The 64,913-nt window shown below is 33.4% G+C and overlaps 3 protein-coding genes across 3 annotated transcripts; 2 read left to right on the top strand and 1 right to left on the bottom strand.

The window, feature by feature from the left end:
• Window positions 1-6,997: 6,997 nt before the first annotated feature.
• Window positions 6,998-26,316, top strand: LOC131851451 (hemocyte protein-glutamine gamma-glutamyltransferase-like). The gene is made up of 15 exons (XM_059201954.1): window positions 6,998-7,115; window positions 10,419-10,496; window positions 11,175-11,305; window positions 12,106-12,224; window positions 19,293-19,425; window positions 20,389-20,572; window positions 21,035-21,252; window positions 21,458-21,664; window positions 22,430-22,649; window positions 23,147-23,305; window positions 23,662-23,782; window positions 23,968-24,076; window positions 24,786-24,946; window positions 25,502-25,693; window positions 26,121-26,316. The coding sequence occupies exons 2-15, from the start codon at window positions 10,426-10,428 to the stop codon at window positions 26,211-26,213; spliced, it is 2,118 nt and encodes a 705-aa protein (XP_059057937.1). The 5' UTR covers window positions 6,998-7,115; window positions 10,419-10,425; the 3' UTR covers window positions 26,214-26,316.
• Window positions 26,317-37,171: 10,855 nt separating this feature from the next.
• On the top strand, window positions 37,172-49,030 carry LOC131851448 (hemocyte protein-glutamine gamma-glutamyltransferase-like). The gene is made up of 14 exons (XM_059201950.1): window positions 37,172-37,254; window positions 39,380-39,507; window positions 39,755-39,873; window positions 41,435-41,567; window positions 42,251-42,434; window positions 42,962-43,179; window positions 43,436-43,642; window positions 44,071-44,290; window positions 44,827-44,985; window positions 45,438-45,558; window positions 46,117-46,225; window positions 46,801-46,961; window positions 47,890-48,081; window positions 48,927-49,030. The coding sequence occupies exons 1-14, from the start codon at window positions 37,184-37,186 to the stop codon at window positions 49,017-49,019; spliced, it is 2,115 nt and encodes a 704-aa protein (XP_059057933.1). The 5' UTR covers window positions 37,172-37,183; the 3' UTR covers window positions 49,020-49,030.
• A 5,948-nt stretch (window positions 49,031-54,978) lies between these two features.
• On the bottom strand, window positions 54,979-62,566 carry LOC131851452 (BOS complex subunit ncln). Its single transcript, XM_059201955.1, has 10 exons — window positions 62,276-62,566; window positions 61,283-61,470; window positions 60,328-60,514; window positions 59,451-59,581; window positions 58,342-58,554; window positions 57,745-57,969; window positions 57,184-57,351; window positions 56,534-56,627; window positions 56,036-56,165; window positions 54,979-55,556 (listed from the first exon to the last, which is right to left on the bottom strand). The coding sequence occupies exons 1-10, from the start codon at window positions 62,448-62,450 to the stop codon at window positions 55,415-55,417; spliced, it is 1,653 nt and encodes a 550-aa protein (XP_059057938.1). The 5' UTR covers window positions 62,451-62,566; the 3' UTR covers window positions 54,979-55,414.
• Window positions 62,567-64,913: the final 2,347 nt, after the last annotated feature.

The following is a 64,913-nucleotide window of genomic DNA, read 5'->3' as shown; positions in this document are numbered from 1 at the left end:
TTTTTTTTAATTTTTACCTTTATTTAGGGACTTTTATCAATTTATCAATCAACATCAATAATAAATGTTATATTCATAATAATTTCCACTATGTAATTATACTTGAATATAATAATTTCTATCATTTTAGCATACCAACATTACTGTACTTTTTCGTGACTAACAAACGCAGTTATAAATCATTAGTAAATCTGATGGCTCGATCAGATTTTATAGGAATACTCGTGATAAATGTATGCAAATTTCTATAAGGATATAATTATGCAGAAAATATTTATTTGCATTGCACGTCTACGTTTCTTATGTATCGTGATGTTATGCTTTATTAATAAAATCAACAGTTAATTTATAATAACTTAATTTTTAAACGTATTGAATAATTTATTTAATAAATTGTAGATTTCTTTCAATCTATCGAAGTAATTCTGTAAAAAGAGACCAAAAGTAGACTGTAAAAATGTCGCCAACGTGTGTATTTCAGTTTCACTTATTTTAGGCGGCAAGCAGGTTTCTTTATAAGCTATATTTCAATTGTAGGGTATAATTAGAAAGGGGCATATTACATTATAGGCACTGTGACAATGACACAAACCAGTGAAATTAGAGATACGAGAAAATGTTTTTTTTTTCTTCTTTTCCTTTTCTATCTATTCAGCTATAATTTATTTTTTTTTAATTAACTTTAATGCACACAATATAATATATAGTATAGTACATTTGGCGGACTTAACACCATGCGGCATTTTCTACCAGTCAACCATTGGTGGTGCAGAGAATAATTGTTGGCGGTGCAAAATTATAAACATAAACAAAATGCAACAAAATATAAATATATATACAATATATATATATATATATATACTTAAGAGATACAATAATATATAACATAAATATATACAAATATTATACCTATATACACATAAATATATATACAATAAACTTAAATCAAATAGTCTGACAGTCACAGAACTAAAGAGAGTTAAATGGTAAAAAAGTGAATTCAAAGAAGAGTGAAAGTTATAAATTCAAATAATATTCCCGTAGTTTACGTTTAAAAGAAAATGTGTGTTTGATATCAAGAGGTAAGTCATTCAAAGTTTGATTGCCTGAATGGCGAAAGAATAGTGGACGAAACCGACAAATGAGTATGAAGTAAAAATTTTCTGATGTACGAATACAGTGATTGGTGTTGTCCCCATGGAAATGAAATTTATTCTTAATTTATATCCTGATTATTCAGGAGAATTTGGATCGTATAAAATGGAATAGAGAGTACAAAGCATACGGACATTCCTACGATAGCGGATATAGCCATTTAAGCTGAGAACGATAAAAGAGATATGATCGAATAGATTAAAAATAAACCGGATAGAGTATAATCAGTTCTGTGATGTTATAGGCAATTATCCAGTGTCTCAATAACATTTTTTTCAGATGTTGGCTAGGAGAGACCTTTTTAGTCTAGATGGACAGTTATTTGTGTCCAGTGTAACTTCAAAGCTAACTGGTTCTTGTTGCCGGCTAATGTGTGTTTATATCTTCTACATGCTTTCTGTATCTCCTCTTTGATAGTTGGCATTTCTAGATACGCATGTACTTCTGTATTCTTTATGAACGATGGAGCTCTAGTTATAGTTTTGAAAGATAAAATTAAATAACAACGTTATTGGTACTGTGAGTATCAATTATCGTGTTGTTATATGTGTACCTTAGTATTGTTTATGTATATTGGCGACGGTACCACTTACCGTATTATATTATTATTATTATTTTTGCAAGATTAGTGGCTTCATGTCAGTTGTTAAACATCATATATGGCTCGTTTTTAAATGTATTTCAGTATCCCACTATTCTACATCTATCAGAGTGTACTGTTGCAAGCTAAGAAAATATAGAGTGATATTTTAAAAACTGCAAATGAAATTAATAAACCTGAGAGTAATTCAAATAATAATCGAACAGATTATTTTTTGCATAATTCTCTTAAAAATTCTAATAAAATGAAATTAATATTGTTTATGGCTTAAATAATAGCAGTTAAAACAAACTGGTGTTTAATATAAACAAACATATATATGTATTATGTTAATTTATGTCATCACTGTTGGTTAGTGAACAAAATCATTATGTATTTATGCTAATATGTAAATAATAAGTAAATAAAATGCAAATTACGATATGGTAATTTTTTCTTACTTTCATAAACAACAGTGGCCAGTTGTAAGAATTTCATAGAGATTTTTACTGTCGTGGATTTTAGATTCTTAGCATAATCATATTAAAAGTAATAACCTTTTGCTATGTCAAACTTAAAGATTGTGTACTTAAAAGATCACTTTCAAGGCAAATTCTGATGGAGTGGGTAAAGAGGTCCGAGTGCCTTCAGATAGATATACCTATCAATTATAATAAACTATTTCATTATCTTATGAAAGTGCAAGTGTCTTATCAAACTGGCTGCCTACATAAAAATTAAATTTAAACTGCGAAGTATATATAATAATATTGTTATCTATTGCAATTGATCTTTGACATTATTTTAATCTATGTACGATTTTATTTTCTGTTTAAAATGCTGTGGCGTATAATATTGTAAACACAATATTTTGTTATAAGAAAAGTAAATTCTAGAACTACTGCTCTGATTTTAGATCCTTACATATCGTATTTCGTATCGTATCGTACGTATATCGTATCGTACATTACCTTACAGCTCCCACACCAAGAATAACAATAAACTTATTTTTTATTGTAAAGGAAAGTGATTTGATTTTAATTTTGACCAATATTTATTGTCGATTTTGTAAATTGTGCTTGCATGTTTTGAGCTTTATTGACTTAATTTGTATTGTACACTAGCTGTGCGAGCGACTTCGTCCGCGTGGAATAGTAAAGTAGTAGTAGGTCAATAGTGACCTTGACCAAATAAGAAAATATATTTAGTTAGATTATACCCAAAAAACAGTTTCATAGTTCTATTTAAAAAATTACGATACTTTCATACAACCTTTTATCTGCCCATTCAATGTTTTAGAACCATTTTTACGCACTAAAAAGTAACCTATGTCTGTGTATGTTTATTATATGCATAGATAGTGCTCCCTCTTAATTTTTTTGTTGATCTGGATAATAAAATTAATGTATCTTGGAATGGTCCTAAAAGAAAACTATAATTTAAATTAATGTCAAAACTATTGGACTGCGTCCAAACTGACGTTTAGATTTATATTGTATTTTGACTTCTAGTGTTGTTCTTTGATCTGGACTAGACAGAAATATTGTAATTTAAATTGTTCATTTCTGTATTTTATAATTAGCGCGTTCAGAAGTTTATTGACCTATAGTATTTACTATGGACTCGAAAACAGTAGACTTATGCAATATGCTAGTATTAGTCTGATTCTTTTGTGGTAGCCGGAATCAGACTGTAAAATGTGGCTTATTTCCATTCCCATCGATCCCCAATCCAATTCAAATGAGGATCGAAATTACGACGGGCTGAGCCAAGGGTCGAACCCCTAGCCCTCGGCTTAAAGTCGTCAGGCGTCAGGTGGGAATTGGTCTTCAGCCGCTGCACAAGTCCTTCCGCGAGTTTGGAGTGCTATCTGTACTCGCCCGCTATAGTCCGATGAAGCTGTAAAGGCCAGCTGCGGCCAACAGCATTAGAGTAGTATAAAAAAAAACTAGAAATACTTAGGTATAAATGATTGAAATCTAAACTCTACCTTTGTTAAACCTTAAACAATACAGCTTTTACGTTCCTAAATGGGGAACAACAGAGTAGCAATTTCTGTAGTAATGCTGAGTGGGGGTAATAACTTCATCTAGTACTTAAATTGCATGTTTGTTTGTATGAAAAAAATGTATCGTAGGTACTAATAAATTACAAAATAAATTATTTTACACGATTACAGAAACATAGAGTAGTAATAAATTTAAATGGTTTAAGACAGAAATAGTGACTAATGAGAATATTGATTCGTGTATTTGTTTTCCGTTTGAATAAAGACAGACGAGTTATGTAAACGGATAGATTTTCCTTTTTTATTATTAGCTAGAATGTTTGTCAATTATTACGTGGTATAAAGTAATATTATTTCCTGCTGTGCTTTGCGTTATTGATAAACGGACATTGACCTTATAAGTTTGTGACCTTAGCAACTAAATAGTCATAGCGACTCAAGAAACCACGCCTACGATGGTTGGCTCATAATTTGAATGGAAGTTTGTTTTTCTAAGATTTTGTCGCTATTTGCGGCTTTAATAAATAATAGTTTAATTAAGAATTTTTCCTAAAAGTAGAATAGTAAAGGGTATAATAATGTTAATATTCTTTTATGTATTAAAATAATATATCTTCGCAACTGGTAGCCCAAAATGGGGTAGTCAGAGGTCACCCACACATTTCGCGGGCTACATGAAACCCAGCTGGACTGGGAGTTAAGTCTACTATCGTCTCACAGATTAAGTTTTGAAGTGTTTCCATCATCGAAGGGTTCGTCAGAAATAATAATCATAAATACATTAATTTGGTTATTATATTGACACTGATGTAGTGACTAGTGAAAGCATAATAATCATAAAATTATTTGACATATGTATATATTTGTTTAAATGAAAATTTAAATTATTTTTATTGAACAGTACCCATACAATACTATACATACTTACTTGATAACAACTTTCCTTAAACATCGTATAGTTTATGAATCGAGGTATATTGATATACTTGAATTTACATATTTGTTCGTACGAAATGATGCATTTCCTAAATAATATTTATTTAATTCTATTAGTATTTGTAAATATAATAATATAACAGATTGGGAAAGAACCCGTGCTAGGAAAACCTGTGTCACAGAAATATTTTTCTGTCGACCAGATTTGAACTTATGACCTTTGGGGTTGAAATGTTGGGTAATAAACTATTGCCAGTAAGCAGATAAGAGGTCTTAGTGACTGGATTTGGCGGCTGTGAAATTTTTGTAAAGAATTAATAGGGAAATTTTAAATAATGTACAAATAGGAGCGTGGAAGGGACGAAACTAATAAAAAATATATAATAGTATTTTTTTAATAGTTTCGTCCTTTCCACGCCTGGGATACAATAGTATCAACGGAATAAAACAAATGCAGTACAAAAACGTATTGAATACATTGGAAATAAACAAGATGTATGGAAACAGTTTATAACCGGCGTAGTGCAAGTGTAATCAAAATTGTACCTTATAAAAAATAGATAGAGTCGCAAACTGTGGTTCAAGGACGATAATATTTTGGCGTAAAACCCAGCTATAATCACGTACCAGCAAAAACAATCATCGGAATACAACGGGAAAGTCTTCTCAGGTAATCGACATTGACATACTCGTATTGATGACGAATATTTACAATGACGTGTAACTATGGACACATAGTACTATAGAATCGTTTATGACGTGTTTTATATATAGATTACTGCGAATTCATTGGTCGTCTTGTAGAGACTCCAATTTTAATGGAATAATTGGGACGACTATAGTAATAATTTTCTTTGCTTGACGGTGCGAATAGTCATTCATTCATTCATTCGTTCAACTGTGTTAATCGTACACTGATATACGCGACGGTGAAAATTTACCTTCTTTTATTACGGTTTATTCTTACAAAAATTTATGGAATACACCGTCAAGGTAACTGTGCCATATTATGTGTGTGGTAATAACGGTATCTTTACCACAACAAAGAATGAACATACATATATATATATGAACAGTACTCTGCATAAACATATACATTTTTATAGGTGTGGTTTTCTTTTAATGGATGATAATGGACTGATGCAACAAAGCTTCCGCTAACGATTTACGCTATATACCAGTGGAGGATGGTAATATGAATATGAGGTCAGGTCAGTTAGCACATCGTGGCAAATGCACCAGGAATTTCTCACCATAGTTTCCAGAGGAAACCGTGTGGATTTGCTAGCAATGGGGATAATACTCCACATTACTAATAATCCCCTTCCGATGGCGATGGCGATGGTTACCACTTACCATCATATGGCCCGTTAACTTGTTTACCATTCTAATTACATAAAAAAGACTCGGTGGGTGATCCCGTTTAGACATGACTAACACTATACCTTATTTATAACACCGAGAGTCGTAGTATTATGTAAGCGTTGATATCGTTCAATCCCAAGGTCAATACTAACGATTACTGAATCATGCATTTGTCATCTCATTTATTTTGGCACCTCATGTATTTTGTCTATTTTGAGTACTTAATGGATTTATACTATTTTGTTTAATTCCACTTCCATTAGCGTGCGAGTCCATAAATATTTAGTGCGAAAACTTGACTGCCGTTACTGGAAGCTCTTTTTTTTTTCGGACTACTCTAATGCTGTTGGCCGCAGCTGGCTTTTACAGCTTCACCGGAGGTTAGGAGGCGAGTGCAGATGGCCCTCCAAACCCCGGAAGGACTTATGGAGCGGCTGAAGGCCAACTCCTGCCTGACGGATACGACTTTAGTCTGAGGGCACCACTAGGGGTTCGAACCTCGGCTCAGGCCGTCGTAATTTCGATCCCCGTTTGAATTGGACGGGGGATCGATCGGAAGGGACTGGAAGCACTGCGTTCATCTCTATTGGTGTTCAAATTCAGATAGTTATTGAGTTTACGCCTATATTGTGACACGTGTTTTTGAACAACAATTGAATGGAGTTCGGATATAGTTTGGAAACCTAAGGTTGACTGTTCGCTTAATATATGTGGTTCTCTTAACATATGCTAATGCCCGTATTTTTAATGGCGATATTAGTATTTTTCACATGGCAATACAACGTTTACCAGGACAACCAGTATAATATACATTAGAGTAGGTTTAATGTGGAACTTGTTTTCTTGTGAAAAAATATAGTTAAGTTGTAACGTATGGTCACCCTACTGTTACTTTACCGGCACACGTCCCAAGATATACACCGTGAAGCTGACATCTCGATCGCTCAGTTGCGTGCGCGCATGCAAACCGGCATTCTCGTTCTAAATATACGCGCTGAGTATAAAAAACTGTGACATATAGTGGTCGGTGAATGAAATAAAGTGATAGTAAACAGTGAAATTTATTTAAAGGTGCGTAATATAAATGTTATAAAGAACTTTATTTAGAAATAAAAATAAGCTTTATTTAACTAAAATGAATATAAGCACTTTTGAATAGACATATTTTTTATTCTCATCGGAACGCATACTCATCACAAGAAGAACGAGAAAGAACTTGCGTATTGCTCTTCTGACTAAATGATGTTCAGAATTTATTTACATAATAATAAAAATATATTGATTTTAATTCAGAGAATACCAAATTAATTGAGACAATTAGATAATTATTTCGGACAGAGTGTTATTGTATATTTTTTCTTCAAATTTACACATATAAATAAATTACTCATAGAACTGTAATAAAGTCAACAGTAATTGATTTTTTATCTATACATATATTATTATTAGATTCAAGCAGAGATTATACTGTTCGGTAGATATATAAATAAACGCGTATATATAAGAATGTCAATTTGACTTATTATAAGAATGACGAGATTAGGTAGGAAATTAGAAGAGAAACATCTGAAGACTGATAAATGTAAAATTTGAAAGAGTATAAATTGATCTATAATTATCAGTGATATTACATTGTATTTTATAACGTTTTGGCATAAAAATGATTTTTTTTGTTATTGGAATGGTAAACATACTATATATACATGAACAACAATATAGACATATGTTGCTATATGATGCTCATGATACCACTCATGCGTTGCCATTCTAGATGTCATGCCGCTATACCCTGTAATTTCTCTGCCTTATTTACCCTTAAACCGAAACGAATAATTCAAAGCTAGCTGCTTGGCGGCTAAAATTGGTGAGACAGAGGTCACAGTAGTACATAAAGGCTACTGCGATAATAATCATAATTAAGACTTAAATTCTAGAGCACCTATTTTTTATTGCTAATACGGATATTTTAGTAAATATATACGTAAGAAAAATTCATAACTTATAACCACAAATGTTAGTATTGTGCGGCGATCGAACCCGTAACCAAAGTCAGTGGAAAACCACTACACCATCGAGGATATATGTAGGTAATAAAATTTTTCAAAGATTCTTTATATCTGTCATTATCTTAAACTAAATTTCTATCTTCCTATTACATTAATAATAGGGAATGTAGAAATTTAGTTTCAATAACAGATATGTTAGATCCTACCTATTTGCTATGACATCAGAACAAAATGTGTCAGACAGACTTTTATTATATTGATTTATTATTGAAACGCCTACGGAGATTGTTGGTATTAGAACATCATCGGCAGTAATAACATTTTGTACTAGCTGACCCGTGTAACTTCATCTCATCACACTTGCTTGACATTTATCATTATATTTCGACCGATTTACATAATGCCTTTTTAAATTACAGCCTATGTGTATTCTGATAACTATGGATGGATGGCTGAATGGTTCAAACGGATTTCGATGAAACTTTACAGTAATATAGCTTATGTTACTGTAAAGTTTCATCGAAATCCGTAATATAGCTTATATTACTGTAAAGTTTCAGTACAGTAATATAGCTTATATTACTGTAAAGTTTCGTCGATCCGTTCAATAGTTTTTGCGTGAACCATTCATCCATCCATCCATAGTTACAAACATTCGTGTTTATAATATTAGTAAGTAGTACTAGTTGATCTGCTCAATTTCACCTCCATCACAATTTTTGGGTAGCTTCACTCCTATTACTCGTAGCGTGATGTTACATCGCCACCATGTATATAGGTTACCACTTACAATTAAATTAACTGCAAATAAATGCCAAACAAGCTTTCCATCAAGTCTATTTTGGTGAAAATGTCTTCTTATTTTAACATATAGAACATCCATTGTAATAAAATCTACAAAAACTCTAGTCTTCTAGCTTCTTGGAATACTACCATCGGTCTTATAGAGTTACAAAGGTTCCCTATTAAAAAAATAGTATTTTAGCTTCTCAATTGTTGAGAATGGTATGGTGTAGGTGCTAGGGATTAAATTGTTTATGTTGGTATGGCACTAGTCGACGATCATAGGAAAAGAATTAAGTCAGGACAGATCAGACAGGCAGGTCTTCGTTTTTTTATGGATGATAATGGAATGGTGCACCCGTCTGCGCTTTATGCTGGCGGGTCAACAGTGAAGGATAATAAGATGAGTATGAGGTCAGGTCAGTTAGCCCATCGTAACAAATTCACTAAGAATTTATCACGATGGATTCCAAGGGGAACCGCGTGGAGATCAACCTGACATGGTATAGGCAGGTCTTTGTTGGGGGCACCGCGTGGAGTTCGAACTGACATGGTACATAGCTAGCATAGTGATTACTAAGATTCGCTATTAATAAGAATACACGGCTTAACGGCTTTGGAAGTAAAGATCACAAAATGAAAGTTGACGTGAAAATAGATCGTCACGAGGACTGATATAGATAAACTTTTATGTTAAACATATAGACAAAGTCGCGAGTAACAACTATGTAGTTTAAACGGGTGTTGTATAAGTCTGTCTAAATAGATGATGTATTGAAGTGTCACAGAGATTAAATATATGCGCTATTTGACAATCAAACAATTCTGAAAATTGTAAGTACATTGTATTGAAATTGTACTGTTTAATGTGTGTCTACGCAATAATGATATTACCATGTTGCGTTAGGTAACGTGTTTTAAATAATGTATACATAATTTACGTCTAGACATAGCAATAGGTACAGAATTTGGAAGTACCTATTTAACGAATCCATGTTTTATTTATAGCTACGTTTATAAACAACGAATCTTGATGGTGTTTCTCACTTCACCGATTTATATATAATCTTTATTCTATAGTCTATTGTATGTATATATTTTTAAATTTGAGACAGTATCGTGGTCTAGAGGTATACTGCTCCGACTTAATCAGAGACCGAGAGTCCGAGTGTTAGTGAGTCAGTTCATCAAAAAGACTTTGTGTGTCTATTTACTACTGCATTTTCAATAAAATTCGTGGGTATATTATTTATTATTCTTTATTGCACCTTTAAAAAAACACAATATATATGGAGAATGTAGGTACAAAAGGCAGTCTTTTAATAAAATAAAAGGTTAAACTCTTCCTAAAGGTTGTCTGGATAAGATTCTTCCAGACTTTTACAATTGGGTAGAGAAGAACAGACATCATAGACAAGGCGCTAAAATAAATGGAATTTATTATTATTATATTTATGTTATAAAACAAATATATAATACAATAATATGAAATAAAATTATAGAAATACGTAGTAACTATTCCATGTACAATTAAGAAAAAGACAGCAGAAAGTATATTGTTATATAATTTTTAAATTTCTTACAGATTGAAAATGGAGCCGCTAGTAGTGGATGTAGTGCATTTCTATCCGAAGGAGAACGCCCAACCACATAATACTATGAAGTAAGTCGCAATAAACATACGATTCATAAAGCAATAAAAAGAGAATAAGGTACAAGATTTTTTAATAATTAACTTCGTTTATATGTATCATATACTATAAACAAATTCATCAGATGTCATATAAGATAGTAAAAATTAAAGTACGTCAAAGCTACGTAAAAACTGTAAAATTGAACCAACCATTGTGGAAGGAAATAACATCTGTAACACAGGGATTCCCTAGCACAGATGTTACGGCCTATAAATTACTGACATTGTGTAAAAAATGAATTAATATATTATTATTATTATTATATATTAACATTCAAAATGTTCCTAATATATTTGTATTTACTTAGGAGGATTACCTTTTGAATTATCTAAAATGGGGATGAAATAAGTTTGCAGACGAAGTCATGGTAACAACTTGTCATGAAATATAAAATGAAAATTGTTTATTGTCAGTCATATACACCTACATAAGTACACAATGTTAATAAATTTGCTTTAACAAAAAAAAGAAATTCAGTTGAGTTTCTTGCTAGTTATTCTCAATTGTATCTTTTATATCAGTGCATAAAAAATGTTACGTACGTAAGTGGCTAAATTATTTTACACTAAAACTGTTCTACTTATATATGTAAAATTTACAAATATATATATATATATATAAACACATGTATTTATTATTATTTGTAGATATGAAGTGGTGAATGATGAAAATCCCACAACGACAATAATCCGCCGCGGACAACCCTTCAACGGCGTGGTGCGGTTCAACAGGCCCTACGACGAGGAAACAGATTTAGTACAACTCGTGTTCTCGCTTGGTACGTTGTTATATTTTTTAATTAAACGAGGAAATAATTAAATCGTAACTTTATGCCCTTGATTCAATTTTGTTTTGTTTGTATGCAGTAGGTAAATAAATCTGCTCTACTTTTTTTTATATCGTTTAACTGACAGCAGCTACATGTTATAGTGTGAGCGTGGTATTTCTCGTTGCCATTACTATGACGGCCTTGATGGTCTGGTCTGTCTGGTTTAGCACACCGCTTCAGTTCCGATGGTCAAGGGTTCGATTTCTCGCATGTTGCCAACATTTGTATTCAGGGCTTAATCGTAAATAAATAACTGTTAATATTAATAGTTAATAAAATTAATTTTGGGCAGACACTATTACGTTACGTTACTAAATTGAAATCAGAATGATCATCTCAACTCACAGCATCTCGTCATCTCATAATGCAAGAGGTACCGATAATGCTATGTCATTCCTGAGTATTAAGGGATCACACTATAATACTATATTTCATTGATGGATATATATCATTGATGGATCTTACCATCTTCTCAAACAGGAACAAAATAAACTTCTTAGTAGCAGGAATAAGCCAGTCTATAAACTAACAGATATATGTAATCCTAGCTGTGCCCGTTATAGCCTATATATTCTGATGTATAAGTTATATTATTGTAAAGTTTCATTAAAATCTATTCCATAGATTTTAAGTAAAAGAATAACAAACATCCATCCATCCATCATCCATCCATAAATGTTAATTCACAAACTTTGCGTTTATAATATTAGTAACATTTCACACAATAACACTTTATTCTATATTTTTAGGGGACAAACCACAAATGGACACCCAGGGCTCCGTGTTCCTGAAACCTGACGCGATATCTGACAAACACTCCTGGAGCGCCAAATTGACTCATGTTCAAGAAGATACCCTGTCTTTTGAGGTGAGTTCAAAATACATAATCTGTTTCATCATTATCGATCTTGCTTGAGCTGAGCTCTGGTATAGGATCACTCGATCTATCTCACCAAAGGCTAATTTAGGATATTATTACATCGCTCAAACTCAAAGTCAAAATGAATAATTAATTTAGGTCATCTTTTTTATTTATGAACTACAATATTTTTAACCGCTATGCCTCATATAATTCGGTCAGATATCTTTGTTTTTTATACTACGATGGTGGGAAATAAGAATACTGCGTAGGCATCTGATGGTAAACGATTACCGTAACCTATAGACGCCTGAAGCACCAAGGGTGTCACGTGCGCGTTGCTGACACTTAAGAAACTTTAATATACCCATTGAATCCTATGCTGTAATATCGTGAGAAAATCTCGGCAGGTAATTCTTGTACAATCTAAATATACGAGGCAGGAAGAAACGCAGATTTCAGTAGAGAATAGTTGTTATTATTAATAAAGATTACTGTTTTGTTTTCTTTTATTTATTTATTTTTATAACTTACCTGATATCCAAGCTATCAGTTATTTTATTATCAGTTTTACCATAATCTTGAGATTTTTGTTAGCTATAGGTTATAGATGGCGTTCTAGAAGTAGACTGCGGACACTCACTTATTTCTTTTCCTTAACAGGTTTTGTATTAATACAGAACATTACTAATTTCTGTATCTAAACAGTCAGTAGTATAAATGATGACTTAGTTAAGATTCCTAAGTATAATTATGCATTCAATAGTGTGCTTATCTGTAACGGTTTCATGTAATAATTATTAAAGAATATTGATTACGTACGTAGCATTTATGATAGCGAAGGATAAAGAAGGTATCTTTATCCCAATGAATATAACAACAAAGTATTATAGTTAGTATTCAGAAATTCTTCTACTTATTCGAATTAACGTTTGTCAACCGTATGTTACCTCATCACGAAAAATAGCTGAGCATAATACAATAAAGTTTTATAATTGAGTAGGTATAAGCTCAATTTTAAAACTGGTGTGGGTAAATTAGAATCAGTCGGGTTAATCATGAGATACGGACATTTTAGTTGCAACAAATCATGTAGAAAATAGGTCTTATTACAATGAATTAAGACCAAGTATTACCAATAATAATCCAATGTTTTTAGGAACAAGGTCGCGGTAACAGCAGTTGTTAATAAATATACAGTTTGTAACTCAAACGCATTAATTAAATGGTGGATATTCTTGATTGTCTTAATAAACTACAATATGAACAATTGTCAATTCTTATTATAGAGGTCATTGCTTCTGTCTAAGTTTATCTATAACCATCTATAGACTAGATAGACTGTAGATAGACTACACGAAACTATAGAATAGACGTCTTAGGCGGTCTAGCAGTATAGCACACCGTCTTATTACCGATGCGCACGGGTTTGATTCCTCACACAAACATCTGTATTCATGATTGTTTGTATTGTTCTAGGCATTTTCTATGTAAATTATGTATGTATTTAGATCAGTAGTCTAGTACGTACAAAACAAGATCTATTGCTTAAATTAATTTAATTATTGGGATGAAATGGCGCTGTGTAAATTGTCTAGGATTATTACTATTAAAGTATACTTATATATAAGTCGGGAAAATAACAATTCACTAAACTAATACTAACTATTTTACATTTATGAAACTTAGTATCACAAATATATACGTATAACTAATGTAAAATATAATATAAATAATTACACCTTCACGACTGTTATCCCAGACGGGGTAGTCAGAAGCTTTATAAACTGTCGACGTGGTGAACTCCACATATGACAAATTGAGTTAGTCAGAAATATTAATTTAGACAAAACTTTTTGATGTCGGTTAAATATAAACAATTGTTTTACACTACGAGGCTCTCAAATATAATAAAAAAAAACATAATAAGTATAATCTGGATTTTGTATGTAATGTAGGGTACATATTTCACGGGTATCGAATATTGTATTCTATTTATAGATACACAAAGCATAAAATGTAAAAAACATGTGGGCATTTGTGCATTAATACAAAAATAATATTAGCAGTGATGCTGTCATTTGTGCCGTCTACAAGTTTTATTTTATTACTATTTTATTATATGTAAATGTTATAAAATAATGTAAATAAAACTAGCAGTAAAAAGTAAATAATAGTTAAGTTAGTAGGCATAACTAGGTAATATTAACTTATCTGTGGTGTAACGGTCGCTTGTTTGGTATTTATTTAAATTTCGAAATTCATATTTGCGCTTGAATCGTTCGAAAATGGAATTTGCGCTTTTTTATCTTGTGTTTCAATACATTATTTTTTATTTCTTTGCAATAGCAAATAAATTTACGGAATCATAAATTAAGTTATGTTTCTAGCGGAAATGTTCTAGAAATTTCTATCCCCGTCACATGATGGACCCGGCATTCTCACTATAATATAAATCCATGGAATACTAAGAAGTATAACTCTATGTGTTGTCATTATTGAGAGCATTGAGAGATAGGAGCCATTGGTTTGCGAAATTTACACATGACTGGTTACTGGTTCGATTTACAGCAACTAAATATTATCTTATCTAACATCTGGTATCGAAAGTTTTGATCTAGATATTATACAAGCATTTCCTGTTATTAAATAAACAATCTATTAAGTCTAGACTAACTTTCAAATATTCTAATGTAATTATTTGAAAGTTATGATGTTAACATAATACAGACTTAGGTGCACTGTCAAGGAACTAGATTATAGATAGAGATAATAGACTAATATAATTGAAGGAATTGATTAACATCCGCGCCCCCTAGAGGGGTGAAGGTTGTACCCTTTAGAATGTTGAAACTCTTTGCTCCGGCAACAACCCCCCGATAGCTGGGTTGAAAGTCCCTTAAGTCGGGAATTACTTTATAAAGATAAAGGTTGATGGCTGAGATATGTCAGTGTAATTATAGTAATCTCCGGAAAGACAACCCGTGGAGGGTGTCATATAAGATTCTATTTCGCATTGCTCGTTTCTATTTTTTTCGAACTATTGTAATTCTGTCGACCGCTGGCCTTTAAAGCTTCATTGAAAGATATGGGCAAGTGCAGATGGTACTCCAAACCTTTGGAAGGATTTATGGCGCGCCAGAAAGCTAACGCCTAGTCGCACTGTTCAGATGCATCGGCGATGGTTATCTTTTACTCATCATGTTTGCCATTCCATTTATATGTATACAATTTAAATTGCTATAAACAAAGAAGAAAAGGTGCAATATGGACACAACATTGTAATAAAATTTTATAGAGTCATATCTGCACATTAAAATGTAGTGTCTCGATTTTCATAGCGGTAAAGTTGTTTACAGACCTATAACTGTAGCATATTTATTTAATACACTACATGTGGATAATAAAATAAAACATTATATCTAATTGTGGTAATATATATGAGATGAATAAAATAACATAATTGTTAAAAACGATTCAGTGTCGTCGGAGATATCGTGTAATGTTTTTATAGAAAAACTTTAAATCCATAGCACTGACAATATTATCTAATTACACTAATAATGAGTGCGTAGCGATTTCTATGTTGATTATCGCATGCCTCTTACTTGTTATACTGTAATTATTTATATAAAAAAAACATCTATTAAAAAGAGCAACACACAAGTTTCTTGCTCGTTCTTCTTGTGATGAATCTGCATTCCGAATGAGTGGTAGAATCAAAATATGACTATTCAAAAGTGCTTGTAATGAGTTTATTTGAATAAAGATTCTTTCTATTTCTATTTCTATTAATATTGCATACAAAAATTATGGAATTTTGGGAGTCATTGGAGTAAGGAATAGTTGGTCGTATGGAGTAGTTGGTTGACAATAAAAAGTTATTGAACTTATGATTTGCCGATCCGCTCAATATCTTCTGCATCATAGATACTTAACCAATTTACATAATATCTTTTTAAATTATAACCTATATGTTACTTTGATGTATATGCTATATTGCTGTAACATGACAAAATCCGTTGAGCAGTTTTTGCGTGAAAGAGTAATAAACATCCATCCATACTCAGAAACTGTCACTTTTATAATATTAGTAAGATGCAATATTATTTTATTAAACCTTTAGACAGGTAATTTTTTTTTTAATTCTATTATTATACACGTAATAATAATATGTAGTACATCTCGGTTCATCCAGTTCAGTAGACGACCTTGACATTATTTATGCAGACAGCGTAGTAAGTAGTAGGTACCTATTTAACATAATCATACATAACTATACAATTTATATGCATCCAGGCGGCATTATTAACACAATAAAAATTAATATTTCACAATTAGAACACGCGTCACGTTTTAAATTCGATGTTCAAAATAATACGTGCAAATTATGGCGCGAAAATAAAGAATAGCCATTCCTAATTCGAATTTTGTAAATATTTAAATATGACTACGTGATTAATTTTTTAAAAATTAATTTTATTTAAAAAATTTTTTTTTTTCGACTTCATTATCAGATACATTAATATTTCACAATTAGAACAAGCGTCACGTTTTTAAATTCGATGTTTAAAATAATACGCTTAAATTATGGTGCGAAAATAAAAAATAGGAATTCCTAATTCGAATTTTGTAAATATTTATATGTGAGAACATACGTGGTTTAATTTTTTAAAATTTTAGGCAGCGATTTATAAAATACTACGCATGTCATAGACTATTTATTCAGATACATTGTATTTAGGTATCTACTTTATAAATTCGTTTTCTAATAGACTGCGTGGAGTACGAGTTACATTGCTTGCTATCACTATGTAATATTATGTTATCTGTGCTATTAATAATATTCCTAATAATATTCGGCTCAACTCTAAAATATGGTTGAGCGCAGTGGTGGCTGGCTTAGTGGTGCTGCTTGTATGGACTGGTCGGCTCTGATAACTATGATAGATTTATTTGGTTAATTAAGTATCTATTTATATATAAGTACTAGTTGTACTCACGACTTCATCCGTGTGGAATTTAACTTTAGTTTTCTAAAATAAAATAAGCCTAAGTTAGAAAGAAGAAAGAAAGAAAGAAAGAAAGAAAGAAAGAAAAGTTACTCCTTATTATATCAGCTACCTACCAATAAAAGTTCCGTCAAAATCGGTCCAGTCATTTCAGAGATTAGCCGGAACAAACAGACAGACAAAAATTAAAAAAAATGTTAATTTGGTATATGTTCCGTATTTATATTTATATGCATGTAGTAGAAAACGGTTATTTCAATATTACAAACAGACACTCCAATTTTATTTGTATGTATAGATATAGATATTTATTTACTTTTGTCAGTCTTGCTATTTGCGAGTATGTATTTACACAAAATCCTAAATGTAATGCTTAAAAACATTTATTTAAAAGAGCAATACGCAAGTTTTGAGGTCGTTCTTCGTGTGAGTCTGCTTTCCGAATGAGCGCTAGAAGAAAAAAACATGTATGAACTATTCAAAAGCGTTTATATTAAGTTTATTTGAATATAGATTATTTCTATTTCTATTTCAATGTGACGCAGACGAAGTTTTGCAGGTTAGCTAGTAGTAAATAAACCTATATTTATTGTATCTACCTATTCATACAAATAACTCTTGTAATGTACAATTATTCAACTTAGCACCTGTCAGTGAGGAAATTAATTGAGTTATAAGCACAGAGTACTGATAATATCAATGATTAATTGGTCTATTAGTGTGGCTGTAATGAGGCCAAAGACGACAATGTAGGTACTTATTGGAAATTCTATTTATTGATTTTGTTTTAGTATCCATAAATATACACATAAATACTTATTAATTGTAATAAGATAGAAATCTAAGAATAAAATACAAAGTAACTGTGTACAGAGTAATATATTTAAATTTAATAAAATTATATACTTCTATATTTTCTATTAATTAAAAATATACTATAACCTTCGTGGTACAAAAAAACATGACAGTGTATAAAAAAAAAGAAAATACATACCCTACTAAGACGTGTTCTAAACTTGAATAGGGAAAAAAAGATGAGTTCTGTTTTTAAATCTCATTTACAGATTACTATAATGTATTTTTTTTTTTAGTTTATGGAAAAGGCCGTAATATTTTTGCGCAGTCGTAACTTATTATTAATATTAAGTCGATGAATTATGTGATCATATTGTGTTTATAATAATGATAATTTGTATATATTATCATAATTAATGATTTCTAATTCCGATTCGAATAGCTTCAATTTATTATTGTATCATGAATATTCATACTACATTTACTTTATTATATTTATCAACACTCGTTTCATTATGCTAATATATGGTATAGAGACTTACGTGAATCTTTTCGATTATTAATTTTTGATATGAATTTTAAACAACAAAACCGTAATACTTTTTCATTATGTTAAGTGAATCTTTTAGATTATGAATTTTTGATATTTTAAACTCGTAATAAAAGTACTTCTTCCCCATTTTAAAAGGCCGGTAACTGACTTGCAATTCCCCTGATATTGCGGGTCCTCGAGGGCACTTCCAAGAATGTGAAATTACGTAATAGAAAGTACATTTTAGTTAATTATTATTTTTTTATTTTATTTAACTTCAATGCACAAAAATAATCCGTACATTTGGCGGACTTAATTATTATTTTTTACCAGTTATAGGCCGCAAAAGGACACGGTTCAGCGTATGCCGACAGGACACTCCTGGGCGGCGCTGATTTTCAACCGGACCCTTTTCTCCCAAGTTTGCACATCTTCTTCTTCATCCTCACCTTTCCCGTTACTCGGGGTCGGCTCTTCTAATCCTGGGGCGCCATACATTTCGCTGGTAAGCATCGTCATTTGACAGGCCCAACTCCTTCATGTCCCTATGGACATTTGTCAACCAGGTAGTTGGTGGCCTGCCTCGTCCTCTTTTTGTTGTAGCCATGGAAAGGCACTTTCTCACAATGTGGTTTTCGGCGCAGAATATGTCCATACCACCTAAGTCTACATTCTTTAAGCTTTTCAGTCCCAAGTTTGCATAATATAAAAAAATAACTAAAAATATATATTTATCAGGTATCAACCCCAGTGCATATCCCCGTTGGGTCCTGGGTACTCCGAGTCGTTACCAGATTGAAAAACTCTCCAGAACGCCAAATATACGACTTCGATCAAGATATCTACATTCTATTCAACCCTTGGAATCCCGGTAAGTGTACTGCCAGAAATTTCTTGATTCGTACTTTAGTTGGGGTTTTTATTTTGGTTGCGGACTGCTTGTCCAATATTACTTTTATGAATTTTGTATTGTTTTAATATCTGTATTTTATGTCAGTTTTGACTACTTCTCAAGTGAGCACTCCTGGGTTTAATACCTACATGTTTATTAAAATTATTCACATTTTTAATAATAGTTGATGTGTTCCCAGTCACATTTTTTTATACTGTAAAAGCAAAAGTGTAATATGATCAAAATTAAAAATGAACTTTTCCGTTTATTATACTCACGACAATTAACGGAAACCTTCTTGAAGTGCAAATTTGTTACTTACAATGTTGTTTTCAATACAAGTTTTTGAGACTGCTTTCTGCTTTATTATAAGAAATCCACAAATATTGTCGAATCGTTTGTGTCACTTCGCTATAGTGACTGCAAGTATATTACAGCGTTTATGATTTATAAAATTCGATTTGCAAAGCTCATTCTTCTACTTAGGATAGACACTCATCTGAAATCTTAATTTAATTACTAGATTGCTTGGTTTTTGTTTGGACGATATTTTATGTAATAAGTAGGTACATTTTTACAAATAACTTAATTTTATTTAAAGCATCTACTTTAGATGTTTACTTAATTTTACTAGATTATGTCAGCTTATCATTGTATATTCAACAATATTATTAATATTACAAACGCGAAAGTTTTTGAATATGGATGAATATTTGTTACTCTTTCACGCAAAAACTACTGAACGGATTTTGATGACACTTTATAGTAATATAGTTTATACATCAGAATAACAAATAAGCTACAATTTCAAAATATATTATGTAAATTGAGTAAGTGTGATGCAGAAGAAGTTGCGCTTGTCTGCTAGTATATTTTATATACATCAATAAATTGCAACATAAATTAAACATACATTTTACTATTCGACCACTTTCTTTGCAGATGATCAGACCTACATGGAAGATTGTAGTTTACTGCAGGAGTACATCTTGAATGACGTCGGTAAAGTGTGGGTGGGGCCCATAAAGACTACCAGAGGCAAACCGTGGGTCTATGGACAGTTCGATGCGGCAGTTCTACCGGCTTGCATGTTCATGTTGGACAGAGCTGAAATGCCGTTCCATCAGTAAGTTCATATATGTTAGAGTTCTTAAAACAAAGACGTGTATTAGCAGCTCTTAAATATACTTATGATTTATATTTAATACATTATAAGTACCTAATCATATTTGAAAAGTATATTATACCAGAGTGATATAAGATATACCTACAAAAAAACTACATAGGATTACACAGATATAACATTGTGTTTCCATATTTTTTTCTAATAAAGTTGACCAAAACATTTTGTATTTCCATAACAGTCGACGAGTTGCCATTAACATAACAAAAGGTTCTCATAATAATAATTAAAAAAGAAAAACTAAATAAACGCAAAACATACAATATTGAGATAAATGACGAAGTTTTTGGAGTCAAAAAAAGAAGATAAAGATTTTATGATCGTCTGTTGTATTTTTAAAATAGAATGTTCTAATTTTAAATTAGATTTTTTTCTATTATAACAATGCAACCTTTTTCTTCTTAGGCGTGGAGACCCAATTAAACTGACTCGTGCCATCTCCCGCATTGTGAACTCCAATGATGATGCTGGGGTGCTAGTCGGTCGATGGGATGGGCAGTACGAAGATGGTACAGCTCCGTCGGAGTGGACCGGCTCTGTGGATATACTGCAACAATATTTAGAGACCCAGCAAGAGGTGCCATACGGCCAATGTTGGGTATTCGCTGGCGTTGTGACAGCAGGTATGTATATAGAAGTCGTTAGTTCATATTAGAAGTCTGTTTATTAAACTATTCAGGATGATATGGACATATCATTATATTTATAAGAAAGATAATAAAACTCTAAGTTAAAACGAAGCATAAATTGCATCGTTGTCTTGTTTTAATTAAATTGAAGTATTATTCAGTACATTATTTATAATTTATGTAATTTATATTTTGACAGTGTGCCGTGCTCTTGGCATCCCATCTCGAGTGGTCTCCAATTTGGTATCAGCGCACGATGCCAACAATTCCTTGACAGTTGACAAATACTACACGGAACATATGGAGGAGATGGACTTTGACCCTAACAATCCTCAAGGCGCTGACTCCATCTGGAACTATCACGTCTGGAACGATGTCTGGATGGCTAGACCTGACCTTCCTCAAGGTACATCTATTTACATTATTATTATTTCCTGACAGTATTGTCACAGATTACCTAATGTGGCGAACTAGGATGGGAAGCAGAAGCGTAGGAAGATAACTGCCAGATGGTCTGATTATATCAGGAAAATGGCAGGGCCGACCTAGACAAGAGACGCCAGATCGAACAAAGTGGAAAACTATGCAAGAGGCATACGTCCAACAGTGGACTAATATATGCTGAAAGAGTAGATATTGTCACTTTCCTATTATGTCCATTCGTATGTTGTGGAGACGATTCTATTCTTATTACTTCTCTGGTCCTGGAGTAAGTGAATGGAAGTAAATAAAAACTTTAACGGCCGCTTAATCTCGGTGTGCAAGGCAGTCGCTTCTTTACGCGCGCAAAATATCGAAACGGCTAAATCACTCTAACACAGACACAGACAATGATGTCTGTGAAGATAGTATCGTCTGCAGTTTTGCGAGGAGCTTGGCTGACTAAGATAATAGTATCTTAGCCAGCCAAGCTCCTCGCAAAACTGCAAGTCTTGGCTTCACATGTACAATCGTCCAAATAAGAAGTTCGCTGCTGAGTAACACAGCTTACAAAGCAAGCGCTTTTTAAGCCGTGTTTCGGTTGAATTATGATATATGACATTGAAATTACATGGTACAGAGGCCTGATATCGTTTAGATGGGCTGCTTGTTCCATCCCGATTATATAAAAAAGGTTAACGTCAGATGACATTACGGCTAAATTCTGATTGCATATTAAAAATCTCTCCAGGATATGGTGGTTGGCAAGCTATTGATGCAACTCCTCAAGAAACTTCATCAGGACTCTACCAGTGCGGGCCGGCTTCATTAGAAGCAATCAAGCAAGGAGTATTGGGCGTGGCTCATGATGTGGAGTTCATGCTGGCATCTGTTAATGCTGACCTAATGCGCTGGAGAATAGACCCTGATGATGAATCTGGCTATTCAGTAGTTGATACTAATAATTACCAGTAAGTATAAATATATGCTTGTTTTCAATAACTTAAGTAATAAATGCGAATCCAGTTCATCCGTACAAATATAATAATTTCATATTTAGTCGTACAAATTATATTATATACAGTTAGGTTCCTCCATATTCTGTAGAATAAAGAAATCTTTGTGACTAATTAAACAATTTGCCAAAAACGAATAATTAAACAATATAGGTAAACCTCAAACTTCTGGGGTGATTGTTCGTAATGTGGAAGGTACCATGAATTATTAATTTTCACACTGTTCCCCTTGAAAACCATTAGGATAAATTCCTAGTGAATATGTCATCATGGTCTAACTGTCCTGACCTCATGTTCATCTTATCATCCTCCACTGGTGCCCAACCAGCGTAAATCATTAGCGCAGACGAGTGCACCATTCCATTCATCCATTCCATCATCTATTCAAAGTTCTGGGACTAGAAACATAACATTTTACGGGGGTTTCTCTTATAGCAACTTATTACTTACAGCATTGGCCGCATGATCCTGACCAAGAAGCCATTTGTCTTCGATCCTATTGGTGATGAAGACCGCGAAGATATCACCGACCAGTACAAGTACAGGGAGGGCACCGCCTCGGAACGACTCGCCCTCATGAACGGAGTACGGTTCTCGGAGAGAGCTAAGAGGTTAGTTATATTCTTTGAATATCGCGATCTATTCTAATGCTGTTAGCCGTAGCTGGGCTTTACATCTTTACCGATTGAGGGGCGAGTGCAGAGAGCATTCCAAACCCGCGAAATGTTTATAGAGAGTCTGACGGCCCCCAACCTAACGGATATAACTTCAGAGGCTACCGCTAGGAGCTCGTACTTCGGTTTAAGCCGTCGTGATTTCGATTCTTGTTTAGTGGGACGTGGGATCGATTGGTAAGTCGGGCATACATGAGCCGTCACACCTACCTTTCTTGAGGTGATTGAACCGTCAAGCTGTATTTGCCACTTTAATCGAATAAAGAAATATATTTAAAAATACATATTTTCAGGTATTACTCGGTAGCTACCAACCTCTCAAGTGACGTCACATTCAAGTTACGTGAGCTGGACAGTGTACCAATTGGTCAGGAGTTCAGGGTCGCCGTTGATATACAAAACAATTCAGATCAGGTACCTATGTGATACTTTTAATTCACTTTGTATAATAGATTATATGGAATTGTAGATTATTGAATTAAGTAATGAATTAAATGAATTTATTTAATATAGAGCTCTTAAATAATATTATTCTGGTAAATGTCCCATTTATTTAATGTGTATAGTGTTTATTTGTTTACAATTTTATTTTATCTCAGGCTCGCAATGTAAAGGCATCTCTGTCGGCAACCAGTGTGTTCTACAATGGGGTCAGGGCTGACGTAGTTAAGAAAGTTGAAGGGAAAATTTTCTTAGCACCAAACAAGAGTAAGTATAATTAATTTCCGGATTTTAGAATATGTAGTACTTAAGTGAAGCATTTACTGTCGTATATTGATTGATGGGTGTTCTAACGCTTTAGCATACCGTTACTTCTTTATATAAAGTGTCTGCATAGGTAAATCTTGGTCTCGCATATTGCTGCAAGCTATGTTTTGGTTGAATGATAGGATAAGGTAGTCAAATTATAGGATACAGAAAACATGGCAACTTAGTCCTACATGAGTGGTATTACGTGAGATCTTGATATATGCTTGTGGGAACTGGTCTGTTCAAGTTGCAAATACTGATTAGATTTTTTTTTGCAATAGCATGTGCTGGTGGTCACTCTATTCTCTCAAATTTAAATTTAAATTAATCTGTATCATTGTAAACATGTACAACATTTATTAACAAAAATACGAGTCGAATTTCTTGGCAGTTCTTCTCATCTTGAAATCATTCCGAACTGATGGTAGATTTGACATATCATAAGAGTCTGTAATAGACCTACATTAATAAAGATATTTTGAATATTGAATTTTTATCGTGATATCTGTTTCATGTTTGTAGACGATAGCTGTCACTTGAGGAAGAAATGAGAAAAACCGTCAACTTCCTTACCATTCCATCTCCATTACTAAAATTGGTTTCTCTCTGCATACTCTATAAGGAATCAGGCTTGAAGATACATGAGATGTAATATTATAATTTGCAGATGAAGAAATAAGCATTCTAGTAACGGCGAGTGACTATTTACCGAAGTTAGTGGAGTACTGCAACATGAAGATATCGGCGATGGTGATAGTTGAAGAGACCAAGCAGTCCTGGGCAGATGATGACGACTTCCAAATTCTCAAACCCAACATTAATATTAAGGTATAGTAGACATTATTATCGATGGTCTGATTACTTAAAGTAAAAAATAAATTTCAGATCCTTTTGGAAGTCATTCATTCATAAATTAAGAGCCGCGCTCTTATCCGGTAAAGCTTTTGCCATTTTCCAGGATTTTTCATCAATCTCTTTAGTTATGTTATACGACATGTCTCCAACTTTTTCCATAATCTGCTTAATATACCTGTGTCTTGTTCTTCTCCTTTCTTTTCTATTTCGTACTTCCCCTTCTTCGAATATTATCGAAGAAAAAATTGAAATTAGTAGGTTCGTCGTGTCGTATAAAGTGGTCCAACATTTTCCTCGCCTATTCTCAATCATATTTATGATCTGTTTCTTTTCTTTAACCCTTTGCCGTACTTCTTCATTTCTTGTTTTATCTTTTCAACTAATTCTATCTATTCTTCTTCAACACCACGTTTCAAAAGCTTTCTTTTAAAAAGCAACTGAAAATATTGTTTTCTATTTTTAAGTTTCATTATCAATCATCATGATATTCTTTCTAATTTTAAATTGTGAAAATTCTTATTATTTCAGTTCAATGAAGACTTGGTGCTCGGCCAGCCATCCACGGCGGTGCTGTCATTTGTCAATCCATTGGAGGTGACCCTGACCAGTTGCGAGTTCAGGGTGACATCTTCAGGTATAACGGGCCGCACGCTCCGCCTGCCTGCCGCAGATGTAGCTCCCCAGGGTCTGTTGACTGCTGAACTACCTGTACAGCCTAATGTAAGTAACCTTTTTGAAATGAGACTAGTATTAATTATTTATGATAGCATATGAAAAAGCATTAAGTCCACCGTATGACTTAATGCTTTTTCAACTCTATTGCGCTATAAAAGAGGACACTCTTTTATAGCTGTGCAGTTTACTTATCAGTGGTAATATTATAATGGATGATAAAGGAATGGTGCACCCGCCTGCAGCAACGGTATTCCCTTGGGACCTCCAATGACCTCATCGACGCAAATTCATCAGGAATTTAACATGATGATTTCCAGGGAGAATTGCGTGAATTGTGTGGACATGGTACTTTGTTAGCAATGGGGTTGCTAGTCCCCATTACTGACAATCCCCTCCTGCTATAAGAAAGAGGTGGAGTCTAAAAGTAACTAAACTGTAAACTTAATTATTAATGGAATACCTTTTTCCACAGAAACTGGGTAAAATTAACATCGTAGCAACTTTCAAATCGGTTGAACTCAAGGATATAAATGGTGCCGCCAGCGTGGAGGTGTACGAAGGATAAAATACTTTACTTATAATATAAGAAGGTTTAAAATAGATTAATATATAATTCTTGATGCAGTCATTTTGATAGAATAAGCATTACAATATTTGTTAATTTATTTAGGATATTACTCGATATTATACTCTCTATATAAGCGGCCAGTGTTGCTATTCTGAGCCCAGTAGATACAAATAACTGATAAACTGTATTTAAATAATAACATAGAATATCAGATAAATATTTACCTTCAAGAATATAAGTCATGACATTAGTATATTATATTGTTATTATTGAAGAAAGTGAGCATGAATGAGTAAAAGATCACCAAAATAAATTTGGACCTCACATGGATATATCGAAGGAAGAAAGCGAAATTGTCGTAAATTGAAAATCCAATTTAACACCTGAACCGAAAAAACTGTTTCGAAAATGCATAACTCAAAAATAAAAAAGTTAAATAAATAAATATTTGAGTTAAAAGATAAAAAAAGATAGAAAGTCGAAAATTGGTATTTACCAATTTTCGACTTTCTATCTTTTTTTATTCGGACTACTCTAATGCTGTTGGCCGTAGCTGGCCCTTACAGTTCACCGGACGATTACGATAGGGGGCGAGTGCGAATAACACTCCAAACCCGCGAAAGGACTTACGGAGCGGCTGAAGTCCAACTCCCGCCTAAAGGATCTAGATAAATATATGAGTTACTGAATTTTTGAATAAAAGAATTAATTTAAAGTTGGGTTTTTCAAGTTACGACAATTTCATCCGTCGACATAGATATCATAATGAATACAATCGAAGTTACCCCCTCACTTGAAAATTTATTTATGAATTAAAGTGCCATATAGCATGAAATTACACCTAAAATATTATTTTGTTATCCCAAACTTTTTTTAAAAAAGATTCTATTATATTTTTGTTAAACAGTTCTAATATTGCCTTTTATACGTATGTTTTCTTTTATTGTAATTGGTGCAATAAATTGTATATAAAACAAATATAATATAATGAAATGAACAGAAATTTCTATGTACTCATATTTTTATATTGTATACTTTATATAGTATATTTTATTATGCTATATTATAGATAGTTAACTTTATGGTAGCTGTAAAGTAAGATTACAGTAAGAGTAAAGTTAATTCAGTCAAATGCAAGTGTTTATAATCATAAGATTTAATTAATTATTAGAATTTTCTAGAATTAAGGGACAGTGATGAAATTATGATTTGGGAGCGTAGCAGTATAGCTAGCGGCTTAGTGCTTCACTATCCCGACGTACACCCGAGGGTTGTAAGTTCAAATCTGGTCCACACAACAAACAAATTTTGTGCGTCTATTTATATTTCTGATCGACTCTCCGGTGAAGGAAACACCGATATCAAAACCAAAAATTAATCCGAGACATGGTTAAATTTAAATATACCCAGCAAATATGGGCATATCAAGTGTTGCGTTTACAACAACAGTCCCCTCCCTTCTATCAAGTTTCTAATTCCTTCCCCTACCTAACTCTTCTTAAAAGGCTGAGAACTCACCCGTAATTCTTCTGTTGTTGCTGATGCTCATAGGCGGCGGTAATCACTTACCATTAGATGTACTGCACGCTGGTTTGCCCTCTGTGCTATAAAAAACGCATAAAATACCACTGACAGACAGATATATATTATGATAGATCTAATGTGATGATGATAGATGCGGTTACGTAAGACCAGATTAATGTAATCACATTATTTATGTATAAATTATTCGTGATTATTTTCCTTTAAAATGTATATTTTTATATTGAAACTTGAAATAAAGTGTTATTTTGTAACATGTTTGTATTATTTGCGATCTAGGAAACTCTGTACAAAGTCCTCTGCGTGGGAATTTCTATATCACCTATTTTAGCCTCCAAGCAGCTTTTGAAATCTGATAATTAGTTGAAGGGAGAGTTATGGCAGGGAAATTACAGGGTACCATGTATGACACCTTAGTTCTACAAACCTTACTTTAAAATGTATATATTATATTTAAACTTGAAATAAAGTGTTATTTTGTAACATGTATTACTAGTGACCTAGTAGACTTAATTTCTATGTCACCTAATTTAGGCGCCAAGTAACTTGTTCTGTATGCTGTTTTTCAGTTGAGGGGAGAGTTACGGCAGGGAAATTACAGGGTACCGCGTAATTAAGTCCTACAAATTGGTACGACACGTAAGGTGCCAAGGTCGTCACATGATGAGTTGATATCCGTAACTCATGTATGAAAGCGACCAATTATCATCATCTGGTTGAATGGCGGTCCTCCACAGTGCGGTTTTCTAGAAATTTTTTTGCTTTTTGCCACGCACAACCACATTGTGGAATCACCTTCCAGCAATGGTATTTCCGAACCGATACGATATTGAAACCTTCAAGAAAAGAGATTATTCCTTTTTAAAAGGCCAACAACGTACTTGCAATTCCCCTTGTGTTGCGGGTGCTCATGGGCGGCGGTATTCATTTACCATTCGGTGAGCTCATTTGGCCCCTGTGTTATAAAAAAAAAACACCAGGAGGAACTACAGTTTACTATAGTAAATGTATAAGAATAAAATACATCGACTATAATTTCTTAATCCGTATTTAGTGATCCTATGTAATAATTTAGCTGTGGAGATACTATATTTTTTATTTATTGGGTGTTTTGCCAATTGTCATGTGCAAAGACCTGTAACACTGCGACCTGCATTGATCTTTTGTGCTCGCTCTTTTTCAAAGTTCTCTACGTTTTTATCGCATTTTTTAATAATATAATAATAATCTTTATTAAAATAAATTTAGAAGGATCGTTACAATATTATTTATACTATAGGTACACATTCTAGACAATATCAATCCTTTCAGTATTTATGTGTAGTCCTGGCTTCTGAACTAGCATTAGCCGTATGACAGAAGCCAGTTCCTTCCCAATACATATACTTGTATTATAGAAGGATGAAAATTATTATAACATGATATATATAAACAATATTGAAATATAGAAATATAAAAAATTCAATCGGGAAGATGGTTATCTCCAATGCCTGGGGATTCCAGGTGTGGTTGGTTTAATTGAACAAATCAAAAATCGCGATCAGAAATTGTATTAAATGTGCGTGAAGATACTGTGAGTACAGTTTACCGTGATGAATATCGAGCGAGTTCCAGTAGTAGCAACAAACGAAAACGTGTGAAGGTAGACGCATATGTCTGCCTATAAAAGATTTTATTTACCATCTCCCCGCTGCTCTTCAGTTTACCCGTCATCATGGCGGTTGTCACAGTACCGAAATAACGGAAACTCAATGAATATAAACGTAGTAAGATCCCGTGATTTTTCCTAATTATAAGTAATAAATAATGACCATGTTAAATTTAAAACAGTATACGACTGCGTGGGTCTCACTTATTGTTGCGGTCGAGCAGCTTACTTTGGAAGCTATTTCGGTTATAGGGTACAAATTAGTTTATTATTAGTATGTAATAATATCTTATTATATTTATAGTGTAAGATATATATAATTGTATATGCATATTGGTAAATCTAATCCTCCAAATAAAGATGGGTGACACTGCATGTTGTTAACTCACCCGGCCGGCCAGCGGTGGTTCTGGGCCAGACGGATAAGGTCTGCCTCGGTGTCACTGTTAGGCAAATTGTAACATCTCGGCTTAAATAAATATTATAATATTAAAGTAAATTAAAAAAGGCACGGACGAATATGTCTGTGGAAAAATGTATTGAAATAAAAAAAAAAAAATTATCTTATCTGTCGCTATAATATTATTTAATTCAGTGTCAAGAACCTATTATTTCAATTATAAAATTATTGTCAGATTATTGGTCATATATTTATGTGTATGGTATATTTTTGTATATATATATATATATATATATATATATATATATATATATTTGTTGTATATTTGTAGGAATATTTATGTATTTACATATGTATATATATATATATATATATATATATATATATATATTTATTCATGTATATTCTATTAAATATTATAATATTGTTTGCACCGCCAACAACTTATCTCTGCACAACTCATGGTTGACTGGTAGAAAATGCCATTAGGTGTTAAGTCCGCCATATGTACTTTTTACCTGTGTATGACGTGCATTAAAGTTATTTAAATAAATAAAGAGAAATAAAATTACAGAATAAGAGGCATAACATCACAGAGGCACATCATCATAACATCTTAGTTCTCAAGAATGACAATGAGTGGTATCACGGATCACAGGCGACACATGTTAATGTAATGTCCATAGTTCTGTTCCCGCATATAGTCGACGGTTATTGTAACATCATGTTTTTTTTGTGGATAATAGTGAAATGGTGCACCCGCCTGCGCTAATGGTTTACGATGGCGGGGCACCAGTGGAGGCTGATAAGATGAACATGAGGTCAGGTCAGTTAGGCCATCGTGACAAATTCACCAGGAATTTATCACGATTATTTTCAGGGGGAACCGCGTGATATGCACACACGCATACACTCCCTCCCTATAGGCGACGGTTATTGCTTACCATCATGTTTTTTTGTGGATGATAATGAAATATGCAATGAAATAGTTTACGCTGGCGGGGCACCGGTGGAGGTTGAGAGAATGATATGAGGTCAGGTCAGTCAGCACATCGTGACAAATTCGCTAGCAATTTATCACGACGTTTTCCAAAAATAACCGCGTGGTCGACCTAACATGGTATATTGCTAGCAATGGGGGTTACTAACTCCCATTACTAACAACCCCCTTCCCACCTTACCATCATGTTACCCTCAGATTGATCCATTGTATTACATAAAGGGTACTGACAGACACGGAGCAAAGAGGCTCACCCCGAGGCCCCCTAGGAGGGGGACACTTGGAGTGTGAAGAAGACCGGGATTGATTCTCGATCGTTTAGTTCAGTTGCGCACGCGCAGTCATAGAACCGTTGTCGTTCTAAATATACGCGCCGAATACATGCAGTGACAAATAGTCATAGTAAACAGTGAAATTTTTAGGTTTTATTGTGAAATTTATATACAGGTACGCAATATAAATGTATAATAAGATATATCACTAACTGTATCTTATTTGTTGGTGAATAATATTAAAGAAATTTAAAAAAACTTGACTGAAATTAAATAAAAGAATTACTGAAATTAACCTGTTAACCGTACATTTCATTTACCATTCATACAACCATTCATTTGTGTTTCCTATGTATATATATATATATATATATATAAATGGGGTTGTGCCCGCGATATCGTCCGTGTGTTATAGTGACTTTGACATGAAAAAAGTATATTCAATAATCTAATGCAAAAAAGCAAATGAAAATGTTTCATCGTTCTAGCTTCAAAAATGACGATATTCCATAAAAAATTTCAACCCGTATTTTCTTCAGCCCCTTAAGGGTCATTTGTATAAACTTTGAATGTAATATTTATTTATGTCTATTTATACTTAATCAATACACTAAAAAAAAATTTCAAGCTTCTAACTTAACAATAACGATAATTTCATATAATTTTTCATCTCATTTACATGACAATACTTGAAGTACAAAACTTTAATCTCCCCTATCAAACCCTTACCACCTTTTTTTCGCATTCAAAAGTAGCCTATGCCATTTCTCGGTGTGTAGACTATCTGTGTACCAAATTTCATTTAAATCGCATCAGTAGTTTCGACATGAAAGCAAGCCAAACAGACATAGTTATATTATATATAGTTATATATACGTAAACGAACGTAATATAAGTAAACGAAAACATACATAGTCTTTTAATTTATTTTAAGCATTAATGAAATAAATATATATATGCAATTACGTTTTGTCGTGACGTCCTAGTAACAGAGGTCGCGACCGCTATATGAGGCGTAAATGAACGTGGAATTCCCCGGTTAACAGGTTAAAATAAGATTTAGATAATTGAGTCTGTTTATGTAATTAAAAAAATAAATATATAATCAGTAAAATATGTAAAGGTTTAGGTATATCACAAATGTATGAATCGTGCATGATATCGAACTGCGATCATTGGATCTGCGAGACGGTGTGTTAAACCGCATAACCACCGAGGCAGTCTTATATAATACTAGCTATACTCGCGACTTCGTCCGCGTGGAATTAAACTTTATTTTTCTAAAATAAAAGTAGACTAAGTTACTCCTTATTATATCAGTTACCTGGCAAAAAAAGTCACGACCGAAATCGGTTCAGGCATTTCAGAGATTAGCCGGAACAAACAGACAGACTGATAACATTGTAAAAAATGTTATTTTGGTGTATATACCGTATTTATATTCATATGCATGTAGTAAAAAACGGTTATTCCAATATTACAAACAGACACTCCAATTTTCTTTATATGTATAGATTTAGATATCATTATAAAGAAAAGCTGATAATTAAAGTAATAATATCAGCCGTAGCAACATTATACATACATAGGTCCTTGTATTTGACAATAAAACAATACTGAATTCGGTACATTGTCTTTGTTTTGTTTTGTTTTACACAGTAATTATTTTACTTTGAATACTTAAAATTACTAAACATCATCTTAGCATATAAATATATATTTATTATTGTTAGTGTTATCAGTAGTATGCTATATTTTTACTAGCTGACCCGCAGGTGACCCCCTTTCAGGGGCGGATCGTGAATTTATGGGGCCCTGGACTAAATCTACTTAGGGGCCCTACCGTACCTACCTAATTATTATTCGATTAACAAAATACACCGACCAAAAACAAGCGACCAGAAATTCCCCGTTCCTTTCGATAGACGTGAACTTGCATGTTTTGTTTGAGATCAGAGTTGCCAACCTTATGACAGGTTTAACATTTTAGATATCGTTTCAGCAGAGAGCCGGGGCCCTTTGTATTCTCGGGGCCCTGGGCTGCAGCCCAAAAAGCCGTTAGGCAGATCCGCCCCTGCCCCCTTTCTTAACTATAAATATTAAATACTCATTGGTATAATTAATAAATAAAAGTTACCCAATTATTTATATTTTTTATAAGAATTAACGAATTCGGTCCCGGCGTTCGAGCGTAATGCCCTGACCAAGAGAAATAGGGTGTCATTTACATATTGCGAAATTATATATATATACTAGCTTTTGCCCACGGCTTCGCTCGCGTTAATTTATACCCTTAGGGGTGGAATTTATCAAAATCCTTTCTTAGGGGATGCCTACGTCATAGTAGCTTTATGCAAGCAAAGTCTCAGCCCGATCGTCTTAAAATTGACAAAGTTTCATACAATCTTTCATCCCATATTTTATCCCCTTGGGGGTAGAATTAATCGAAATCCTTTCTTAGCGGATGCCTACGTCATAACATCTACTTGCATGCCAAATTTCAGCCCGATCCGTCCAGTAGTTTGGGCTGTGCGTTGATTATAGTAGTAAATATTTATAACTTCCTTATCATTATTGTTCTACTATAAAGTAGTTATCATCTTCACTTATCTTATTAATTAAGTGCCACAGTCGTGATTCGTCTAAAAAATTACATAGTTGTTAATACTTCTAGCATTAATTGTTTAATTTGATCAAGAAAATTAAATAAATGAATAAACAATAGAATAGAATAGAATAGAATAGAAAATCATTTATTCAAATAAACTTAATTTAAGCACTTTTGAATAGTCATAACAATTTGTTTTTTATCTACCACTCGTTCGGAAAGCTGTCTCATCACAAGAAGAACGAGCAAGAAACTTGTGTTGCTCTTTTAAATAATCCTTGTAAGTTTACATTTACAAGTCGAAACGTGTGAATACAAACTACCAACAAGCACTAATTTTTTGGGTCAAATATAATCATGCAATAAGATTAAATCAGTCGTAGTGATAAGAGCATCCCTACAAGCAGCACTCGTTCACGAGTATGACGGATGAGCCAGCCATCACTGCGCTCGACCATATTTTAGGGAGCCCATTGACCCGGCCCACCACGCCGCCACATGTCTGGACATTTTAGTGAGCATGACTACTCATTCCACACGACCACGTCACAGCTACAAAAATTACTATATGGTAGTTACAGTATTCGCACTTTACATAAGGATGCATGCGGCAATCAATACAAAAGCCGCTACGCTATCATATGATATATGATAGCGTAGCGGCTTTTGTATTGATGCATGAAAGCAGTATGAAAATTAAAATTATAACGTTGTCCGCAAATAAACTTATTCTTGCTATATATTGCTATCATCTATAAATTCATCTATCTTATAATAGGCTTTTTTACATAACATTTGTTTAATATAAGATTTGAATTGCCTCTCTGTAAGATTTAGCGTAGACTGGCAGTTTATTATAGAATCTTACGCAATTACCATAAAATGAATTACTAACTTTGTGTAGACGGCATTTCGGTAAAATTAGCTTATTTTTATTGCGTAAGTTTCTACTTGTACAGTCTTTAAGTTTCTTGAAACTATCTTTTTTCCTTGTATATAATATTTTCATAAATGTACTGTGAGGCAATATAATATACAATTAAATTTAATCTAGACCAGTTTTTCTCAATCTTTTTTGTGTCATGCACCTCTATTGCCTTTCTTGTGCGGTGGCATTAGGTAATATACATAATTTTAATTATTTGATAATGTTTCAATTATTCTCTAAAGAAACTTAAATGATAGGTTTTAGGATGAAATCACTAGTAAATTAATAATAATAATAATAATAATAATCATTTATTCAGCATAAAAAAGCGTACAGATAAAAAAGAAAATTTAAAAACTAATAATTCGCTATGCTGAAAAGGCTTCCACTCAGCAATTTTGGCACTGAAATCTAGTAGTGTCCGGATTCTCCCGTCGAGTCCATTTCCATTGGGTTACACCGGTTTAGAAATAATAATCTCAAGACAAGTCACACAGCGCCATCTCGACCCAAATTAACCTATTAGATAAATGATACAAATACACAGATATTTTTTTGTAAATACATTTTAACATATAAAACACACAGACCGATACAAACAATGATTGTTTGTATTGGTCTCATGAATACAACTTGTGCCGTGATAGGAATTGAACCCGCGACCATCCGAAGTAAGGCGGTGTGCTAAACCGCTAAACCACCGAGGCCGTCGACCGACATTTGAGTAGACATTAGGTATTATTGCCCAGGTAGACTGCATTGGGTCTATATTGGGCTCACCTATTAGAGATGTTGATCAACTTGCATTGTAAGCTGTGCTTCGGTTGAATGATGGAGATCAGGTGGTCAAATTACAGGTTATGAGACATGAGATCTTAATCCCGCGGATTGACAACGAATTACTGATATCACGAGCAACCCCCGTCACGATATCACGAGCAATATCATGATTACATGATAACGTGATGTACGTGTTGTTGTTTATGTTTGTAGGCGATGGTTATCACTTACTGTCTGGTGTACCGTCAGGTCGTTTGCCATCCCATCATCGTCATCATCTGCTTCTTCCTTATCCCATTTATTAGGGATCGGCGTAATATGTTTGACATTCTATTTATATAAAAAATGTAGACAGCAATTATGTTACGAATACATAAAATACTATAACATTCTTAGGCGATAAATCTTATTATTATCGCACTCTGTGGTTTTCCCTACATCAAAGACTTATCTACATTATTTAGTCTATAGTCCATACCGACAAATATTTTTAAATAAGAAATAAATCAATTTATTATATTATATTTATATGTTATCTATAATGAATCTTATTTATTCATAACATACTATTTGAGTATCCCAATACGCTCACAGGAGATATATGTGACTATACAATAATTAAAAGAACAACGTTTTGAAGTTTATACACTATTTAAGTATAATAGATAGATATAATATACTTTTTTTTATAATATAATAATAATAATATAATAGACAATTTACACAGCGCCATCTAGACCCCGGGTCTGCTAGCGACAGTTTGTGTTATGACTATTAATAACTAATACAAATACATAGTAAACAACCGACCGATACAAACAATCATACTCATTAATATAAATGTTTGTGCCATGCGAGGAATCAAACCCACAATAATAAATTATATACTAAAAAAAACAGATATAATATAATAAATAAAATGTATATAAATACTAATAGAATAAAAATTATATTGCATATACTTACATTACCTACATAATGTACTGTCATCCTAAGAAAATTACATTCTAATTATAATAAGTCTAGTTCTGGAAATCGATTAAAGACAATAATTAACTTTTGAGTAGACTCAGTGCAATAGAAATGGGAGCCTGCTTTTGCTAGCTCTGTTCATCTCCATGGAACATCAAATAAGGCTCGTATGCTTGGTTATACGTAATTATGGGCAGATGGAATGGCTATGGATGATAGTATCGCACGGTCACATTAATCCGAGAGATATCATTAAGTTTGCACCTTGCCAAGACCCAGCGTCACGTCAAATATTTACTGTGATAGTTAACAGTACCTCTGACATTTCCCTGGATGGGGAAAGGCATTGTTAGTAATGAAAAACAGAAGCCCGCTTGCTAAAAATTTACCATGTTAGGTCGACCTCCACGCGGTCCTCCCTGGAAACCAACGTGATTTATTCCTGGTGAATTCGTCACGATGGGCTAACTGACCTAACTTCACGCTCATCCTATCATCCTCCACTGGTGCCCCGCCAGCGTAAACCGTTAGCGCAGGTGTGTGCATTATTTCATTATAGTCCATAAAAAACATCACCCTGGACTATCGTGGTAATTTTCCACTTACCAATATTGATTGAGGTCAGGTAGCCAATCATAACAAGTAAAGTAAGTTGGCCCATGATAAAATGATTTTATCATCCTCCACTGGTGGCCGCCAGCGTAATCCGTTAGCGCAGACGGGAGCATCATTCCATTATCATTAAAAAAATACCTCTGACTACACATCTGAAATTCGTGAAGGGTACATTATATTTTTAATTTGTTACAGATAAAAAATGGAGCCACTAGTTGTGAATGTTGTTTATTTCTACCCGAAAGAGAACGCAGAATCACATAATACAAGCAGGTAAGTTGTATTAAAAACAACCGACGAACGAACGACAAATACATATGTATGTTACATCTGTTCATACATACTAACCTACATATAACACGCAATATTTATGAAATATGTTTTACTAGCTAGTCGCCTCGGCTTTGCACGGGTTTACATGTATTATATATAAAATCCTTTCTCTTGAATCACTCTATGTATTAAAAAATAAACCTCTTCAAAATCCGTTGCGTAGTTTTAAAGATTTAAGCATACATAGGGACAGACAGCGACAGCGACTTTATTTTATACTATGTAATGTAGTACGTTTTAGATATTGTATAAGTTAAAGAAATTATTTTGTGTATTAGTATTTCAGTAATGCCATTTGCGTCGGATTTTTCGTGGCTTTTTAACGATAAATTCATTGATCAGACCTTGAGTGTGACCTCAAAATAATTTATTCTCTTCGTTCATCTGTTTCGATTTTAATGTTAAGTTAACGGCGATTATGGTGGTAAATAATGATATAATAAATAAATAACAGACGTCCTTAGCTGGACTAGACACAAAATTAGATCGATTTGCCAGTTACAAAATCAGGATAATTTTACTTTTTGCGGTTATTTGAATTCTAAGCTTATCTTGGTTATTTTTACGTTCGCGCTATATAATGTCGGCTTGACATTCAGGAAACTTTTTTACACACTAACGTCTCTAATAACACGATTTTGACAAACTTTCAAACTGTTCAAACTAAACACTGTCACTTTAAAGTATGTAATACTAGCAGACCCGCCCAACTTCGTCTGCATAACACTTTACATTTATCATTATATTTCGCCCAATTTACATAATATCCGTTTAAGTTGTAGCCTATGTGTTATTCTGTCGTTACGTTACAAGCTACGTTACTGGAAAGTTTCATCAAAATCCGTTGAGTAGTTTTTACGTGACATAACAACAAAACAAACATCCGTCCATTCATACCCACAAATATTTGCGATTATAATATACGCGGTTTTTGTGAAATCTGTTTTTTGAAAGGGAAACGAGCTGATGGCCCATGTGTTAAGAAGCTGTTACCGTGGCATACAGACAGAAACAGCAGTATCACGTTAACATGCGACACTTATAAGATCACACAGGCGTTGCCATTTACTAAGACTAAGATGTCATGCTCCTTATCCAGTAATTTTAGTAACTGTCGTCGGTTTTACAATACAATACTTCAATCTTTCAAACATATTTGCTACAAAGCTACAAGTAAAGCAATACAGCGGATGGATAAAGAAATCCTTGATGTGTAAGATAAAAAAATACTATACATAGCATTTTTTTATCGTAACCAATGCCAACTGTGTTTTTGTAAACATGCACATACTTTTATATGAAATATAAAGAAGCATTATAAGAAAAACAAATGCAGATAGCAACTTGGGATACATTAAAATCTACCAAAGACTTTATGACGCAGGAAAAGAGAAAATAATTTCCGTTTATTTTGTACTTTAGTAATATGAGCATAAGTTTATAATATACAGATGTATTCGTATTGCGGTCTCAACACAGAAGTTAATCATTTATTTATTTATATTGTAGATTTAAAAAAACTATGTATATCAATTTATATTTCTGTCTCCACTAAAGGAAACACTGACATAAATCCAAAATTAAACAAGAGCCGGTAATATACTCGGTCCCTGCCACTTTGAATTCAACAAAATGTGGGAATGTCAAGCGTTGCGTATTCACCGTGACATTGACAGTCGATAATGCCTCTGCCTACACCCTCTGGGATTCTAGCGAGATATATGACGTATCAGGAAGAGTATCTCGATCTGTCATTGTAGGTGGGCGTTGAGAATAAAGATGAAGATGTGAAATAATAGACGGTAGAAATGTAAATTAGATTTTACTTGATAGTTATCAATAAGTAATCAATTATAACCAATAATACTATTCTAAAACTAAAAACATTGAACGCGTACAGTTCCCAAGCAGGTGTTGTCTCGGCTGCTGCTCGCAGTTCACTGAGACAACACTTTTCTGTTCATCGCCCGGAATTCGTAGTGCCATCTAGCGGCACTTGCGTTCTATAATAATTGTATTAAGGATGTAATAACCGAATATTGCGCCATATAATATATTTTTGTAGATATGAAGTGGTGAATGATGAAAATCCTACAACAGTAGTCCGCCGCGGACAACCCTTCAACGGCGTGGTGCGGTTCGACAGGTCCTACGATGAGGAAACAGATATAATACAACTCGTGTTCACGCTAGGTACGTTACTTTTATATAAAATAAGCAAATTTTAATTTTCTCTTAATTTTCGCTGGCGGAGCACCAGTGGAAGATGATAAGATGAGCATAAGGTCAGGCCAGTTAGCCCATCGTGACAAATTCACCAAGAATTTATCTGAAATGGTACATTGCTAGAAATAAGATCATCAATCCATATTACTAACAATCCCCTTTAAGCATTAAACTTATTTTAAAAATCTGTATTTTACTTACTTTTATTTTTTAGAGAACAAACCACAAATGGATACTCAGGGATCCATGTTCCTAAGCTCAGACGCGATATCAGACAACAACTCCTGGAGTGCGAAACTAACTCAAGTGCAAGGAGAGGATCTGTCTTTTGAGGTGAGTTAGTAATAATGTGATTTATCATCATTACATACTATTGAATACAAATGTTTGCACCGTGCGAGGAATCAAACCCGCGACCATCGGAATAAAACGGTGTGCTAAACCGCTGACCACCACGGCCGTCAAATTACTTTACTGTACTTTATTTAATTAATTAATTCAGGCTACTAATGGCCTTATTATAAATACCTTATAGACTAATATATATATATATGAAATAATAATGTAAACATATACATAGTAATAGCTGTGCCCGCGGTTTCACTTGCATGAAATTTATAGCCTATATGTTATTCTGATGTATAAGCTGCTATTACTGTAAAGTTTCATCAAAATCCGTACACCAGGAAATAAGCACGACGATTTCAAGGAGGCATCCCATAGTGATTGAATTTACATGGTAGATCAATACCATTGGTTCTGGATTTAACGTATACGAAAAGTTCACTTCAAAAACTGGTGTACATATGTACCTATATAATTTTTCTTCCGGTTAATCATGACATAGGTTAACCTCTGAATTTCACGAAGTTGAGTAGAAAATAGTTCTTTATTTATTGATATTTTCGGGACGAGGTCGCAGCAACAGCGGTTGTTGATAAATATAGTTCACAACTCAAACACATTAATTAAATGGAGATTTTTCACAGTTCAAACACTATTAGCGACAAAAAAATAGAACGTGTTACATTATTGTTATAAAACAATATGTACAATCAATTGACTCTCTCGTATTTATTTATTTTGTAGGTGTATTATAAATATAACTATATATTATAGTTAACTTCTAATAAATAACTTGTTTAGTAGTATTTGGTCTCTAATGTCTTAAATAATCTTTAAGAGAAAATACATATGACGATGTATATACTATAGAAGAGCAGGATGTACCTGACACAGGAATTGCTATGCTTACTTTATTTACTACTCATCCCAACACTGTGTTATTGTATTCAAACTGTTTTTTAAAGTAAACATTATTTCTTACAACATGTAGTATATATGTATGTATATATATATATATATCCCTAATATAAGTATGTATATCTAGTTGTATAATAAATAGTCTTATGCGTGCCACCTACCCTATTCTATGTACATAAGTCCTCTCTTCTAGGTTGTCAGTAAGAGATTACATTTAGCGATAAGACCGCCTTTTGTTATTATTTTACTATTTACTGTATTTACTTATTATTTTATGTGTACACAATAAAGAGTTTTATTGTTATTATTATTATTATTTTCAACTATATAACTTTTTTTTGTTGCTATGACTTGAAATAAATAATTTAAAATATATATCTTGTACAGTATCGTAACGGGATATTTACCAGGACATTATTGTTTAAACATTTCAGATATCTCGATGTTCGTAAAAGCCCCTGTCAGCATCATGACGAATATCCCACTTACATAATGTGTTATACACATAATGAATTTAAAATTTTAATTTAAACGTTTGAACAAATAATCTACCTGTAGTCACTGGATACACATGTAAAATGATAAAGTTGCATAATATTTTTTTAATTAAAATATAAAATTTTTTTACCAGGTATTTACTCCGGTATACGTCCCCATAGGTTCATGGACGCTCCGAGTGGTCACCAGGTTGAGAGACTCTATAGAGCGCCAAATATACGTCTTCGATCAGGATATCTACATTCTGTTCAATCCTTGGAACCCTGGTAAGTTATTTCTCTAATTTATTTATTCAGTATTCATTATTTATTTATTTTATAGCATAATTGATAAAGTGTTGTGTGAATGCATTTTCTTTAACATGTGTTATATTATACAAATGTTGAAAAATTCATTCAAGCTGCTGATATGTGAGACAGAGATTCATGCTGACAACTTTGTTAAAAACTTTTTTTAATTTGAAGTAAATCTTCATAGATTCGACCGGGGTATTGGGGACATATGTATGTGAGATTCATACTCACTTAAAACTCTACGGAGTTTCTCGGTACGCCAATGCGATATCCCACGGGAAGACTTTTGCATTCTATCGCAACTGTTGTAGCGGCGACACGCTCTGTGAAATGTATAGCACTGAATTTCCCTCATTTTTTAATCTTAAAAACCTTAAACCATCTTGGTTAAAAGATGTGTGGAAGGTACGTGGGAACATAAATAACCTTAAAACCTTCTTAAAATTATGTTTAGCAAGTACGCGGGAATATGCACGTATCTTCTCTGAACCTGTTTTACAGAGAGCACTCGCTCATGCGTGGACTCTTTAAAGTTTTGTTTATAGAGATTGTAGGAACTTTGTAAAAGGCAATACTTTAGTAACTAATATTAGTATAATGCTCAATAGGAATCACCAAGAAAAATCTGTTTTACTAATCAACCACTTTCTTTGCAGATGACCAAACATACATGGAAGATTGTAATTTACTGCAGGAATACGTCTTGAACGACGTTGGAAAGGTTTGGGTGGGATCCACGAAGTCAGCAAGCGGAAAGCCCTGGGTCTATGGACAGTTCGATGCATCAGTTCTGCCGGCTTGCATGTTTATATTGGACAGAGCTCAAGTACCATTCTATCAGTTAGTGTACATATTACGTGCAATTAGTTTATTTTCACCAGAGATAGACTGTAAAAAATCGTCTGAGACTGAGGTACTGTGCGTACCTCAGTTACCATAAGACCGTATACTTTTTTTTACCATAAGACAATTTACTTTGGAAGCTGTTTCGGTTATGGGGTTAGGCTGTGAAATAAGAGGCATGTTTTGTCTATGAACTATTTTATCAACATAACAGTGAACTAAAATCTACGAAGATAATTGACTTGAATGAAAATTAAATTTGACACAAAATTTGTAAAATGTATATAACATTTGCCGCGTTTCCCAGATTTGTTTTAACCATAAGATTATAATAACAACAATAATAATTTAAAATTTATTTATTTTCATGTATATAGGCGACGGTTACCGTGTACCATCATCATCGAATATCGAGAATATTCGAAAGGAAGAAAATTCCATGACTGGCAAATGTTTTAAAAGGGTCTAATTTTAATATTAGCAATTTCTTTTCTATTATAACAATGCAACCTCTTTCTTCTTAGGCGTGGAGACCCAATTAAACTGACTCGTGCCATCTCCCGTATTGTGAACTCCAATGATGATGCTGGGGTGCTAGTCGGTCGATGGAGTGGGCAGTACGAAGATGGTACATCGCCGTCCGAGTGGACCGGATCTGTGGATATACTTCAACAATATTTTGAGACGCAGCAAGGAGTAAGATACGGCCAATGTTGGGTATTCTCCAGCGTTGTCACAACAGGTCTGTAACATTAGTTAGAAAACGTCATTTAGGATATTCATACCCGGAGTCTGTTAATTTAGACGGACTCTGTGGTATAGCGATTATCCAACACCGTCTTACTTCCAATGGTAGCAGCGGGTTTAATTTTTCACATACAATCATTTATATATAGTATATGAGTGTGATTATCGTGAGTTCACAAAACTTCGTGTCTCAATTTATATTCTTGACTTTCTGGTAATGGAAAATTGTGCAATCTATTTTATTTTGCCAGTATGTCGTGCTCTGGGCATCCCATGTCGCTCGGTAACCAACTTCGTATCAGCGCACGACGCCAACAATTCCTTGAGTGTTGACAAATATTACACTGAGCATATGGAGGAGTTGGACTTCGATCCTAACAATCCTAGAGGCGCTGACTCCATCTGGAACTATCACGTGTGGAATGATGTCTGGATGGCGAGACCTGATCTCCCAGAAGGTAATGTCTTACTTTTTTATTTCCTGACACATCACATTGCTTAGCGATGACCTGTCTAGACGTAAAGTGGACGAATGGGTAAGCCTTTATACCTTCTTTATCGTTTTGGTATCAATGCCTGCAGTGTTCTGTCTTTGCACATATCCATCTTTCTTTATTCGCTTCTAACTATTTCTCAAGTCCACTAATCTGTAGTGCGCATCTTTTCCGACATACTGGGAAATTTAATAATTTTATTTAATCATTCATCAGCAATAGAAACATGATTCGGATTCATATTCATCTCATTATCTTCCACTACTGCCCCTTTAGCTTGTACCGTTAGAACAGGTAGGTGAACTATTCCATTACCATTCGTCCAAAAAAGTAGCATTGATAAGCGATTGTATATTATGCAAATTCAATATGCTTCTTAAAAATCCAATCAGGATATGGTGGTTGGCAAGCCATTGATGCAACACCACAAGAGACTTCATCAGGATTCTACCAGTGCGGTCCGGCTCCTTTAGAAGCTATAAAGCAAGGAGTCCTGGGTGTGTCACACGACGTGGAGTTTATGTTGTCGTGTGTTAATGCTGATCTGTTGCGCTGGAGAGTTGACCCTTATGCTGAATCTGGGTATTCAGTAGTTGACACTAATGATTATCAGTAAGTATATAATTATGCCCACTTCTTTAAAAGATGACACGGATAAAGTTTAGTTAATTGTGTTATGGTATTACTTTGTAACTAGGTTTGATTGTATTGTAAGTTAAAAACAGGGAAACTGTACACAGTCCGTTCATATTGTGTAATTCTCTAACTCTGTCACAAAATTCTTTCTGAAGACAGACGGTTACATTAGCCATGGAGGATGGTAAGATTGTAATGCCCAAGGAAGTATTATGCGGAAATTGAATTGATATGGTAAATTTGCTAACTATGATGCCATTGGTATTAATAACGAAGAATTCCTTCACCGCTCCAAGTTAGTTAGTTAATGGTGTTACTTATCGTTTATTGTAGTCCATGAAATCATGAAATTATATATTTTGATCATTCGAAGTTTAAGACGTGATTGTAAAGGTCTTTATTAATGTCATAGTAAAATTAAACGTCACGCACCCAAATCTGAGGATAGAAATCTTAATTACCTTGTATATTGTGTATGTGTGTAATATACTTAAGTTATATATTGCTTACAGCGTTGGCCGCATGATCCTGACCAAGAAGCCATTCGTGTTTGATCCCATCGGTGATGAAGACCGCGAAGACATTACCGACCAGTACAAGTACAGAGAGGGCACCGTCTCCGAACGTATCGCCCTCATGAACGGAATACGGTTCTCGGAAAGAGCTAAGAGGTTAGTGAAAGAGCAACCAATACTATACTCAACATGACACAATGACAAAGGACTTATCCTTCGTGTGGAATTAATCCACCATTGTACTCCTTTATTTTCTAAGTCATGTGTTCTTTCATACATGATCTGTACAATAAAGAATTACAAACAAACTAACTCCTCTGATTTATATTTCACCTATTAAGTAAGGGTCACTACAAGATGATTTTGAGCTAAAGCATCGTCATCTATGTAGTTGACACTGTCGATTTTATAAGTATTTTTGTTGAGTTCCCTGAGGGAAAATAAAACATGGTAAGATCCCGTTATTTACTAATTATACTTATAAATAATGACCGCGTCAAAGTTAAAACTGTCGAAATTTTCTTCTTTCGGTCAGGTACGAGTTTAAATTTTAAAGAGTTTAATTATTACTATTAAATTAATGTGAGCTAACAAATGGTTATTTTCAGGTATTACTCGTTGGCTAGCAACCTCGCAAGTGACGTCACATTCAAGCTACGCGAGCTGGACAGCGTACCAATTGGCCAGGACTTCAGTGTCGTTGTTGACATACAAAACAATTCTGATGAGGTAACTACGTAATAAATTATTTCACTCTATGTGGTAAAATCAAAATGTTTACAATGTATCTTTGTAAACATTAAATTTTATTTATCTACCCGGACATGTGAGTCGAAAATTGTGAGTTTGGCTGATATTAAAACATTTGTGTCAATTTTATTTTGACTTTATTTAATTGACTTTACGACTTCACTAGTATTTTCTTTGATTAATGTATTTGGGCTATTGTCATGTGCTTTAGATTTATAGCCCTGCGATCTACTTAGATCTATTGTGATCACCCTTATTCAAAGACCTGTCTGTGAAGGATATTCTTAGGTGTGATGGTTTTTATCTCCTCAGGATAGACTGCGTATTCGGCAGTAAGTTTCCCGTTTGTTACACTGGATTTCAATAAGCTTATGAACAGGAAGGCATCTGAAGTGTTGTTATTGTCTCTATCTACCCACTCTGAGATTACAGTGCTGATTATAGGTTCCCCGGACAGACGATATTAAATCATTATCATAATTATCATATTGATGTACCCATACATTGTATTGTACTTATATTTAATATTTTTCTCAGGAACGCAACATAAAGGTATCTCTATCCGCCTTCAGTGTGTTCTACAATGGTGTCAGAGCTGATGTCGTTAAGAAAGTTGAAGGGAGGATCTTCATAGCACCAAATACGAGTAAGTATCTATTTCTTTTAATATTCGTATATATAATAACATTTTTTACAATTTTTGTCGGTCGGTCTGTTTGTTAGAGAGAAGTATGAAAGTGGCACCGGTGTCAGAGAGGTTGAAGAGTAATCGTCTATCATGGTATGGACATGTAATGCGTAGGAACGAGGATAATATTTTAAGAAAGGTGTTACATATGAATGTGGATGGTTATAAGGACAGAGGAAGGCCGAAAAAGAGATGGATGGACTCTGTGAAAGATGATATGGTAAGAAAGGAAGTAAAAAACGCGATGACTGCGAACAGGGATGAATGGAAGCGAAAAACATATTACGCCGACCCCAAATAAATGGGATAAGGAAGAAGCAGATGATGATGATGATGGTCTGTTTGTTCCGGCTAATCTCTGAAATGGCTGGACCGATTTTGACGGGACTTTTTTGGCAGGTAGCTGATGTAATAACTTGAGCTACTTTTATTTTAGGAAAATAAATTTATATTCCACGCGGACGAAGTCGCGGGTTCAGCTAGTATTATAATATAGATACTATTGTCTTAAAGCTAACAATTATAAATTCCAGGTGAAGAAATAAGCATACAAGTAACAGCGAGTGAGTATTTACCGAAGTTAGTGGAGTACTGCAACATGAAGATATCGGCGATGGTGATAGTTGAAGAGACCAAGCAGTCCTGGGCAGATAATGATGACTTCCACATAATCAGACCCAACATTAATATTCAGGTACATTTTATATCTTTACATAGTATATTTGAATTTGAATTTTGAATTTTATAAAATGAAGTCGCTTACGCTCTGTATCAGTATTTATCTTTTGAACTACGCAACGATTTTAATACCGTTTTCGGCATAGTGATGATAGAGTGATTCAAAACGAAGGTCTTGTATTATCTATACATATAAATAAAATTGGAGTGTCTGGTTGTAATATTGAAATAACCGTTTCTTACTACATGCATATGTATAAAAATAAATACGGTACATATAACAAAATAACATGTTTTACAATTTTTGTCTGTTTGTTTCGGCTAATCTTTGAAATGGCTGGACCGATTTTGATAGGATAGGTGTTTTCTATGTATAATATGTACGTATTTACGAAAGAAAATCTATGCATTTGTCTAAGTTACCTAGCACCCATAACACAAGTTTTAGCTAGCTTAACTTGGGACTAGGGGGCGCTGTGCGTTACTGTCCTAAGAGGTACAGCATAGTAGGTATTTCCGTTTAATGAAGGTCTGATGCTTGGGAAACCAAACACTGCGGTGCTCTCATTCGTCGATCTATTAGAGATACCCCTCAACTGGCGAGTGAAGCTTCGGGTTTGACGGGTCATACCCGAACATGCTCTTGTTGGCCATCATAGTGATAGTAAAGCATGAGTATAGGATTACAATAGATTACATTAACATCTCCGATCTATGCCCCGTCCAATTCAAACGGGGATTGAAATTACGACGGCCTAAGCCGAGGTTCGAACTCCTAGCGACTCGGACTAAGTCGTATCCGTAAGAAGGGAGTAGGCCTCCAGCCGCTTCGTAAGTCCTTCCGCGGAGTTTCATCTGCGCTCGCCCGGTGAAGCTGTAAAGGCCAGCTGCGGCTAACAGCATTAGAGTAGTCCGAAAAAAAAATTCATTATTACTTATTTCAGTTCAATGAAGACTTGATGTTCTGGCAACCAGCCACTGCGGTGCTGTCATTCGACAATCCATTGGAGTTCACTCTGACCGGTTGTGAGTGCAGGCTGGCATCTTCAGGTATATCAGGCCGCACTCTTCGCCTTCCTGTTGGAGATGTCGACCCTCAGGGTCAGTTCGCTGTTGAAATACCCATCCAGCCTAGCGTAAGTAACCCTTTTAAATAATAATACCCTAGGATAACTCATACAGAGCCATCTAGTGTCTAGCTAAGCAGAGTTTCTATTATGTGTACTAGACAACTGATATACTTACATTTCTGTAAATACACACTCTGACAATTACAAACAATCATACTCATGAATAGAAATGTTTTCATCGTATAAGAAACCGTATTTACGACCGTCGGAAGCAAAACGGTGTCATACCGAAACTGCTAGACCACTGAGGCAAAATTTCTTCAAAATATTGAATGAAAGTAATATTAATTATAAATATTATTGTCAGTGTTGTGACCTAGTTCTTTGTTTTTTAATTATACTCTTTATTGCAGTGGGAAGGAGATTGTTAGTAATAGGGTCTAGTCTCTATTGCTAGTAATATATTACTAGGAATTAGGTCGACCTCCATGCGGTTCCCCCTGGAAACCATCGTGGTTAATTCCTGGTAATTTCATCACGATGGGCAAACTGACCTGACCTCATATCTTATCATCCTCCATTGCTGCCGCGTCAGCGAAAATCGTTAAAGCAGGCGGACATTCCATTAGCATATATTTAAAATAAAACTAATATATATTTAAAATAAAACTGTAGTAAATAGTAAATTTATGTTACCTAAGTTTACTACTCGGACTTAAAAAGGAAGGTCGCCAAATTATTATAGCAATTTATAATTTTGACTGACTCCACCACTGCATTATGGTTTCCATGGGGGACAGAGTGGAGTTCAACCTGATGCATTGCTGCTTGTACTCATAATACCCTCCATTTTAATGGTAATTTTCTAGAAGTTGTAATCCCTATCATTAATTGAACATAAATTTCCACAGAGACTGGGTAATGTTAACTTCGTGGCGACATTCACATCGGCTGAACTAAAGGATGTACATGGCGCCGCTAGCGTGGAGGTGTATGATGGATAAAACGCTTTACTTTTTATGTTTAATACAAGAAGACCCAAAATCAATTCATTTAATAATGCAATTTATTTTGTATGCAGTCAATTTGATCGAACAAACAAAATACAATAAAGATTAATTAATTTGGATATCATTTGATATTATATTTAATTATGTATGTGTAAGTGTTGCCATTTCAAGATACTCAAAACTATATTTAAATAATAAAATAAAATGGAATGGCATGGCAACGAATATTTTACTATTTAAAAAAACAAGGGAAGGCAAAAGACTGGACACAGTTTTCGTTTTCCTGGAGAAATAGCCCCGGATTCTTCTAGTATTGATTTGAAGAATCCTGGGTTCGTTTGCTCCATTTGTACCGTAGGGTGCATAGATATCTTCTGCGTAAGCGCAATACATGCTAGGTCTCGCCATCATTTCCCATCAGGTAACACCAAACGCAAACCCATACACAATAAAAAAAGAGAAATATTCTGTAGAACTAGGGTTGCCATCTCGAAAAATTGGTAACCAAAACAAGACCCGTGAAAACACTAGATTTTAAAGTCACGAGACACCGTCGAGAACCCGGACATGTCAACAGGTTATTTTTAGACATAATCAGTGTGATAAAAAATAATTAAGAATGTCATAAATCATTTATTTAAATGTGCCTAACAAAACAGAATCTTATTACAGTTTGCTACATTGTCTTAATAATCAGTTAGATTGTTTTTGTTCTTAAAACAAAACGCAAATTACATTACCCCGGACGCTCCCCGGATGCCCTTTAAACTAGGACAAATCCGCTACCTACCTATAAGAACCGTGTTTTAATATTATTGTCGCCCATTGGTTCATATAATGACATAGAATTAAACAGTCAAAAAGTAAAATTTTAAGTTTAAGTGCTTGCTATTATCACAGATTATCTATTATATTCTATTGAACCAGATTAGTGCTGTACTCCCATTGTCTATGTAGATATAAATTAATGATAATTATTTTACTTTACAATGTATATTTTTACATTCAAACGTGTATTAAAGTTCTATTTTATATTACATGATGGTATTTATAATTGTTTACTAGCTGTGCCCGCGGTTACACGTGAAATTTATAACCTATGTTATTCTGAGTTTCATCGAAATCCGTTTAATAGTTTCTATGTGAAAGAGTAATAAACATCCATCATCCATACTCACAAACTTTCACATTTATCATATTAGTAAGATAATTTTGTAAATAGATCATGCAATTTATGTAACGTATAATAATGCGAACTTGCCGTGATTAAAAATATGACCTAGTGAATGTTACTGCCAGAATTCGACTCTAAAGGTCGTGAGTTCAAATTTGGTCGATACCAAACAAACTTTATATGAATTCATACTCTACTTTCTGGTGAAAAATCAAATTAACACCAGAGGCGACATATAGTCGTATATATATCGTGAAACGTCAAGTGTTCTATTCAACTTAACGCCAGTAGTTCTGACAACCACATGCGAGACAACAGTCATGATGGTAAATTACTTTCGCTACTTTCTTCACTAGATATAAACATTTTTTTTAATAAAATAAAAAAAATAAAGTTAAATAAAAGTAGCCGAAGCTACTCTTTATAACATTAGACAAACACAGATAGACAGATATAAAAAATTTAATTAACTATTTCATGTATGTACCGTATATACTTACATATACATCTAGTGAAAAGCTGTTAATTTGAAATTACAAACAGACATTTCATATTATTTATTTGTATAGATAAATGAAACAAAACATAAAAACAAAATTTTATAATATCAATTCCATGCAATGTTCACCCATTTTCACTTACAACAACCACATATTTTGTCCTAAAACACCAGTAAATAGATTGTAACTAGACACGTCTATTTTTCATGTACATAGGTAGTAGGTAACACTTTTGTACGCAACATTATTTCATTTTAATGTAAAAATCAGGTTTGCCAGGTATCCCACATTAGGTGAACAGGAGCCGTCGTAAAGCGGGTAATATTGCTCGAAAGTCGTCCCAATTTTTGAGCAAAATAATATTATCCGCTTTTCGAAAGCTTTTTTTTGGTCGCATATTTTTAGATTTTTATTTTTACTCATAAGGTTGATGCACTGCACCCGGCACTGCTAACAAATATACTGGCAACTCTGATAATAAAGTATAATTACAACGGTGTTTACTACTACATGCCAAAATAAATTAAATCAGTTTTAAACGTACTTCTTTGTTTAATACTATTATTTCTTGCTTGCAACAAAGAATATAACACTGATTTCAAATAAATGTACTTATAATTGACTGCATTTTATTTAAAAAAAATACGCAAAATATTCAATCGTGCCATTGTCTAGAATCGATCTAGACACACTTATAATATAAACCTTTGACTGAGACCGAAACCATAAACCGTATAATTGAATTAACTTATTTAATTTAATTAATTCATTCATAAAAATTAACGAAAATAACATACGTGGTAAGGGCACTTCCATTAATTATATCAGGCTATTTTACCGGATTCCACAACCCTTTCCCTCCTTTGTACTTGACATGTAAGATTTGGCACGGCTGTCTGTCGCTTTCCTTAATCCCACTTAATTTTCCATACGTTAGTCTGTACTTGATTTTGTTGGATTCATAAAAAAAAACTAAATTATTTCAAGACTATAATATCACTTAAGACTACTAAGAACTTATTTAATCTTTCAAATACAAAATTGTAGTCATGGAGGACATGATGCCTAATGGCATTATCTACCTTAACTCAGTGCTATTTGTATTCGCATAAACATCATAATGTTATGCTGTAAGATTCAGCCATATTCTAGTGAAGAAATATGGTAATATTAAATTTTACTATTTCTTAAGGATCAAAATCGTATTTTGTATATAATAATATTATATATAAAATACGATTTTACGTACGTACGTTACGTACGTAATATTTACCCCCCCCCCCTTTTTTTTGGGAATTATTGAGGGGATTCTGCTCAGAAAACCCCATTCTACATCTCTCTAAACGCCTAACATAATTAATGAATACCCCTAAGGTAAAACATGATATATTATTCATTTGACTATCACAAAATTGGGCTGTATTTCCATTTTATGGAACTGGGCCTTAACCTTTATTAAAAAAAAAACTAGTTTGCTATTGTAAATTGCGAAGCGTACAAATTAAATTATGACTTCTTGCTTGGTTGTATGAATTTAATAAAGTTTCACACAATAAATGGAAATACAACGGTATAAAATCTTGTCCATTTTGGTTTATTTCTCAATGATTGCTCAGTTAAACCATTATCCTGAAAGCACAAACGTGTTTTCGCAGATACAGCATATTGTTTAAAAGATTATACTGATTACATGATATATAAGTATGTTAAATTAATATTAATCTTTAAAAACATATCTAATATATAAAATTCTCGTGTCACAATGTTTATACCAAAATTTATCCGAAAACGCTTGACCTATCCTTATGAATATAATCAGTAGTTCGTAAACTATTTTTCATACGTCTAAGTGATTGGTCCACCTATTTTTTTTATTTATTGACAGTAATAGTTTATTGTAATATTAAAAAATACGTACAACCCTAATTTTCACCCTTCTACCATCAACCCCTATTTTGAATAGTGATATAACATTGTAAGGGAGCTATCATAGAGAAAACAACAAAATGGACAAGTCACTCTGTTTATTACTACATTTAACATGATAAAATCTAAATTCAAGGAACTTCAATACAGAACTATGATATATATATATAAACTTTGTAGTTACACGAAATAATTATACATATACAAAAGCTTTTTTTATATTCACGGAAAAGTAGATATACCACTGTACAAGCATATATAAAAAACATTACATGAAATTTATCAGTGCTGGAAATATAATTAAAGTGAAATAACATGACAAAACATATATTATACAATATTCAAAAAGCAAATATATATATCAATGATATAATACAATACATATATATGACTACATATCTAATTATGACCACTATATACTATATTTGATTTACTGATCAAAAGTGAACCAAACTGAGCAAATAAGCGGCTGATGGCCTACTCCTGCCTGACGGATACGACTTTAGTCTGAGAGCACCGCTAGGGGTTCGAACGTCTCAGTCCGTCGTAATTTCGATCCCCGTTTGAATTTATTGATCGGAGAGGAATCTTCCGTATTTAGATTATTTTTTTAGAATCTCATGTACAGAAAATAAGAAAAAAAAAATCATTAACTTTCACAATGCATGTACACAGTACAAAATATTAAACAGTAGTTTTCAATTTTAAAGTATTTTAGTCTTTATATAAACAAACTGTAATTACCACCTTAATTTTAATAATAATACTTAAAAACGAGACGTTTTTCATAAGAAATATATTAATTTCACAATAAATTAACTCATATTGTATTGCTTGGTTTTATTATGTAATTCAATTACAATGATAATGTTTTATAAACATTTTAGACTGATTAAGTCTAACATGATGTTGCACAGTTATAGGTGACATTCAAAATAAATTTATCTCTAAAATTCACTAATCAATTTAGAAAAGTACTCTAAAATGTGAAAGAAATTTAGTTATATTTTCATTTTATTTAGGTTTAATTAATTTTACAGAATTAATACAAAAATTGTGCACCAAATATAATCCATTTCAAATTAATGTTGCAAGTAAAAATTTACTGAAATATTTAGACTCATCATTCAAGTTGTTAAACTGAGCAAAAACTTAACCAAGTATAAATTAATAAATGCCACACACTTTATTTTCTGAATGTAAAAAGAGGCTAAATGCCTAATATGACAGAACGAGACAGAAATATCTTGATTTTTAACTTTCTCTTGCCTCGCATCTACGGCGAAAAAATATAAGAAAATATTTGTTTCATTTAGCCTGCGATTGGGTAATATAATGAGAAATTACAAACACATGTTTCCTTTGTTCATATGTTCTTTTAAATAAATGTTTTAACTCGTTATTCTTCTGCCATTGTTCAGTTTATCTTAAAATTATGACTTGATGTTACAATATGAACGTGTCTGTATATTTTCAATTTTACTAACAATTTAAGATATATTTTTTAAATATTATTTATGAACAAATAAAATACTTGACATAACTTATATACATGACTGATTAATCTTTAAATGATCAAACCAAAATAAGATTTTGATATATTTTAAATAAGGTTCATTTTGCATTTAGCACACTCAGTAAAAAACTGCATTAAATAATAATTTCAAGGTAGAAAACCAACTTGACTGTTGGAGCTTAACCTCCAAAACGCTTTTGAAGTGAAACTTCTATATAGACGGGTTGGATTAGGATTTTTCGGTCACGAAAAAGAGTTACGAGAGAAAGAGAAAGACTGGTGGAGGTGGGTAACCGTTGAAGTTTCACTTCTATTATGTATCCCAAAACACATTTTAATTTAATGCAGTCTGTTAATAAGCGTGTAATTTATTAAAATTAATAAACACGCACAGGTAAGTCATAAAGTGATATACCATTTTAAATTAAAAATTTAAGAGTCTGTTCCACAATGTTACACTAGTTCATATATAAATTACTCTTGAGATAAAATTCTTTGTGAAACAACAACTACAAGTTTATACAACAGTTCCATTCGAGGTAGTTTAATCAGTTTAATCGATTGTGAAACAGGCCTTAATTTAATATATTTTTGCATTTCATCTACTTAAGTGGTTTAATTAAGATCGTTCATAACTGAAGTTTGCAATTACTCCACTATCTGCCATTTCAAGAATAATATTCAATATTTCCGAGTTATTATTTAACAGGTGGTATTTTAGCGTAGTAGGACATTTTTCATGGAATGTCGCCATGACGCGCTAAAGAACCTACCTTCAGTCTCATCCTATCATCCTCCATTGGTGCTGATTCGGCGTATACATTAGTCCAAACTACGCACTAGAAAACACCTGACAATTAACCAACTAAAATAATACCGAAAATTTCTGGTAATATCACCAGAAATTTTGGGTAATATTTTTTTTATAGCGCAAACACAAACGAGCTAGTGGCACACTTGATGGTAAGTGACTACCGCCGCCCATAAGCACCTGCAACACCAGGGGAACTGCAAGTGCATTGCCGGCTTTTAGAAAGGACTAAACTTTTTTCTATTGAAGGTAATATGGTATCGGTTCGGAAATACCATTGCTAGAGGATGATTCCACAATGGGGTTATTAGTTGGAATAAGTTTCTAGAAAATATTGACAAATTATACCAACATTGCAATACTTCGGCGACGAACGTTCTTAGTATATATACTATTAGACATAGCAAAATTACTCTTATAATTATGAACATAAAGTCTAATTCACACAGCCGGTATGTAGGACTAATTAATTTTTTCTTTTCCAGTCACTATCCGAGCGTACTCTTCGTAGAAACGCGGGAAAAGTTGTATCGCAAAATATACGACTGTGAGGTACGCCACTATACCCAACGTGAGGATTAAGTCGAACACCGCCGGTTTTACACTACAACAGTAAAAATGTTATTAATAAAAAAAATTGCATAATTGGGGTTAACCCAGTATGTCATCTTCTACTAGACTAACATGCATAAAGTTAACTACCATGTCAGCTCCATACAGATATATAATAAAATTCAGCTGGTAATTAGGGATATGCTATTAAATAGTTTCAAATCTTATAATAAACGGTGAATGACCGTAGATTAAAAGAAGAATAACTGACTATTCAAAAAAGACTGTTAAATATGGTGATAATTATTAATAGTTATTATTCTACTGCTCACAAAGAATCTTACAATGTAAATAAATTATATTTAAACTTACAAGTCATTCCTTGTAAGAGTCTGGAGTCTGAACTAAATCGAAACCGGGACCTTATAGTACTATGTAATATGTCTTTAAAAATATTAGTAATATAAATGATGTATTATAAAAACTATTGGAACAGAGCATACATATGTAATGACGTCATCATAAACATACCTGTATACATATAACTGCGCTGTGGTCGGGCCGTACAACGTGTACTCTGGTTCCCGCTTATCAACCGCGTGTGAGCTCACAGTGACCTCCATGTATCTGGACAAAGTCCTCTCCAACGCACCCGTCACACCTGAAAAAGAAATAACATTTATTCAAATAAATTTAATATAAGCACAATTCGACCGTATACAAATTAACCACATAGAGGTATTCTGAGTTCGTAATATTTATGGTAATTCCTCAGTTTATTAGTTCGTAATATTTATGTTCTTAGTGCATGGTCCTCAGAGAGCCAAATCTGTTAGGAGTCCCTTTACGCTACATAAACACTCTCCTTCACCGCTGCAGCTTAAAATAAATTTGTACATAGACGTCTGTGTGGAAATATAAATAATTCTCTATTTTTATAACGGTTTCGAATTTGTAACCCGTTAGAAACTTTTTACAACAATGAAATAAATAAAACCGTTAATAATAAAAATAAAAGATTAAACTTACCAGTATTTGGTGGTAGTGTGGTGACTATTTGAGGTGCCCTAGATTGTGACGACAAATATTTGTACCAATGTTTGATCGCCCCTTCGTCTACACCCTAAAAAAATATTTTTACTGATGTTATATATGCAATATTATACATATACATATATATACTGTTTTGAATTATTGAAAAATACAAGTAAAATTAAATTAGAGGTTTAAAAACCTCTATCTTCGTCTAAAAAATAAGTTGATGGTCTTGAAACCTCTGAATCAATTGTTAGAAAGTATAGCTAATGGTCTTTGACTCAAGGAAGTATAAGAAGATTGATAAATTGCATTACAAAAACAAACCATCACATGAAAATAGCCCATAAAGAAAGCTATAACATGACGAGTTATTTTTATTATTACTGCAATCAGATGATAGAGAAACTAATGACCTTTTTATAAGGCAGCCTGTTCCGCAATAGTAGTTCCTCCTATCGACGCAAAATCTCCCAAAATTGGTGGAAAATATAGCATATATAGGGGTTTTCCACCAATTTTGGGAGATTTTGTGAACACTAAATACACGTGTTACTAAAAACTGGTTTATTCCGGTTTTAGTTACTGTATTACACTACTACAAAGAAAAGTTATTAAACCTGTAAATTTTAATTTGAACATACCAACAATTCATCATACAAGATGGCGTCTTCATTATTAACCTCGTCAGTCAGATTGTACACGTGGGAAGCGAGAGCTCGCGCCAACACTCCTATGTTCCTCACCAGATTCGACTCCGACAGATCTGATGGTGTATCCAGGAGAGAACCTCTTGATGGCTCTTTATGACTCTGTAATTTTTTTTATATAAATGGTCAGACCAAAGCTTTACCTTCATAAAGGACTACTGGACGGAGAAAATGGTGTACATGGGCTATCGTGGCAGATTGCTATAGTGAGTGTGAGGCATTATCAGGCATTGAATAGAGTTTGGATATAGCTTGGAAGCCTAGTGTTGACTGTTCAGTGACCAATCCATTTTTTTCATTGCCATTAGAGAAGGTCGTAATATTAGTCATGTTTCTACACTGAGTATTTGTGATCTCACACATGCTAATTGTAGCGGAATTAAACAAAATAATATAAATCGATTAAATAGTAAGAGTCACATTCAAATGCACAGCACTGCATTTGCATATATTTATCATTATGTATATATAGCGCTGCATAAAAGCTTAATTTACCTGTAAAGCGCTTAATGTAAACGCTGTCATCCTTCTAATACTGAATCTCTCGTGCTGCCAAGCGAGTGTCTCATCTGCTAAATTGATCTTTTTATGATTGATGGGAGCTCCTAGCCTGGACTTGATGGAGTGTGCCGCGCCGCCCGGCTTCGGAGGCTTCGATACGTGCATGGTAAGTGATGGGGCCGCCGATATGGAATCCAGGCACATCACGAAGGAGACATCCTAATTAAAAAACAATATTTCTCTTTTCAGCATTATGAGCATCAGTAGAAATGGGATTGTTAGTAATGTGGACAGATGACCCCATTGCTATCAATGTGCCATGTTTCGTAGACGTCCACGCAGTTCCCCCTAGAAACCATTGTGATAAATTCCTGATGAATTTACCACGATGGGCTACCTGACCTCATGCTCATCTTATGCTCCTCCATTGGTGCCCCGCCTGCGTAAATCGTCAGCACATACTTCCATTTTCATTAAAAAAAAAGTGCAACCAAGTCGAAATGTCGAGAGAGGTAAATACTTTCAAATATCCTACAATTATTCGTGTTAAAAGCCCTTTAACTATAACAATAATATAATTGACAAAATTACCTGCAATAATGAAGCGTCAGTGGAATCCAGCTGTTCCTCTAACCACTTCTTCGCAGCGAAGTAGTTAAGGGAGTGTCCAGCGGAAGTGAGAACAAAGAGCAGCGTGGGTGCACCGCGGCCCGCAGCTGTTGAGTACAACCGCGAGAATATACGGGCCAACTCCAGAACCGCTACTGTACCTGACGCGTTAGAGTCCGCGCCTTGAGATAACTCCTAGAAGCATAAAATAATACCATAACTACTACAAATAATACATTGTATTGAAATCTGTACTAATATTACATCATACAAGGCTTTTCTTGTACAATAATTTTGTTTGTCTATCTGTATGTTTGTTCTTGTCTCTCGGACAATCTCTGAAACGGCTGAACCGATTTTAACAGGACTTTCCCTTGGAGATAGTTATTGTTATAGAGAAAAAATTTGGTTATTTTTATTGTAGGCATTTAATTTAGTTTAATTTTAAAAAGTTAAATTCTCTCCGCGCTTTCCTCCAACTGTTAGTCTAGACCAGTGGTCAGCAAGAAGTTTTAGGTTGGGGTCCGAATAGTGTGAGGATTCACAATTTTAACGAGGTCCAGAAAAAAACAACTGATATGATTACTAATTGTTTAAAAATTAAATACTGAATTATAAAACACAAGACTTTAAATTAATATGAGAAACTACACGGTCTTGAGCTAGTTCCCTATAGTTTGGTACTCAAGAGGAACAGCAGAAATTAGAAGTGTCTTCTAAGCGGGAGTACGTTAATCTCGAACGATATTTATTTCGTAAAAAAACATCTTTGAGAAAGATGATCACATATTCGGCGGTCCGAGGTTCGACATGTTGTGGTCCGCCTGTTGTTGAACGGGAGAGTCTAAACTAATAATATAAAGAGGTAAAGGTTGCAAGTTCAAATTTTCAGGTAACACTTGGTATGAATAATCCGATTTTAAAAACTCTTTCAATATACTCATTTATCTAGTAAGTCTATAGACTATGTAACTACGAGCTATGACCCATAGGAGCATAGCTGCAATAAACAACGTTGCAAAAACGGAGAATATGTCATGCAGATAAAGTTTTGTGGGTCAGAAGTCTGTATTAAATAAGTAAATACTAACAGGAACAACACCAGCTGAGTCGTAATGTGCAGCAATGACGATAGTCTGCGCAGAGCCCGAGCGACCCACCAGCTTGCCGTGCAGGGTCACTGGCTTCGAATCCAACTTCGCAGGCGTCGATGCTGACACCACTGCAAAACAATTTGTTAAAACAAAATTACAAAAGTTAATAATAATATAACAATTTTAATAACCCTGACAATTCACAACGCCATTTAATCCCAATCTAAGCAGAGCTTCCATTATGGATATTAAACAACTGCTATAAATACATTAGATACATTTCTTTTGTACATACATACATGATATGTATAGTAAATAGCCAGACCGATACAAACAATCATGAATACAAATGTTTGTACAATGAGAGGAATCAAACCTGCGACCATCGGAAGGAAGGCAAGGTGCTAAACCGTTAGACCACAGAGACGTCAAATAATAATAATAAATTCTTTATTGTACACAGAATATATAATAAATATATATATATATACAAATATAAATATATATATAAATACATAATATCTGTCTAAATATATAACTATTTGTATACAATAAGCAAACATGTATTATACATATTGAAAAGTATTAGATAAAAAATATGAGCTATAGAGAGTCAGTGGTCACAATGAGGAACCTGACCTGGCTTCATGCTCATTCTATCATCCCCACTGATGCCCCGTCAGTGTATATCATTAGCGCAAATGTTAAATGGAGGCAGTATTACATATATATATATATGTATTATTAAATATGTATTTTAGTCTATAAGGTATTTATAATATGCCTATATCCATTGGTAGCCTGAGATAAATAATTTTAAAATAAATTGATATTAAAGATACAGGTTATATAAATTGTAAACAACATTGCTTACCTATTTGGTAACCATTAGAGGAGACACTGTTGAACATAGCTTCAAGTGCTGTTCCTGATTTATCATCAGTTATAAAACTATGTTGCAAGTCCTTCAGAATATCTTCAAAGTCAGGACTCCACTCAGCAAAGTACACTGGAGCATTGACCTCATTTTGAATCATTGCCATCTCAAGAAGTTGAATATGCTGAAAATAAATAACAAGTAGATTAATGTATTTAATAATAATAATATAATTATTTATTTTTTATAGAACTCCATTCCATATCTGAATGGGCATCATGATTATACAGCCCATATCGCTAAGTAAGCATGTTAAGTAAGTTTCATGTTGTAAGTCACTTATAATGGATATTTCCACTGGTAATATTAATGTAGACAAATAATATCACCCATGCTCACATTTTTGTATACCTATCTTAATTATTTAATGTTACAAGATACAAAATATCCTTGAAAATATAACAAAAATATAGTTCTAAAATATGTAGAAAGGAAAAATTATGTACATAGGAAACTGAACCATGGACCCAGAGGTAAGCTGTAAAAAGTAGTCTGCATGCATGCAATGCAGTCTCACCTATTTCAGTTATCAAAAACTTGCTTTGTAAGCAGTTTTTCGTAGTTAGTATATAGTAGTTGTATGGTTAAATATATGAGTGAAATTACAGAATAAGAAGTGTGACACCTTAGTGCATGGCAATGTATGAGTTGCATTATAGGTGACACTTGATAATGTGGGGTCCACAATTAAGTGATGTCAAAAGTTACCATACTGCTGTTAATTGCTGCTAATGTATCATGTTAAAGTAACCTTGGAAACCATAGTAATTAATTCTTGATTAGGCAGATTGTCATCCTGTTTGCCCTAAAATGTGTACTATTAGTGCAGGCACCTGTATACATCAGTATTTTTTTATTTGAGTTACATTAAAAAAAATCATATGAATTTTACCTCTTTGTCTTCAGGTGACAACAAAGTGTTATTTTTTGGTAGCACCAGAAGTAATGCACCTGCTTTGCTCCTGATCTCCATAAATTGTTCAATGGAAATGTCTTCCACTCGCGCCACTACACAGTGCCGAGATGTACTCCAAGAAGTTAGAGATCTGCCTTCTAAGTTAAAGCTGGCGCTGCGACACCCTATTCAAATTAACAGATATTAACTTTCTTATTAAAGAAAAGCTTGCTACATACATAACATATATGTGTAATAGGTGATAGACACATAGAGACATGTAGAATAGATTAAACAGAGTTTGAAGCACTGCAATCTCAGATATAAATTTTGCTCTCTGTGTAATGATACCACTTGAATGATCGAGACCAAAATTTCATTGAAGGTCGACCTTTGGGAGTTCTCGTGTGGATACCAATGGCCACCAAACACACAAATCCTCTGAACAGAAGCTTCTCTCTCAGAAAAATAAAAATTTGGTAAATAGTATCCCACATCTTATGTAGTGGAACTTAGTATTAAATAGTTGAGCATCAAAAGGAGATAATGAAAAGGTGCAGTATCAAATTGCTTTAACTGTTTATGTTATTACACAGCTAGTACAATAATTGGTTTAACATAAAATTACAAATTTTGCAAAATCCATTCCAAAGTTGAAAGTAGTTTATTTTAAAACATAATATATCTGATTGAATTCTGTATTGTAGTAGGTGTGTGATATGACGATATATCTATGAACATAAGTGTTAAATTATTATTAGATTTTTGATTGGACATTACATTAATAAGTAAGACAGATACACAATTTTCATCCTAAATTTTAACTAGAACTTTAATCAATATTATTTTAAGTGCTAATAAGATAAGATTATAAAAGTAAACACGACTGTTGAAATTCAGATAAGTTTGAACATGAAGATAACCTAAAATTTCATCAATTTCAATTTCTAAGACTCTAAACTTGTAACCTATATAACTATGGTCACTTACCATGAGATACTGTATGTAAGTCGTATTGTTGCATTCTGTATACTGAAAATTCATGGGATGCGGCAACAGGGTTCACTGGGGACATGATGATAAAAATAGGCAGAGCCACGAGCAAATAGTAGGGCAAATAGCCTTTGAAAATTTCGGCAAAGCCATCAGCCTCGTCTAACCACATATTGGACACTAATTATTCGCAAATACTAAGCAAATTAACACAACAATTTATTTTTTAACACATAATTCAATTAGAAATCTTACGTGTGACTACAAAAGTACATACAGTATCGGTCGGTCAATGACACACATAATGACATTTGACATATGTTTTTTTTTTCTGAACGACTTAACTCTACTCATAGTGAGAGGCTGCAATAAATCGATAAAATTTAAAATCGATTGACTGAAGTATATTAGTAGCAATATCAGTTGATAGACATTTTTAATGAACTCCTAAAACATTATCCATAGATACGATAGGAATAATTATTATTTTGAGGCTTTAAATACGTTATGAAAATAAGTATATTATGTAGGATCGCTGCAGTGCTAATTAAAAAGAAGGATATTAAAAATATAAATAGGAAAGTTTCATAAAATAAAAATTATTTCTATGGTCAATGACAATAGGTTTTATTACTTTTTATAACGTAAGGTGTCGATGAAATACTTCATATTACTATTAATATGAAGTATTTCATCGACACCTTACCGCGCCATCTAGCGTCGAAAAGTAGCACTAATACAAAGTTTTGCCTTAAGTTATTAATTTAAGTACATACAACCTTCCTTTTTAATCATATCTCATTATTAGCTGTTGGATTTTCCAACAGCTCTAAGATTTGGATTAACTAGAGGTCCTGTAAGTCTGGCCATGCTATAACTTCAATTTTTCTTCTCGATCAATTTGACTTGATCGACTAATTGAACTTCATTGTTGAATCTTAAAAAGTTACGGAGTGAATCCATTGTGACGATAGAGAAATAGTTTAAATTCATTCGATGCCAGTAGCCGAGCACAACTACAGTACTTTCCTACGCGAGCCACCCAACGGGAACCAGTAGTAGATTTATCATTGAATAGTTTAATAATTACCTATTGTACATGTTATTATACATACAAATATATATAATGCTATACTTTTGAATCACTCTATCTATTAAAAAAACTGTTTCAAAATCCGTTGCGTAGTTTTAAAGATTTAAACGTACATAGGGACGGACAGACAGCGACAGCGACTTTGTTTTGTACTATGTAATAATAATAATGATAATTCCTATATTCGATTAAAGTGTATAGTTGTTGTTTTTAGTGATTTTACTGATAAGTCAATGTCTATAAAATTTCAAATAAAAAAAATCCACGTAGGTTAACTCGCACGGCGGGAAAACAGAGGTGAAGCAAAGGCATATAGCATATATTTACGTCACAGGAAACAAAATATTATATAAATCTGTGTAACAGTATTTTTCCATTACGGCATATTCTTTTTTATGGATTATAATGGAATGGTGCACCCGCCGGAGCTAACGGTTTACTGGCGCGTCACCAGTGTAGGAGGAGAAGATGAACATGAGGTCAGACCAGTTAACCCATCGTAACAAATTCACCAAGAATTGGTCACGCTTGTTGCCAGGGAACCGGGTGGAGGTCAACGTGACATGTTACACTGCTAGCAATAAGACTATCAGTTCACATTACTCCCCCAACAATCCCCATAAAATTCTCGTGGTACAGTGTTAGTTGGCGTACTTCTCTGAACAGCTTAACCGATTTGATAAAATTTTATAAATATACTCGGCAGGTCTGATTATAGGTTATCTATTTTTTTTTTAAATGTATTTTTTCTTTTCTTGACATTTTTTTTTATTAATAATGTCTACATACAATCTTAAATTTCAAAATTCTGCCTCCAACCTTTTTTTTATTAGTACATTTTTGTAGCTTTGGATGGATATGTAGGATGTATGGATATAATTTTAAATATGAAATCAAGGTTTGCCAGGTTAGATTTAATAATAAATGTATACAGGCTGAATACATTGGACGGAATATTCAATATTGTAAGGCCTACTTGTAAAACTGTAAATAAACGATAAAATTAAGATTTTTACAGCATTATTAATCCCGCCTAAATTAACTAACAATTAACACTGCGCCATCTAGTTCCACTGTAAGCAGAGCTTGTGTTATGGGTACTAGACAACTGATAAAATACTTAGATATATATTTTTATATAAATAGATACATAAAATACATACAAAACACCCAGACAGGTACAAATGTTTGCACCGTGCGCGGAATCGAACCCGCGACCATCGGAAGCAAAACGTAGCACACCGCTAGACGAGAGAGTCAAATCCCGTCAGGCATTATAGATTATTTCATACATACAATTTTGGTTTAATTCTTACAAAACACAGTTCATTGCTCTGTGAATGCATCCATGCAATCCAGTTTGTATAGAATCACTCTCAGTTATAATAGGTACCTTTATTATAAATGTCTAATTATGTACGTTGGAAGATTCCTACATATCTAATCCTCTGAAACTACTTACTAACCTAATTACCTTAGTTTGCTGGAACAAGTTCCCAGCCGGTATGAATTTTTAATGCAATATAGGAAAAGGTGGAAGCG

Source organism: Achroia grisella, unplaced genomic scaffold, assembly GCF_030625045.1.
Source record: "Achroia grisella isolate CSIRO2021 unplaced genomic scaffold, CSIRO_AGI_Agris_v1 utg783, whole genome shotgun sequence".
Classification (NCBI taxonomy): Eukaryota; Metazoa; Arthropoda; class Insecta; order Lepidoptera; family Pyralidae; genus Achroia; species Achroia grisella.
Note: the sequence above shows the minus strand (reverse complement) of the source record. Positions and strands in the feature narration are given on the sequence as shown.

Excerpts from the sequence above, each read along its gene's own strand:
- LOC131851451 (XM_059201954.1), top strand. The coding sequence starts at position 10,426 with ATGGAGCCGCTAGTAGTGGATGTAGTGCATTTCTATCCGAAGGAGAAC. Across the intron at positions 12,225-19,292 it reads AAGATACCCTGTCTTTTGAG|GTATCAACCCCAGTGCATAT; the intron begins GTGAGTTCAAAA and ends TATATTTATCAG. Across the intron at positions 22,650-23,146 it reads GTTGATACTAATAATTACCA|CATTGGCCGCATGATCCTGA; the intron begins GTAAGTATAAAT and ends TATTACTTACAG.
- LOC131851448 (XM_059201950.1), top strand. The coding sequence starts at position 37,184 with ATGGAGCCACTAGTTGTGAATGTTGTTTATTTCTACCCGAAAGAGAAC. Across the intron at positions 39,508-39,754 it reads ACAACTCGTGTTCACGCTAG|AGAACAAACCACAAATGGAT; the intron begins GTACGTTACTTT and ends TTTATTTTTTAG. Across the intron at positions 43,643-44,070 it reads GAGACCTGATCTCCCAGAAG|GATATGGTGGTTGGCAAGCC; the intron begins GTAATGTCTTAC and ends AAATCCAATCAG.
- LOC131851452 (XM_059201955.1), bottom strand. The coding sequence starts at position 62,450 with ATGTGGTTAGACGAGGCTGATGGCTTTGCCGAAATTTTCAAAGGCTAT. Across the intron at positions 59,582-60,327 it reads CTCTAATGGTTACCAAATAG|TGGTGTCAGCATCGACGCCT; the intron begins GTAAGCAATGTT and ends ATTGTTTTGCAG. Across the intron at positions 56,628-57,183 it reads TCTTGTATGATGAATTGTTG|GGTGTAGACGAAGGGGCGAT; the intron begins GTATGTTCAAAT and ends ATATTTTTTTAG.